Here is a 72,089-nt window from a genome sequence, read left to right on the forward strand (position 1 = left end):
TATATTTGTAATAATAATAATAGCATTATTTGCTTTCGCTGAAAAGCCTATTTGAATTCTGACATGTTGGCTGGATTCACAACAAGTGTAGCTTTAATTTGGTATCTTTCATGTGTGATTTAATGAAAGTTAGATTTTTATAGTAATTTATTTGAATTTGGCGCTCTGCATTTTCTCTGGCTTTTGGCCAAGTGAGACAGTAGCGTCCCGACTAAACTCAGATTTTTGGATATAAATATGAACTTTACCGAACAAAACATACATGTATTGTGTAACATCAAGTCCTATGAGTGTCATCTGATGAAGATCATCAAAGGTTAGTAATTACATTTTATCTCTATTTCTGCTTTTTTTTATTCCTCTCTTTGGCTGGAAAAATGGCTGTGTTTTTCTGTGACTTGGCTCTGACCTAACATAATCGGTTGGTGTGCTTTCGTTGTAAAGCCTATTTGAATTCTGACATGTTGGCTGGATTCACAACAAGTGTAGCTTTAATTTGGTATCTTTCATGTGTGATTTCATGAAAGTTAGATTTTTATAGTAATTTATTTGAATTTGGCGCTCTGCATTTTTACTGGCTTTTGGCCAAGAGAAGTTAATGGTGTATTTGGAAACGTGATGGGTAAGGTAATGATGTCCAGGTATGCCATGATTGTTCCGCTCCTGGTAGGTCTACTGTGTTTTGCTTTTGATTTATGTATAATCAAGTGTTTGGCTAGAAAGACTGTTGAACATTTGGAGATCATAGGACACATGTATGTAGGGGTGGTCACAAGAAGGGAGCAAACTTACCCAATGTGGTAGAGGGAAGATATGAGAGATACTAGAGCTTGTCATGAATACTGTATATGGGTCAACTGAGAGAAGAGTATAGTGATAGGAGAAACTATGATAAAGGGGATTGTAGTGTGTTAGACTGACAGCAACAGGTGACAGGTGTAAACATTTCCAGGATAGAGGAAGGCATGGGAGCACTTTTTGAATGAATGTGGGTATGCAGTGACAAGGTGTATCTCACTTTACCTCCCGGATGGGGGGGTGTTGTTATTTGGGGAGAACAGAAATGTACATGTTAAAGAATGCCAGTCACCGATCTTTTCAATGAAACAGGTAAAACCAACTCTGGGGAACTGCAGCGTGCCAAACGACTCATCCCAGACAGTCAGGAAGCCTATGGTCATGTCCTACACCCGGGTGAGATTTTGGACACGAGGAATGGCAGTATAGCCAGATTCACCCACCAGCATTCCAGGAACCTCGGGAGTTGTTTCACCCATTAGAAGGCCATCGCTGGGATCAAATAGATCTGGGGGATTTGCCTAATCTATTTGATTTCAGAGGAGAATATTATGATTGAAGCTGTGAGACTAATTAGTCTCAAAGGGGGAAATGTCAGGATTCACCTAGGGGTCATTATTTGGGGCTGTACAAATGTTTGATGTATTAGAATAATTGATTATGCTTATGTTATATTAATAGAAGGGGAGGGGTTATAAGACCCCTCCCTCACATTTATAGGGTCCTAGACTACAGATTAACAATAAATATTCATTATATAGTTTTAGAATTGTTCCACAGTTGTTTGCTCTTGTTCTCTTATAATGTGTGACTGAGACAGAACTCTGCAGGGGAGTGTGGGAGATAAGAGACTACTCAGACATTCCACAATAAATCAACTTTGGGAAGGGGACATTTATTGCCTAGCTTTTAGATAAACACTGAAACTCTATGTTTGTATAGCTACAGATGCAGGGTTTTGGTCTCAGGAGTAAAAAGGTAATGACGTAGTCAGTGACATCACTAAGGCGGGACTTCGGTTTAATAAAACTACTTGAGACCTTTTGTATGATGCAGAACTTACTCATAAACATGCGTGCCATATTCCTGTTTGTCAACTTCTGTCTGCAATTGCATTGATAAAGGTTTTTGAATTATTTAATTAAAGATATTGTCATAATGCTAATTTCACCAATGAACCAATGATTGACAAGGTAGGACGTAAGGAACGAACCTAACAATACTAAATGGAGTGTCTTGGTTTTACATACAGAATAATACAAAAGGCTCTGAGACCAGGTTGTCTTTCCACTGCCTGTCTTTCTTTGGCTGGACTACTGAATCTTTATCCTCTTCCATCTCTCTCCTGTTGCTCTTTCAAATCCAACTGCTTTCCATCCGACTTGGGAAGAATGCAACATTTTCGTTTTTTCTATTTGCTAAAACATGTACAACCAGTACAGGCCCGTTTAAACTGCACCCTGAATTCGGGAATTGCAGGTGTCATAAAGTGATAATGATAATGTCATAAATATAGTCCTACTGCACCTGATTGGCTAGGTGCTATTCTATAATGCACCCACTATAGATAGCCTATTAGCAATAGCACTAATATATAGGACTATTATATTACTAATATGCTTATCAATATCAGTTGTTATGATTATTACAACTTTTAAAAATGTATTCATAGGCTAATGACATAATAGGCCCACTGCTGATTATAGAATGTTATAAACTGCGTGGTTCGAGCCCTGAATGCTGATTGGCTGACAGCTGTGGTATATCAGTCCGTATACCACAGGTATGACAAAACATTTATTACCACTCCGTGTTGCGTCGTGCATAAAGAACAGCCCTTAGCCGTGGTATATTGGCCATACACCACACCCCCTTGTGCCTTATTGCTTAAATAGCTTACTGATTGAGGCTATAGAGGCCTAAAATTCCTTAAAACATTTGAATTATGTTCGCAAACTGTTAGCGCCACCACGATGAGAATATATAGCTAAATATGAATGATTTGTGTTTTTATCAGCGGTCTCACTGTTAGACACAAGATGATGCCGTAAATGAATCCTGCTCTGCATTGGGCTGAGGGAGCTCCACCCTGCCCCTGATTCTTTTAGCTACATAACAGGAATTTGAGAAGAGCACTTATCCAAGTAAAAACAATCCAAAGGCTACAAGCCAGTAACCATACCGCTATTGCAATATTTTAGGGCATAACATCTTATTTACAATGTATTTACATGTATTTCAAGGACTAAGCCTGTCTTATTGTCATCCATAAGTGATCCACTTGAAGTTTTTGTCCTTGTCAGCTCCATGGAAGAACACTAATTACAAATGAGGACTGATGAAAAGTAACAGACTTTATAACGGTATTATAACGGTCACACAACCTAATGTTGTGCATGCCCTCATCAAGGTAGTTTTGTTCGTGAGGAGTGCGGGGGCTGGGAACAACATGGGGGGGGGGGGGGGCAAGGATATAGGCATGGTGCTGTGATAAGAGCAATAATTCAAGGACGTGTTGGCTATGTTCCTTGTTACACCTTTAGGCCAACTATTAGCCTAAAGCTCCTAGAAGACACTTTGAGGAAATAATTCAAAAGGGAAATAGCCTCTAATCTTTAAGAACCTCTTGACGTTTGTGAACAAATTGAGCGCATACAATTTAAACAGACACTAACATTACTATACCTCTCATTTCTGAAAAGGACGCCCCTTTCAGTGCATACAAAACAAGCCACCGTGACCCTTGAGCTCTTGTTCAACACGCCGGCATTTATTAACAACGACAGTAAATGATGTGAGACAAACATGATGAATTTCAGGACTTTTTACCCCTCTTACTCATTGTGTTTGCAAACCACAAAGCAAGGATGGAACAAATAATAATACAAAAAGGAATGGAACCAGTTTCCTTCCACCTCAGAGGAGGGCAATGCTATTACACTTACTAATGGGCCATGGTCAATAATGCAAGAGTCTCTAGTATGAAGCAGAGACCCAGAATGAGTTTCCAACAGCATTTATCTGGCATCTTGAATCTCATGCACTCGAAGTAATGACAAAGTGTACAATGGAATGTGAAAAGATGAGACACCATACGATTAATCTGGTCTAGATCACAATATAGAGCTCCTGTTTCATGCCCTCATTGGCGTGGTTTATGGGTACATGTGGTTCCCCTTTCCTATTCTGAGGTACAGATATGAACATGCATTGCCCAGCATATGTACTGTATTCTAATACTGCCTCGAGGGGTACTATCAGAACTGGAATCACAAAAATGCTAAATGTTGTGTCAAATTCAAAGATCAGCTTCAGTAAACCACATCCCTTTTTCACCCAGCCATTTCATTGGTCAACTATCCCATTTCTGACACGTTTCCCATTGTTGTAACTTTACTGACAGCATAGCTAGCCATGGAATGTTCATGGATGAACATATTTCATTTAGTCCAGTTTGTAGTTAAATGATACTTGTCCAGTGTCTGCCCGCCATCTGAGAGGTGAGAGAAGGAGTCCATTTTGTGATGAAGACTTTACAGGCAAGTCCGTTTGGTTAGGTCCGTTTGAGATTCATACATTAACAGACCCAGTAGCAGCGTATCTATCTGAATGTGTTCTATGCAGTTCTCTTTCTTTTGGTTAGTAGAGGTCAACAGTTTTAATTCACAACTGTAGGCAAGGTATTCACTATGAAGATGGATTTAAAAAGTAAACATATACTGCATATAGCCAAGAGGAAAGCGCAAAGTAGCAATAATACCATTGGGGACAGTGGATATAAAAGGTCTTGCGATGAGAGAGGCACTGCTTATCTCTAAGTAGGACCATGTGTGTTCCATACTGGCACACTCACTATGTTACGACCAGCATCCTATACAAGCATACTGTATGGAGTTAGTAGGCCATACAAGACGAACACAGAAAAATACTTTTTTGGATTGTGTTTCCTTTCGCTTAAAAAATGTCAAATTCCGCCATTTCATCTCAATATGAATTAATTTCTGGGTAACATCTAAGTACCTTACTGTGATTGTTTTCAATTAAAATCATCTAAAAGAAACAAAAATACTTTCTTAGCAAAGAGCAATTTCTCAAGCAATAATTGTTCTAGGACTGCCTGGGAGTGGTCTGAGTGGGCAGGGGAAAACTGAAAACTAGCTGTTTGGAATTCTATTAGCTAATTAGGGCAGGCCTAAACTCCATCCCACCAAAACAGGCAGAAATTCCCAGGCAGTCTTTTCAAACAACTCTTACACTAAAAGGGCATTATCATAATTTTCTAAATGTTACAGTATTATTCCAACCTCATAGTATGGAAATATATACTTTTATACAGGAAATCATGTTTTGACTGCACTGGGCCTTTAAGTCCCTTTTAAGTTCTGTTCAATGCCACTTCTCAGCATGTGGAAGTTGTTCACACATCGACTCCAATATTACCTAATACTGCAAAATATGGTCATAAAACGTGTCAGCTTATTCCAGAGATGGCAAACCAGGAATTTTTCACTACCTGATGACCTAGTATGCCTTCTCTCAATCAAAACTCACTGAAAGTGTGACACCTCCTGGCTTAGAGCAGTACTGCAACATAACAGAGCAGTACAGTAACATTGGGCCCATGAAAACACTGTCAAATACATCTGGTTTCATAGTTAAAATAATACAAATTTGACATTAAAACAATTAAAATGATACAAGATTAAAATAATAATAGGGCCATTTTTAAGATTAAAAAATGAATACATAGTGGGGGCAAATGAGTCTGACGTGTTTGTGCTACTAGGGGACAGTGAAGTAAGTGATGACAGGAAGTTCCAAATGCCTAGTCTTAGATAAAAAGACACTGTTGACAAACATGAGCAGCAAAGAGGGAGCAAGGCAGCTGACTGGTATTATTGGAGAATCAAGTGAGAGCATCGCGTCTACAGACAAAGACCTTTAACTGCACCTCAGTAGTCCACAGTGGCCTCCTCCTGTCTCCTTCATCTGCACTGACCTGAGATACACTGGACAGGTGACAGGAGAAGGTAGGAATCAGATCAGACACACTGCTTTGCTTTTACCTTCCCTGTGTTTTTCAGATCAGATGAAGTGAAGAAAAGGAGACAAGATAGGAAGCCACTTGAGACTATTGAGGCTTGCTGGAGCGTCCCCCCCCCCCCCCTGCCTCCGTCGATCTCGCTCTCTTTCATAAAGCTGCTATGTAACAACATTTTCCCATGGTTCTAGCATGGTTCTAGCTACCCCAACATTACACAAAGATTGACATCTAGTCCCCAAATTCGAAGGGCTGCAACGTCTGGGGGCTAGATTTAACCCCCTTTGCTAATCTAGCAGTGATTCCAGATGCAAACGTTAGAGCGTGAGTAAGACCTTACTGGTTGGGGCGGAAAAACCCGGATTCTGAAATTCATATAGAGTGAAGCACAAAGTCAAATAATACTGACCCTCTACATTATCAGAACCCAAGGTGAGACATACGCAAGTAAAACCACGGGTAACACATTGAACTGTTAACCTTACACATATTCACACCCTGTTTACCATTTTGCTAATAGAAAAGGAAAATGCACCCACTTTGCGTGTCCTATATCCACTTGGAATTAGACCATCTTCTGTATACCCAGTCTTCTCGATGCTTACGTCGATTCCATTCAACACCCTCCCACCCCCAACCCAGCCACATTGCTTAAGCTTTTTAAGCTATTTTAAATATATGTAAAGAATATATACAAAACAAGCATATCATCACTGTACAAATGAACTTGAACCCAACCTGAGTCTTTCCATCATACAAGGGGAGCAGTCTAGCAAAAAAGGGGAAGCGGCCATTTTCTTTTGTTCAGTTAGTAGAAATCAAGAGAGATCATGCCATACAGCAGAAGCAGTATATTCAACAGTATCGGAGGAGAGTGTCTGTCATCAATACAGTTTCTTCTGTCCAGTTCTGTTCCCCACATCCACTAAGTCTAGAATAGACTAGAAGCATTACGTCAGTAGGGGCTGTATTTCCTGGTTAGTTATTTTACAAGTGATTAGACAAAAAGAAGAGCATAGAAGACAAGCGACCTCCTTCACAGATTGATCAGTTGGGTAGTTGAATGTGGTTCAATGCAACAAGGACTCCAGGTACTGAATAAGGAGCATATTGGGATTTTTGACGCGGCTCGAAGCAAATGACAGACATCAGTTTAAAAAAAAAAGAAGTATTCAATTTTCCCTCGCAGGTGACTTTGAACCCCCCCACCCCCCTTCAAACCGCTGCCCCTGAAGTCTTCCTTTCTCCATTATTTTCTTCTTCTTTTGTCGTTCTTACAATCCGTCAGGGACAACGTGGATTGGAAAAAGGATGGCCCAAGTGTGAAGGCATTGCTCCTCCTTTCCCTCTCTCTGCCAGAGGTTTAGGAGGGATCCGAGGTCTTCAGAGCATCCACCTTGGTCTCCAGGTCTGTGATCTGAGGAGAGGACAGAGAGTGATGGAAGGGGCTTTTATTACACACAAAATGTCCAGGCAGAATGATCATAACTCAGTAGCATCCTCTTGCTATGCATCTTGATTAACCAAAGCAAAATGTCTTACATAATTATTGAGAATTTCATGAAATGTTTCCACATACAGTAGAACCTAAATATACAACACCTTGTCCTGGAGGTTGTCTGCCTCTTCCTTATGAGTGGCCTCTGTCTCCTCTTGGGCTCTGCGCTGAGCCGTCTCCTTCTTCAGATACTCAATCTCCCTGAGACACAAAGCGTGGTTAGGCTGAATCCTGCACATCCATCCTCCTACAAACCCGAGAATCCGATTCCTCTACCTCCTACAAACCCCAGAACCCCTCATTCATTTTCCTCCTACAAAACCCAGAAACCCCCATTCCTCTCATCCTCCTACTAGTGCTGAGCATTAGTGCTTTTTTGAGGTTGGTTCGGTTTCGGTTCGATTATACAAAAATTGTTCACGGTTTTTGATTTTAAAAAATGGGGGGTGGGGGGGGTTCAAAACCAAAAACAGTGAACATTCAATTGCCAAAACATTGAAAACAATCCATTGTCTCTGTCAGGTCCACATTGGGAAGACATCAATAGAATTACTATGAAATAACTCAATATATCAGTTGTGTATATTATTTGGGTTTTATTTTATGACTTTATTATTTTTCATTCAGTCATCTCATCTCAGGCAATAGCAGCCAGCCAGCCAAACAACCATCCAACGTTATCTCGGTGCTCCCCATACTGTACTATCTGACGAACCTAGTAGCTGTAGCTGCCTAATAGCTGGCTAAGTATGCTGTCTGACAAAAATCATTTTACTAGTTCCGTTTCCGTCAGTCAACTTCGGTACAACACACAATGGGGGAGTCGCACTCTCATGACTTCAGTTGAAGGATCTACAATCACGCCTGACAAGGCCAACCAATGAAATCTGCGCCTCGCTGGAAGCCCTGCCTTCCATAGGTGATAAGCGTGAGGGTAGGAATCATTCTTTCAATTATTCCGCTCAGTGTGAATAGGAATGATTCACGCTACTAAAACAAACTATTTGAAAACGAGACTGCCTTACGTTGCGCCAAATAAACTGTCCCATAGTGGTAGAGTGTGCTCATCCTCTGGAACTTGTGTGCTAAACTATTTGTTCTCATTAGTTTTCTAATCACAAACAAGTATTCTTCAATTTGCTGGTGCAATGAGTAAAATGGCTAAGAAAACACACGAGGCGACGATGGCTAAGCCGGGTTGTGGTCGAGATCATGCCCCCAGTCATGTGGTTATAGTATTTCTCTGAAAGATACCTACGATCTATGTGTAGTTTGTCTCAGCTTTTAGGCGGCCCTCGCTTAAACTAGTCCGTGTGCGCATTGCCACATACTGCGTACAAACTCACTGGAAAGACGTGAAGCATTCTTGGGGGAAGCTTGGAATTACCGATAGACTTTCCTTAACCGGATGCTGGTGTGTGCCGACCCCCCCCCCGCCATAATTCCCCCCTTCTAATTTCCTTAATTTTGTGGCTAGAATCAAATAATTTCTGTGGCACACATCAGTCAAATACTTTCTATAGAACAAACTTCACGTCAGGATAGGCAACCGAAATGAATCATTAATGTATGTGTGTTATATTAAACAGAGGGAGTAAGACGTAGGCAAGCAATAAACATTTCAGAACAACTATGGCTGAATTATTATCCTTACACTTTCAAAAATACTAGTCGAATAAGACATGGGAGAGATGACGAATTTTGGCAAAGAGATTTATTTATAGACTAATACAAAATTCAGTAGCTGATTTAGGTATGGGCGACATGGGCAGCCGCCCAGGACGGCATCTTGCCGGGGGCGGCACAGGGAGTGCGGGCGCGGCAATGAAGAATGCGAAGGGGGGGAGATTTTCGGCACAACACCTGGGACAGAGGTGCCGGAGATGGATTGGGTGGTCGGAGAAAATGTCTTGCCTGCCTGGGTGTCGGGTATGCGGTGGTTGCCTGCACCCAACCTGGCTCCTGTGTGCTCTACTCGAAGAGAGAGTGTGGCCAGGTTCGCTAACTCACTTTTGTACATCGCGCTGGTCTGTACAATTGACCTTATTTTAGCGCCCAAAAAACGTAATACTTCCAGATCAACTGTAATACCAATACCATTGTAAAGCACAATTTCTCCCCTTTCCAACAAAATCAATGACGAAACCTTCATGATGCCGATCTCTGCATGATTCAAGAAGACAATGAGCTCCGTTGGGTCTTCTTAAAAATGGCGGGTGAAGAAGCGAAACCTATTGCGTGATAGTGAGAGTCATGATAGCTTGCAGTGATGACGCATAAAAATGACTAGGTATCCCCCTATCCCTTTCTTGTTTTTAAACGGTGAGAGAAGTGCTACACCTGGCGGAGAGAGGCTGTAACACGGAACCCATACCGGCTGCGTGCGCGCGCTATCGTGCATACATTTATTTTGTCCCCCTACACAACGCGATCACCACACACATGTTAAAATATCAAAACAAACTCTGAACCAATGACATTAATTTGGGGACAGGTTGAAAAGCATTAAACATGTATGGCAATTTAGCTAGTTAGCTTGCACTTGCTAGCTAATTTGTCCTGGGATATAAATATTGAGTTGTTATTTTACCTGAAATGCACAAGGTCCTCTAGTCCGACAATTAATCCACACAACCGAATCGATTCGGTCAACCGAATTGTTTCTAGTCATCTCTCCTCCTTCCAGGCATTTTTCATCTTTGAACTTACACTTTCATAGTATTACCACGACAACCGGCAAAACAGTTTGTCTTTCAATCACCCAAGTGGGTATAACCAATGAGGAGATGGCACGTGGGTACTTGCTTCTATAAACCAATGAGGAGATGGGAGAGGCAGGACTTGCAGCGCGATCTGTGTCAGAAATAGGAATGACTTCTATTTTAGCCCTTGGCAACGCAGATGCTTATTGGCGCGAGCGAGCGAGCAAGCAATAATTGAATAACATGGATTTATAAATTTTTCTTTTGCAACGCTCGCGCACGCGACGTGTCCTGTCTGGTCAGCATGTAAGACAGAATTAGTTGCTTTATGCGTGTACGTTACGCCATGACACGTCACAATGTAACGTACAGAGTCGGAGGGGTCAGTTTTTATTTTATTTTCTCCAATACTATAGACCCATTACCATGTCAATCAACGCTTGAATAGAAATGTAGTTCACACCCCAAATTTTGATGTCAACACAGTCGCTACAGTCCCTTTAGTTTTCTTTGCAGCCTTGTTTGAATGTCGCGGTTGCGCACATTTGTACGGAATGGGGTTAGCGTACGTTACACCCTACCGCCTGTGTCTGCCTCGGTCAAGCATCGCTTGCCTCTCTTCCCAGACTTGTTGATGGAGAGTCCGGTCCCACCTCGGTTACCCAGTCGCAGATGTGAGCTAGCTATTACTAGCTATTCCTGCCTCTCCACAGTGGAGTTGCTGGGGTAGCTCTTTTGTTTAGTATATGTAGAGTTAAGTTGCTTGGTTATTCTAAAATGGAAAATGCTGCGGTCAAAGAGGCTAGCTAGCCTAGCTTATGCTAAAAAAAACTCCTGCCTAACGTTGGCTAGCATGCTTAACTTCCGGCGAGTGAGACTTAATATCTTTTCCCCCGGCGTTATAGTAACCTCATCCCCATTTCCCTCTGGAGTTGGAGGGAGTGAAGGAAACAGTGCCAAGGCGAAAGCCATGTCAAACGGGGTGATACGTCAGCCATTGCCAGAGCCCCCTTTGCCCATAAAGGGTCCGGGCTTCATGTAGGCTATACAGTCTCACGGAAGCACAACTCATGTTGGAAGCGTGTTTAATGCTGCCCCCTCTGTTACCCTGCGTTCCATGGGGATCAAGAGGTATATCAATCTCCCCAGGGTAACAGTGACAAGTTGGGTCGCCCCTCCCCCATAGGTGGCTCATTACTGGGAATTATTGTGGATTCCTGCCTGTAGCTCACTAGTCCCTATGAGGTGTTTAGTGATACAGGTTATGGGCTCTCTAGGCGATTAGTGGGTTGTTGGTAGCAGAGTCAAAGGAACGATCAGGGTTTGACGCGATCATACTATTATCCCACATGCAGTCTCTGGTTCATATGAGCTGTCTGTCTCCAGCTCAACGCTTTTCATTCCTGGGATTTAGATTTAATTACGAATCGCCCCCGTCTGTTACAACAGAAGGGGTCTGTTTTTCAGAGCCGTCTATCCCATTCCCAGCTAGATTACAAGGCGCTTTGGTCGCCAGACCTATGACTGGTCGGTAGGGTAACCTCTATGATAAAGTTTTCCCTGTCTATTTTTTATGCGTGCGGTCCAGCGCTAGATGCCAGTCGGTTACCAGAACACATCTTACCGCCTAAACTGACAGACGCTCGTTGTGACAACAGTACTTCCAAGTGCCAAGGCCAATTAACCTTGGCACATAACCGGAGCCTGTGAACCTTGGCACATAAACACCGTTTTTTCAACCGAGTTCCAGTGTTCACTGGTGTTAAAAGTGTTGTCTCCCATATGCGAGTTTGATGAAAAGTGTTCCTTCATGTTTAGACACACGGTTGTCAAGAGTGGTGGAAATGGAAGTACAACCAATCTCTCCAAGTCTACAAGGTGGTGTCTCGCCACTTCAGATGTCACTTCACGGGAGTCTCACCGTCTGCTCCAACCAATGGCGCAGTGTCGCCCTGGATCATGCCAACAGTGACGTCAGGTTACAGGCTACAATTTGTTGTGCTACCCCCACGCTTCTGCAGCCTCATCACGTCGACTGTTCCCGAGGCCTCAGTGCTCGTTTGGAGAGAGGAAATATACTCCCGTCTCCAATCCGAGTGATTCCTATGTCGAAGATCCGGGACTGCTGGTACAGCTGGTATTCCTGGTTACGAAAAGGGACAAGCGTTTGAGCTTTGGTGCCAAGATAAAGGACTTGTTCCTTTTCAGTACTCTTTGTCTCAGACTGGCCGCCCGTTCCTGGGCTCAGTGAAGAGTGGAATTAAATTGAAGGAATTAATCTGAGCCTCACGTTTATCACCTGTGGAAGGCGGGGCTTCCAGCGAGATACAGATTTCATTGGCCTCGTCAGGCATGATTGTAGATCCTTCAACTAAAGGAATTTAAGTAATTGAACCGATGTAGGTCGTTTTAATAACAAAAAACCTGCAATTTCAGTTACTTGCTCAGCACTACCCCCTACAAACCCCAGAATCCTCCATTCCTCTCCCTCCTACAAACCCCCAGAACCCCCCTTATTTATCAGCCTTACTTCTGCTGGTATTCCTTGATGAGGCGCTTGGCCTTGCTGTACTTGCGCTCCAGGGTCTGGTACTGGGCCTGTGTCTCCTTCAGGTGTTCGTCCACCGCCTGACACAGACTCTGGGCCTCCATCCAGTAGCCCTCCAGCTTCTCCATGCGCTCCTTGTTCTCCCGAACGCTCTGTTCCAGCTGGGCACGCTCCATGCGCCAGCGCAGCTTGTCCTGCTCTGAATGCGCCAGCTACATAAGGGAAGAAAGTGTCAAGTTTACTCCTGGACTGTGTGTTTTAGTCAAGGGTTAACGTGGGCCTGTGAAACCAGTCCTATGTTTGTTGGTGGATTGATTTTGGAGCAGGGCTAACCTTTCTCTTCAGCTGTTGAATCTCAGCCTGCGTGACAGCATGCTTTATCTGTAGCTATAGAGGGAGAGAGAGGTAAAAAAAATGTACCGCCATGGTTCACTCCAGCACAATGTCTCATCTCATACGCTCTCTCAACAAGAAGTTGAATTGAATAGAACTTTTTCTCCATTTCGAGACGAACATTTGCCTTTGGCATCAAGCCTCCCTGCTCACCTCTTTGAACTTGTGGGCCATTTTCTCAGGGTCCATCTCCATGGGGGAGAGCATGTCCTCATTCTCCGCCAGGTCAAACACCTCTATGGCGTTGGGGAACATGGGGCTCATCTCCTCCTCCTCGTCCGTGGCATACTCACCTGTCTGGAGGACATTGAGAAGATTCAGAGTATATTCACAATATATTCAGGGAGTGCATATAGACAAATTCCTGTCATGTCTCGGTCTTGTTGTGAACCAACAATGTCACACAGTCACCATACCTGCCTATGTAACTACCATGTGAAGTAAATACATGGTTTCACCAATGGGAAACCAACGTTTTTTGGGGTTCCTCGCAGGATAGGCCTCCATTTCTATTTCTCATCAATGTTTTCCCTCTACCCTAAAATGGCCACTAGATGGTAAAGTTGAGCTTAGAGGAAAAAGCCATCCAGGAGTAGAATGCTAGTGGGCCAGAATTGACACCCTAGAATTGGGCAACCACCATTTTATGTTTACCAGGGAAGCCTGTCAAAAGGCAAAGCTTGTCAGGGGACTCCGTAGCTGCAGTGACGGGAATCTTTGCTGAGAAATAGTTTACATACAAATTTGTCTATAATCGTTCTGTTGATTGATGCAATAAATCCCACTATACTGTACCGTCTATACGGACCTGGTGAGGTCAAACACACACACACACACACACACACACACACACACACACACACACACACACACACACACACACACACACACACACACACACACCTCTGCTTGAAAGTCCCCCTTCACACACACACACCTCTGCTTGAAAGTCCCCCTTCACACACACACACTGAACTCCAACACACTCACTCCTAACACCTCCCACCTCACGCACACACAACACAAAGACCGACACACAGCCATTCCATATATTCCTTAAACAACAGCCGCCTGGGACAAGCCCCAACAAAGGTTTCCTAACCTTGTCACACCAATGAGTCACTCTCTCTGAGGGAATGCCACACACACCCACAGCCCCCCCGCCTATCAACCCTGGTCTGTCTGCCCGTCTGAACCCTCCCAGTTGGACCAAGCATCAAAGCCCTGAACGCGCCTGTCACAACAACACTGTCTGATGTGTCAACTCTCCAAACGTGCTGAAAATGTTTACACTGTTTGAACGTTGCATAGCCAACCAGAGTTGGGGGAGAGACGAACAAAGCACGGAGACTGAGGGATTAGCCGGAGTCACATAGGACAACGCCATCAAACGATGCCTACCCATGAAAACAAGACCAAATAACAACTACTATTCATTTTTAAACAGATCAGAAAGGACGTGTATGTTAACTGGTACGGCATCTTTAGCAGGAAATGACATTGATGCAGGCTCAGATCTGTTGGGAGGGGGGCATGTTCTGATGGGGAGACACAGTGTGATGGAATACCAGACCTGGGTCGTGGCATCTGGTCCGTACTTGTCGGTCTTTCACACCCAAACCGAGACATCTATTGAACATGATTGAATTTAACAAGGAGACGGATTCAATTATTCAAGCATTTCCTCTCCATGGAAGAGACTGAGGGGAGACAAGGAACTGAGAAAATTGCTGGGCTGGGCTTCATGCCACAACGCTTTCCCCTACCGCCTCTGTCCTTATTCAGCCCCTTTTCAAAGATCTGAGATGACTGGGCAGGTATAAAGCACTGTGTGCACCTAGGTTCCGTCACATTGCTTACACCTATCCAGTCCTGTTAGATCAGTGAAGGGGGAGGTGAACAAAGAGTGTTCTTGCTAGAATTTCTAGTTGTATTATTCCATTGTGAAGGGAGCCTGATGGAACATCTGTAAGGGTTTGGGGAGGAAGTGCTTCATTAGCGCCATCTTGTTTTGTCATATTATTGACTGACGGAACGAGCGAAGATGTTGTGGATGGGCTGAAGTAATCTTTTTGGGAACTGGGAACTAGTGGTCAGAAGTAGTGCACCATAGAGGGAATCGGATGCCATTTGGGACACAGCAATTGTGAGCCCCTCACCTCCTCGTCCTCCTCCATGTACTGGCTGTAACGCTGCTCCATCATCTCTTTCTGCCAGCGCTCCTGCTCCAGGGTCTGCTGGATCAGCTGGGCCACCTCGCTCTGCTCACCGGGCTTCTCTCGGCCAATCATGAACCTGCATGGGCAACAACGACCAACGGGGTGAGTGGGAAGGCATGTCTGTCAAGGAGTAGCCAATGGGAAACCTAGGATAGGGTTTAGTGGGTAGTAAGGTAAACCTAGGGTAGGGTTTAGTGGGTAGTAAGGTAAACCTAGGGTAGAATTTAGTGGGTAGTAAGGTAAACCTAGGGTAGGGTTTAGTGGGTAGTAAGGTAAACCTAGGGTAGGGTTTAGTGGGTAGTAAGGTAAACCTAGGGTAGGGTTTAGTGGGTAGTAAGTTAAACCTAGGGTAGGGTGGTTAAGTTTAGGTCTAGTGGTTGCAACGTCAGAAGATACACAGTAGAATATAGATAAATATGCTTATAATCATAGAAGGACCATACTGTAGACTTCAAATAACACATCAGTTACATTTTCCACGAAAATAGCCCCCCACAGATTACAAACAAGTGCAAGCCAGGGCAGCAACATTTGATGGGGAGTGAAAATTACAGCTTGTGCCTGGAAGGAACATGACACTCACTGTACATGGATGGATGAGTTGACATTGTAACGAGTAGAAAATGTGATAAGATTATGCTGAGGGAGAAAGACAATTCAGTGAATAAGTGTAGCACGCCATCAGAAGATTGTGTCTGAAATGGAACCATATTCCCTATTTAGTGCACTACTTTTGCCCAGAGCGCTATATAGGGAATAGATTGCCATTTTAGACACAGCCTTTTTCTATGTATCACAGAGAATAACAATGAAATAAACAAAGCATGAGAGGACATGCATGTTTTATAGAATGAGTGACTGAAGCGTCTACAGAGTTATCCTGTTGCACATGGGACCCTTAAGACCGCGACACCAGTTCTGGCTGTCACACGTTTGTCCAATGGAATGATCGAGCGGGAAAGACCTCAACTGGACGGTTGCCTGGGGATCATTTTTCACACCCAAGCATGTGTGCAAAGCAGCCAGATGCACAGTGACACGTAAGACAAAGGAAACCACGTCGCTGTAGCTAATACCACGTTGTACTAAAAGGGATTCTTTCAACAGAACATCATCTTCCTTGATGTTGGTGCACTAGACAATATGACGAAAACAATCATGTCTAAATGTATTCTAACGTGATATATTTTTGTACACCTAATATGGTTCACTGCAGAAGAAAAAAAATGGCATTGATCATTACATCATAAAAATCCCTGAAGTGAGATTTGAACTAACAAACCTCTGGTCACCAATATGTATCCCTGCCTGAGACTAGACTACCACACATGCGCAATGAGACCCCAGAGAGAGGTAGCTACATCATTCAACATGACTGCTCGGCATCACTGTGGCATTCAGTGTGGGCGGGGGTTTCGTGATGAGTGTGTGAGGGTTAAGAACCCACTAGGGTGCCCCTTTCTTGCCTGAGGAGAAATAACTCCGTGGTGGTCAAAGGGAAGGAAGAAACGGTGACTAGGAATCTAACCACTATGTGGAAAAGCCAAGCTGTGCACGGAAAAAGATGTCAAGCAAATACGACACCTAACCTCTCCAGCGTTTTCAAAACAAACCACGCCATCTATTTGCCGCGACTATGCTGAAGCATATTTACCAGAGAGACGGCGCTTCTAATTTTGGACCACCTGTCCGTGCAACCAGTCAGCAGCCTGTGAGGGGGATCGACGGATGTGTTAATCAATGAATATTCACAAGCTCAGAGACACGCTCCATCCAGGATGTAGGACATGAGGCGAAGTGGAAAACAACCAGGCCTTGTCTGGAACCGTTTGTACGTGTGAATCTGCAAGTATCCCCCTGCCACCATCTGTACAAACCCATCCTACCTTGGATGAGGTCATACACCAGCATTCTCCAGAGAATTTTGTCTACAGACAAATCCATTTCCTGGATTTTGATTAAACAGGGGGTACAAAACTGAACAATAGGTGGCAAATTCACTTTGAACAAAGGTGCTTCCACAAGGGGAGACAAGAGTCCGATTGGGCAGGTGATAACATTTCTGGGGCATCCCTCCCTCTCTTCCTCCCTCCCTCCTTTGATTACAGTCCGTAGTGTTAGACAGCAACCTGAGCTTGGTCCGAGAATCAGGTTGGACCAGGCTGTTTTATAAATAGCTTCGCCGCTCCCTCACCGACACCGGCCTCTCCGCTATCTCCCTGGGATCCAGGCTGATGTATTCAAATCAGGCTGTCCAATCTCTGGGTGGCTGTGATGTGAAGACATGGAGAGACGTCTCTGCTCGCCTAGCTACACTACAGTCAAACTGCCCCGCCAATTAACACAAGGACCCCCACAGGCAGTTAATAATGCAGGAGAGAGGGATGAGAGCGGAGGGATGAGGGGATTAGAGGTGGGAATGGGGAGAGAGGGATTCCAATTGTGATCCAGTCTGAAGGGAGGTAGAGTTATGGTACTTGGGAGCAATAGTGTGTTTGGTTCCCTATCACCAGTCTTTATACAGTTCTGTATCTAGACCCCCTTCTCTCCAATCCCATGCTTAGTTTCTCATAACAGACTTTGTCAGGGTACTGTTGAACCATATTTGACCAGAGTGCAGTAAATACACTATAGATACTGTACCAATAGCTTGATGTTGAAACAAAGTGTTTATTGACAGCTATTGAGTGAGGGTTCTTACTTGACAGTGCCGGTGGTGTTCCTGAGGACGGAGGCAGCAAAGGCCTGGGTCACGCCCACCAGACTGGTCCCATCCACCTCCACGATCAGGTCATTCACCTGGATCCTGCAGGGGAGGGAGGGAGAGAGTGATAGTGAACAACGGGAAAAGAGGATGAGGAGCAAGCGAAAAAAAAAATCATTTTGGGATACACTGCTGAAACACAGATTGTTCAGAACCTCTCATCTCGGTGTGCAGCTCCTCCGTCAGTGACCGTCTTGACGAAGATGCCCAGTTTCTCCAGACCCATGTCCGCCCCGGCACCCATGCCGATGATGCTGATCCCCAGACCGTCCCCATCTGTGGAGAAGAGGGGATAGGAGATAGGAAATGGGGAAATAACCTCATAAATATGAGTGTCTTCCCAAGACAAACTTCCAAAAGGACTAATTCAAGGTAAGTTGGAACACTCAAGAAAAAAAGAGCAGAGATTGATTTATTTTGCTCCCTTTAATCCATCGTTGTGTCTCAATGGGCCACTAGGCTAGAAATAGGCACTAAGTGCAGTGGTTACTGAGGAAGACGTCAGCTTGACGTCGAAACGTCATTGACCTGTTCGCATCCTGTACAATGGATTAAAGTCAGCAAAAATACATCACTCTGCTCTTTTTTTGTTGAGTCCTCCTTTTGGAAGTTTTTCTTGGTAAGCCATTCATGATTTTTGGCATGGTTGTTAAGCACCCCTCCTTTCCTTTGTTCGCTGAAGCGAGAAGGCCCACCTGAACTCTAACCTCATATTCTCCCTTCCCAATGTAAGGAAATACTACGCCACTTTGAATACACAGGCATTATCCGTATTAGAACCCAATTAGCCACTGCTAATCTAGTGTAATATAAATCCAGTAAGGAGATAACAGGCGACTCTGGATTCATTAGTGACCACTAAGGTGTTCGCTCGTCATGCAAATATATGTGGCTAGCAGATTTGTGAGGGAAAAGGTAAAGGTTACTTAAAGATTTCAACTAGCTAGTTGAAGCAATTCGAGCACCCGAGTGGCGCAACAGTCTAAGGCACTGCATCTCAGTGCAAGAGTCGTCACTACGGTCCCTGGTTCGATTCCAGGCTGTGTCACATCCGGCCGTGATTGTGAGTCCCATAGGGCGGCGCACAATTCGTCCGGGGTAGGCCGTCATTGTAAATAAGAATTTGTTCTTAATTAACTGAAGGTAATATATTTTTTATTTTTTTATTTATTTAATGGAAACTACAGACTTCACTGAAAATGTTTAGCTACTAGTTGTAGCTTTAATAGTTACAGTTAAATGTTTACAATTAATTCTCTCTGTTTATGTCTTTCTGTTGTACTGGTTTATGCTATTGAACTCCAAAGTGACAGTCGTGTGCATACATTTTACCTATGTTTGGGCCAGCGGGAATCAAACCCACGGCCCTTGGTGTTGCAAGCCCCATGCTCTACCGACTGAGCCATGCAGGACTAACAATATACTGTGAGGTTCAGTAGGGTTCTGTAATGCTCTAGAAGATTCCACCACGTGTCTACCTTTCTCCAATTCCACAGGGAAGAGGTCCAGTCTCTCCACCCTCTTCTCCAGCTCGTACTCAGCCGACGCCGCCATGGGATCCACGTCATCATTACGCCGGTCGTAGTCCTCGTTGGAGTACGTGGTGAACACCTGCCAAGAGAAGACAAAAAGGTCATAGGTCAGCTCGACACTCACCAACGCGCAAGGTTTACACCACAACAGGTTTCCCATAGAGAAGACATGTCCTCTAGAACAGTAGTGCATCCTCAGTTTTCTTCTTGTCATGTGAGCCATTACATACCTTAGAGAGCTATTTAGAACTTATCTGAAATGTCCAGATCAACTAGCCCATGTTTGCTAATGTTTTTTTTAGCCCATAGATGTTGTCATTTTTTTGTCACTCAAATATCACATGAACACATATTAGACGTGGCAAAATTTATAGAATTGCGAGAAAATGTGCTTTAAATCTGCAACATTTCCTTTGCGTCCCATGACAAAATGTGGAGAATTGCAGGAAATACGCTTTAAACCTGCAAAATTCTCTCCAGCCACAAGAGGGGTGTGAACAGTTTGTGTCATGATCTGTGCTTGTGCCCATGGAAATAGACGTGGCGCGTGCGCAGGCTGTTCCCCGATGCTGGAAGGGGGTCCCCGAGTGAAAAACTTTGCTCTAGAAAATGATCTACAGTCAGTTTAGCATGTTCACCACTAATGGTTAAGGATAAGACTACGGGAAGAGTAAGCTGATCCTAAATCTGTGCCTACAGGCCTCTACCCGGAGCAAAAAGGAGAGCCAGGCAGGCAAGGCGCTAACAGGGGCGGAAGGAGACGCCTCCAGTAGCCAGACAGACAGGGGTGGTGTTATATACGGCTCGCTGACACAAACACACACCCTCATGGCTTCTCGCTGAGCTAATGGCTTCGCATCCAACCTAATAAAGTCTATCTAGTTTAATGTGTGTGAGTGCGAGAGAGAGGAGAGAGCGTGTGTGTATTTAAGGCCTCTGTCCTCCCTCTGCAGCTAGCCAAATTCACTCTGGCAGTGAGAACATACTTCTGGGGGGGTGTTGGAGTGCCATGTTACGCTGGCAACTTGTGGGTGTGGAGAGCAGTGGTGAGGGTGCTCCAGTGAGCGGCTAGGTGGGGTGTATTTTAGTGCTACTCAGGCGATTTATATTTAACAGGGGGATGTATTTTTCATAACCTCCCGTTCTGCATTAGTGTATTAGAGAGGTGTCCGGGCAGGTAGGGGCGTTTGTTTGGTACATGTTCTGCTTTCAGAGAGATGAGGTTTAATATTTGATATGGGGTCATGCACGTGGCCGTGGCCACACACACACACACACACACACACACACACCGGTCATGGCGTTTCACATGTATTATTCATATCATAAATTGGGAGGAATCCTTTATTCAGTTATTTGATCTGATCCAGGGTTGCCATGACAACATTATTAATATGCATTTTGAATTCCATTGTAAACCCCCCCCCCCCCCCCCCCCCCACCAACTAATCAGATGAACAACAACAGCTCTAACCGAGTTATCCACAAGCATGCTAAGAGGGTCAAGTATAAATAAGGTGGATATCCTCTTGCTGAGGTTAAAGGATAAACACAACCCTCAACCTTTAGGATTTTGTACTGCTAGAATTCTAACCCCATATCCCCTTGTGGCCTGGTCCAATTCTATGCTATCTAGGCCCAGTGAGCAAAATATGCCCAAAGACATCTTTTCAACGTCTTGTGCTCATAGGAGGGGAGTAAAGAAGGTAGATGGGACACAGATGTGAGAAATAATTAAAAAGTAGGCAACAAGGGAATTGAGTTCATCAGCTGGTCAGGGGAGAATGTAATGAGCCGTGTGGTTTTTAACAGGAACTGGAGGTTTACTGTGTGAGAGGCAGAAGGAGAAGAAGCGAAAAGAAAACATGACAAACAAGGTTTTGGAATTCAGCATTGGTTCAAGTCCTCGAATCTCCTCCTCAAGGTTCGGCGTTCCATAGAGTGACACGAACACCGTCTGCCTCGTGAGCTCTTACGAAACGAAGCCGAGACCTGACACTTCAATTTTTCAATTCAATTTTCACTTCAATTTTCAAGTTGGTTTATTTGTCACATGCACAAGTACAATGAAATGCTGAAATGCTTAACTTAATAACTTGCAAGCCCCTCCCCAACAATGCAGGATTCAATATCAAAATAGTACAACTTTAAAAAAATGTTTTTAACAAAATGACAGAGACACCTAAATAAAGTGTAGGAGTGTGATGCGTCTTGTCAAGTGAAAGACGTCACCTTATCAGCCGCTCTATTCAGGGCTGCTAGTAGGTGTGTCACGTCCCTCTGCTCCAAAAAGGCAGTAGCTTCATATTTACTACTGTGCAAGCCAGATCACTAACCCTAGTAAATACCAACACCTGTTAGCTTTCTTTCACACCAGAGACGGACTACTTATCACAAAGCCACACTGAACCAAGCCCAACCGTAAATCAACACGATTTTAACTGATGAGGGCCCAATTTACATATCATTTGCATAACACCTCCCGAATGGAATATAAGCCGACAAACTATGCCTCTGATTTTACAGCTCATTTCAGCTGGTGAAAACCCAGCAGCGCCATCCAGATGTTTAAAAAACAGAAACATTTTGTCCTAAGACAGCTCTGGATAAGTTACCTTACACTACACCATAGCATAAGAAAAGGAACAGCCATTTCAAAGCACATTAACCAGAAGTGTGTTTTCGCATAATATCATATGATTGGCCCTATGTAGCAGCCAGCAAAGATCATTTTTTCTCTCTCCAGCTATTAGATAACTACAACCAGACAGTCTATGGATATGTCCCAAATAGCAACATTAAAGCAGCCCCCCGCACCTCTCTGATTCAGAGGGGTTGGGTTAAATGCAGAAGACACATTTCGGGTTGAATGCATTCAGTTGTGCGACTGACTAGGTATCCCCTTTCTCTTTCAGAAAGTATTCATACCGCTTGAGTTATTCCACATTTTGTTGCGTTACAGCCTGAATTCAAAATGTATTACATTTCTATATTTTTTCTTCACCCAATTACACACAATACCCCATAATGACAAAGTGAAAACATGTTTTTAAAAATGTTTGCTAATTTATTGAGTAAGAAATACAGAAATATCTAATATCTCTGTCTGTTGGAAAGCAGACTGAACCAGGTTTTCTTCTAAGATTCTCCCTGCGCTTAGCTCTATGCGCTATTCCGTTTCTTTTTATCCTAAGAAAACGACATAGTCTTTGCTGTTTACAAGCATACTCATGATGCAGCCACCACCATGCTTGAAAATATGAAGAGTGGTACTCAGTGATGTGTTGGATTTGCCCCAAACATAACACTTTGTGTTCAGGACATAAAGTTCATTTCTTTGCCACATTTTTTGCAGTTTTACTTTAGTTTTGTTGCCAACAGGGTGCATGTTTTGGAATATTTGTATTATGTACAAGCTTCCTTCTTTTCACTCTTACATTTAGGTTAGTATTGCGGAGTAACTACAAATCCTCAGTTCTCCTATCACAGCCATTAAACTCTAACTTTTTTTAAAGTCACCATTGGCCTCACAGTGAAGTCACTGAGCGGTTTCCTTCCTCTCCAGCAACTGAGTTAGGAAGGACACATATAGTATCTTTGTAGTGAATGAGTGTATCGATACACCACTGAAAGTGTACTAATAACTTCACCATGCTCAAAAGGATATTCAATGTCTGTTTTAGTTTTTTTACCCATCTACCCCTAGAAGGTGCCCTTCTTTGTGAGGCATTGGAAAACCTCCCTGGTCTTTGTGGTTGAACCTGTGTTTGAAATTCACTGCTCAACTGAGGGACCTTACAGACAATTGTATGTGTGAGGTATAGAGACGAGGTAGTCCTTCTAAAATCATGTTAAACACAATTATTGCACAGTCCATGCAACTTATGTGACTTGTTAAGCACATTTTTACAGTATTTAGGCTTGAATATTTAAAGTGAGAGGGATATAGAATGATTGGGTCGGTCAGAGAAAATAAATAAAACAAGCATAAAAATCCTTAAATATCCCATAGGAACTTTCTTTCGCAACCTTGTTTTTGACCTCTCCCTCCACACACATCAATCTCACTCTCTCTGCCTAGGAGCATCAATATTTTATCAAATGCATTGTAATCTTGACTCTGCTTTTCAAGAATATCTCACCTGAGCTCTCTCAAAGGCTTCCCCACTCTGTGTGAATACCATCACCATGGTCACGTGATGCCCGTCGCCATAGCAACCCGCAGCTTGGCAAATGTTAGTTTGACACCAGTTTCTCTCTCTCTTTGTCTCCCTCTCCCCAGGCTGCAGTCAGAGGGCAGTTTTTTCCCCAGTCTCAGCATCTCTCTCGGTCTAGACTTCAGGGAATTCATTTTACACATACACACAAACACTCACACGCTTTTTAAAACGTGCACGGCACACACATTTGAAAAACCCTGTGTGTTTTCAGTGTCTCCACTATCATGGCGTATTGCCCAGTTAAATTGTGAACATCGAATTAAGCTATTTGACATTTGAAAACGTAATCTACAGTAACTTTGACAATATGGCCCGAATTAGCGGAAGCTTCAATAATCAGTCAGAACATTAAAGATACTGCCCGCGCTCACTCAATATGAAAAAGCTGACCAGCTCAATGACATCTCTATACTAATCTCTATCTTCCTATAGAGTCAATTATGAAATGTGCTGTACTAAAACTATAATGGACAAAATCTAAGTAATGGCTTTTAGAGCTGTAATAAGAATGAAGACAGACACAGAGAGATATGTACTGTAGCTGTTAGTAGATCATAACGCAACGCCAGTATAGTGGGTTCGATTACTGGGACTACTCGTAGGTAAAATGTTTGCAAGCATGACTAAGTCGCTTCGGATAGAAGTATCTGCTGAATGGAATATATTACTGAACAAAAATATAAAGCAAAGTGTTGGTCCCATGTTTCATGAGCTAAAATAAAAGATCCTAGACATTTTCCATACGCACAAAAAGCTACATTTCTCAATTTTTGCACAAATTTGTTTACTTCCCTGTTAGTGAGTATTTCCCCTTTGCCAAGATAATCCATCCACTGACCCGGGTGGCATATCAAGAAGCTGATTAAACAGCATGAACATTACACAGGTGCACCTTGTGCCGGGGACAAATAAAGGTCACTAAAATGTGCAGTTTTGTTACACAACGCCACAGATGTTTATCTTTTCAAGTTTTTAGGGGGCATGCAATTGGCATGCTGACTGGAGGAATGTCCACCAGAGCTGTTGCCAGAGAATTTAATGTTCATTTCTCTACCATAAGCCACCTCCAACGTCATTTTTGAGAATTTGACAGTATGTCCAACCGGCCTCACGTGTAACCAAGCCAGCCCAGGACCTCCACTTCCCGGCTTCTTCACCTACGGGATAATCTGAGACCAGCCACTCAGGCAACTGATGAAACAGAGTAGTATTTCTGTCTGTAATAAAGCCCTTTTGTGGGGAAAAACTCATTCTTATTGGCTGGGCATAAGGGCATAATTTCATTTATTTCAATTGACTGATTTCCTTATATGAACTGTAAGTCAGTGAAATTGTTGCATTATATTTCTGTTCAGTATATTGGTATATAGGCCATATACCACAACCCCCCGAGGTGCCTTATTTCTATTATAAACTGGTTAGTGGTTACCAGCATGAAATACAACATGAGAATGAGGGCAGACTGAGAGAGCACATTCCAGATGACCTCAGAGATCCAGATATGACCAGTGGAAAATGAACGCAGCCAGCATGATTTCACAGCCATAAAACACCAGCCAAATGCAAACCAATAAAAAAAAAAAAAAACTCTACAGCGGAGAGTGAAGTTATTGTAGTGACTCAGGGTGGCTAAGATAGTTACAGTAGCCAACAATTTTCAGATAATGTATCCATGTAGATGTGCAGTTAGGCATGTAGTCAGGCACACAGGCTGACTACATTCACCAATGCTATATTGTCATCTCGCCAGAGACACACAATGGCACGGAGCAAAATCAGGCTAGCAAGCAGGCTACTGTATAGCACACAAATGTGAATAAATCATTTTGATAGTACAGTACGAGACCAAGTCTGAATTTTGGGCCCTGCTCTGGCCTTATCCCTAGCTGGCAGCTTGTAGTCCCCTGCCTGCCTGCCGTCCCCCTGGAGCTATACATTGATACAAGTAGCCAGCTGTGGCAGGGAGAGTGTCCGAATACCCGTACTTGCGTTCTAAATAGTAGACATTTAGGGTATGCAAAAATATAGCGTTTTATAGTTTGACATTTCGAACATTTAGTATGCTTTAAAATGCCAGGATGTCATACTCGTTTTGGCTTTTCATCTCGTAGAATTCCGCTGCACTCTATTGAGGAAGTTAATCGTCTTTCGAGATCCACGTGTTTGACAACAACTGATAATCACATAAAGCGACGCGCTGTACCAAAATTAACGAATGGCTGGAATCAACACAATTGTGCATTAGATTACGCATTCTCAGTAGGAGGAGCCTAATATGGTAATGTGTGTTGCTTACTGCATTCGTTCTTACTAAACAGTGTGTTCTAAATAGTATGAAGTAGGATTAGCACACCTTATGTAGCTTTAGTAGGGAAGACAGACTTCTTACACTTCCATGGACTAACCCGATTCAGGGGGAGACCGAGAGAAAGAAAGAAAAAAGAGAGAGGGTGGATAAAACAGATGCTCTGGTTGTTTTCAGTTTGTGGGAGCTGTTCTTAACAATTTATACAGGATCGGCTATTATTCCATCAATCTCCCAAATTATTCAGATGAAGAATGAGGGTAAATCTCAACCTAGATCTGTTAAGGGGAACCCCTACATTCAGCGGGTTACTTAGGGAGATGGGTAGAAAGTGCCCGCGTCCCAAACGGTCCTATGGGCCCAGATTAAAAGTATAGGGAATAGGGTGCAATTTGGGACGCAAACAGAGACAGTGAGGAATGTGGCTGGGCTGACCACTGTGTTTACCCATCTCCTGGTTCCTGCCTCTCAGCCATTCCACAGGATTTAGCTGGCATGTGGCTGGCACTACGCTAGCAGCAGCATAGCACGTTGCTAATGCTAACAGCATAGCAATAACAACCATAGCATAGCCTGTTCCTTCTCTCTCGGCTCTGCCCAGCTGTATGTGTACTTCAGTGGGTGTGGTGGCTGGCTGGAGTGGGAGTGGTGGAGGGAGAGTGAGACATGAGGTAACATTCAGAAGGCGAACACCACGGACAAATGTAGGTAGAAGCTCTGGCAGTCAGCAGTTTAGACTCCAGTGAGGCAGGGCAGAGTTTGTGCGTAGGTTGTATTTCACTAGCAGTTTTTCCTTTTAAAAAAAGAAGCATATGGTTTCATGCGCCTTAAGAGCGATGAAAATTGGGCATGCGGGCCGATGTTTGACACTGTTGGCCTGGTTACCATTGAACACACACACACACACACACACACAGCATAGCTCTCAGCCAGGCCTGTGTGCACAGGGAATGTGACTAGAGTATTTTCAGCATCCCTCACGGAGGAACGCCATATAAATGCAATCAGTTTGGGCAATAGGCTCATGCATGTGATTAAAGCATGACGCAACCCGCAGAGAGAGAGAGCATCCCGGAGAAGGCCGGCATCCCGGAGTCGCCTCTTCACTGTTGACTTTGAGACTGGTGTTTTGTGGGTACTATTTAATGAGGTTGCCAGTTGACGACTTGTGAGGCGTCTGTTTCTCAAATTAGACACTCTAATGTACTTGTTCTCTTGCTCAGTTGTGCACCGGGGCTTCCCACTCCTCTTTCTATTCTGGTTAGAGCCCGTTTGCGCTGTTCTGTGAAGGGAGTAGTACACAGCATTGTACGAGATCTTCAGTTTCTTGGCAATTTCTCGCATGGAATAGCCTTTATATCTCAGAACAAGAATAGACTGACAAGTTTCAGAAGAAAGTCCTTTGTTTCTGGCCATTTTGAGCCTGTAATCAAACCCACAAATGCTGATGCTCCAGATACTCAACTAGTCTAAAGAAGGCCAGTGTTATTTCTTCTTTAATCAGAACAACAATTTTCAGCTGTGCTAACATAATTGCAAAAGGGTTTTCTAATGATCAATTAGCCTACTTAAAATGATCAACTTGGATTAGCTAACACAACGTGCCATTGGAACACAGGAGTGATGGTTGCTGATAATGGGCCTCTGTACGCCTTTGTAGATATTCCATTAACTTCTTAGGGCTAGGGGTCCTGCTAGCGGGACAACTTCCGGTGAAACTGGAGGATGCGCAATTCAAATAAATAATATGTATTTTAAACATTTATGTACATATGTGTCTTATATCGGCTGAAAGCTTAAATTCTTGTTAGCTATTACATTGAAAACATGCCATGCGATTGTTTGAGGACGGCGCCCCACATCAAAATATTTTTCCACCGGCACAGGTTTCATACATTGACAAATAACGATTAAATATTCACTTACTTTTTGAAAATCTTCCTCTGATTTGTCATCCAAAGGGTCCCAGCTATACCATGTAGTCTCATTTTGTTAGATAAAATCCTTCTTTATATCCCGAAAAGTCTGTTTAGTTGGCGCCATCGATTTGAGTAATAATTTCTACAAACTTCAAAGTGTTTTCTTTCCAATGGTACCAATTATATGCACATCCTGGCTTCAGGACCTGAGCTACAGGCAGTTTACTTTGGTCACGTCATTCAGACAGGAAGTGGAGAAAAAAAGGGGCCTAGCCCTAAGTTAACAATCAGCCGTTTCCAGTTACAATAGTCATTTACAACATTAACAATGTCTACACTGTATTTCTGATCAATTCGATGTTATTTTAAATGGACCAAAAAAAAGTGCTTATCTTTCAAAAACAAGGACATTTATAAGTGACCAAAAAAAACTTTTGAACGGTGGTGTACATTTAGAGTATCTGATTGATTTAGTTTAGCAACCAAATAGTTCCTTCTGGAAACAGTTTAAAACGATTAATAAATGAGATTCTGATTTTTTTGAAATACATTGCTCAAGGGAAAACAGTAGGTATACGCCTTTAATTCAAAGCCCGAATCCAACATTATAACACCAACTTTGTCCCAGCCACTATTTTACATTGCTGCTTTAGGCCTAAAAACATTAGCATAGCGTGCGAACAGCTACCACAGCAGGGGCAGGAGGATGCAGAGGAGGGTGTTTGCCTAGCTAAATAATCCACTTGGTGATCTGATAATGAACCTAAGGAGACATGCTGGTTTTAACAGTGGAGGGGAGAGGGACCACGCTGCTGGGGTTTAGAGAGGGAGGAAGGGAGGGAGGCGGGGGGACTGGGGAGAGACTATTTTGATGAAGATGTTTTCCTGTCTAGATGTGCAGGTTAGAGAAAGAGGGGAGAGAGAGCTAGGTGGTTTTGAGGGTTGGTTGATTTCCTTGTTGACTTGATGTGTTGATGTGTTGCAGTCTGACAGCGCCCGCACACATGCGCACACACGCGCACCATTAGCCTCAATCTGTCTGTATGTCTCTAGGGGGTTCATGTGTCACTACATCTGACAGCTAAGGGGTTGCTATGGTGTTACAATGGCGTCTGCCACGCCGTGGCGCGATCGCTGTATCATAGGGCTATATTCAGCAGAATACGCTCAAGACTGACTCTGCGACAGTCAGACACTACTGGGAAACGACAGGAAGCACAACATGACGACAGGAAGTGGTAGATACAGATCGAGCTTGTGTTCCACATCCCTTGTGACAGGCCTGTGTGTGCGCGCGCGTCGGTGTGTGTGTTTCCACTGTCAAGACTTGTGGGGGGGGGGGGGGTATTCTCTTCCTGTGTGTGTGTGTGTGTGTGTGTGTGTGTGTGTGTGTGTGTGTGTGTGTGTGTGTGTGTGTGTGTGGGTGTGTTTTCAAACGTATCTTCAATAGAGCTTTTGGGTGTTTTCCTGAAAATATAAACCACAAATAAAGCAGTGCCCAGTCTTATGACTCAACCCAAAGAAATCCGCCGCAAACCACCATTTGGGAAACACTGGTCTGAATCACTGTACACTGTAGCCTGTATAGTAGGCCTAAGCCTACAGATAAACAGTGCACTATTCTAGTCAATTAAACCATTCAGAAGATGCACACACACCAGTTGGTATTTGAAACGACCGTTCACAGTTGAAACACAATAAATGCCTCATATGCCTTTCTGTGAATTACTTGGGTTGTACAGCAGCTATGTTATTATGGCATCTTACCATAGCCAGAGGGAGGGACTGGCCAGTCTATTGTGTCAGGATGCTGTGCCAGTAATGACATGGAGACTAAATCAAACCATTCACCCGATGCATTCTGAAGATGGCTTCAAAAACCATAAGATATACGTACGTACTGTATACAGAGATCCCCTGGAACTAGAAACACAACCCCGCGGGATACTTTATAGCCTACAGTATACGTCACTGCGTGTCAGTCTGATCTATGCGCATTAAAACGTAGCAGCTAGCTAGCTAGCATGGCTATCCTTGGCTATCAATATCACTGAGACTAGCACCGACTATTCATTAGCTCCGTTACCATCAGATGGCATCGTAAAGTATTAGATTAGCAGTGGGACGTGTAGTCGCAGTAGAACACTGCAGGCACCACAGCAGTTGCCTATGTAACAGTGGGGATATATGTCAGAAGATATGTATGAGGTCCTAGTATGTTAAAGCCTGGCAGGGTAGCGGCTACGCGCTATCAAATCAATGTTTTGTTAATACGAGGTCAACGCTCGGCGAGCGAAATTCATTAGAAGCATTCATTAGATCCATTTCTATCATACAGCGTGTCAACCGGTTAGATTAACAGGACGCGTATGAAATACAATATATTAAATCATATATTAGAAATATATAAGGCAGGGTACCAGGTTTGAGACCAGACCAGGGTTGAAGACGAAATCAGACTCAAGATTCAGCCCACAACAACAACGTGGCTTGTGTACAGCACGTAAACATCCATTTTGTTTTGGAGCTGAAGGAAAGCATTCATATAAATAACCTGTTGAGTTAATTACTGTATATGATATTGGCTGACTTGAATATCGATTCCTACCAGGGCTCAAACCAGATAAATGCATGACACATAGTAGCTAAACCGCAGTAGCTAAGGACTGCGTCTGAGGCCATCGAGCTGAAGCGACGTTCAATTTCCTGTTCAATGAACCTTCTTTGGTTTTTTGTTTTACATTACACAGAAGGTCATTTGTCAGGGAGTGCTTAGCCCCAACAAAACAAAAAAAAAGCCTGGAGGCTCCAAGCCCGGAGGCCTCAAACGACAACAGATCTCCCAATGTTCCAAACACCATTTGGGGTTAAAAGATCAAAGCTTAAATAAATGCTATTGATCCCGTGATGTATGGCTGCTTTTAGTGGTCACCAATCAATAAAGCAATCACATTTCATTACGGTGTACACCCCAGCTGTAGCCAACTCAGTGGCCTTGTGTTTAGAGTGTCCCACCCTGAGATTGGGAGTTCGATCCCCAAAAGGGTCATAACAAAGACTGTAAAAATGGGACCCAATTTGCTTGGCACTCAGCATTAAGGAGATAGATTGGGGGTAAGGCCCTGCGATAGACTAGCAACCTGTCTGGGGGGGGGGGGGGGGGGGGGGGGGTGTACTGGTACATCAAGCTGCCTCAAGCTACAGAAACAGGAGATAGGCTCCTGCTCCTATGAGGCATGCTTACTTACAACCCAGCTGTATGAGGAGGAGAGACGGCAGGGGTGGAAGCTATCCCCTCATCGTGTACCTGTAATTACGCCGTGTCTCGGTTGACAGAGTACCACTCTGTTGATGGATAAGGTGATGCAGCTGAATATGAGACTCAGTAACGCGAGTCATTTGGCAACACAATCACCGTCATGTGAAAATTGTCATGCCCGTCACAAAACGATTATCACACTAGTCAGCATACCGACAAGCACCATCATCTCTGTCACATAATCAATGCACGTCCAATCAACATTCAATACGACTCTTATATCCAATATAACAGTATTAAATTGTGGATTTGGGGCTGTTATCACACGGCACTCTCTCACCTCTGCAGGGAGAGACACACTGGAGATTGACAAGCGAATCCGTGGTGTTCTGTCTGTTTAACCCTTCTAGGGCACACAGATAGACAGACGACGACTAGAAATGATTGAACCTATACAAACGTGCCGAGGGAGGAACAAAAGGAGTGTGAGGTAGGACGGGGTGGGGGGTGCTGAGGGAGGGAGAGAGAGGAGGAGGGGAAAGACAGGGGTGGGGGGGGTGATGAGGGAGGGAGAGAGAGGAGGAGGAGGAGGAGGGGAAAGACGGGGGTGGGGGGTACTGAGGGAGGGAGAGAGCGGAGGATAGGAAAGACAGGGGTGGGGGGTGCTGAGGGAGGGAGAGAGAGAGAGGAGGAGGGGAAAGACAGGGGTGGGGGGGGGTGATGAGGGAGGGAGAGAGAGGAGGAGGGGAAAGACAGGAGTGGGGGGTGATGAGGGAGGGAGAGAGAGGAGGAGAGGAAAGACAGGGGTGGGGGGTGCTGAGGGAGGGAGGGGGAGAGGAAAGACAAGACAGGGGTGGGGGGTGCTGAGGGAGGGAGAGAGAGGAGGAGAGGAAAGACAGGGGTGGGGGGTGCTGAGGGAGGGAGGGGGAGAGGAAAGACAGGAGTGGGGGTGATGAGGGAGGGAGGGAGGGAGGAAAGACAGGAGTGGGGGGTGATGAGGGAGGGAGGGAGGAAAGACAGGAGTGGGGGGTGATGAGGGAGGGAGGGAGGGGGAGAGGAAAGACAGGAGTGGGGGTGATGAGGGAGGGAGGGAGGGAGGGAGGGAGGAAAGACAGGAGTGGGGGGTGATGAGGGAGGGAGGGAGGAAAGACAGGAGTGGGGGGTGATGAGGGAGGGAGGGGGAGAGGAAAGACAGGAGTGGGGGTGATGAGGGAGGGAGGGAGGGAGGGAGGAAAGACAGGAGTGGGGGGTGATGAGGGAGGGAGGGAGGGAGGGAGGGAGGGAGGGAGGGAGGGAGGGAGGGAGGGAGGGAAGACAGGAGTGGGGGGTGATGAGGGAGGGAGAGACAGGAGGAGAGCAATAGAGGGAGTGACGCTCTCCTCCCTGCTAATCAACAATGAGGAGAGAGAGATGGCGAGAGGAATGCAGCATTCCCTCTGTTCTAATAACCCCCTACTTCTCCCCAGAAGGAGTGAGGGAGAAAATGAAGGACAGAGCACTCTTCAGTTCTGTTATTGGCCCTGTACGTAATGAGAAACAGAGCGAGCAGTGAGAGGGCGAGCGAGAACTAGGATGTGGATAGGGAGAAAGAGAGCAATACAACAAGAGAGAACTAGGATGTGGATAGCGAGAAAGAGAGAACTACAACGAGAGAGCGTATCTGGCTGTAAACGGCATGGTAGTTGAGGTGTTTGTTCCTGGTCCCTCCACCATGATGAATGGGGACAGTACTGCAGGTCAGAGCGATCCACCATCGATTTTACAAATAATAAGTGACAAGTCAACACGCAGAGTTGAACACTCTCCGTTTAGAGTTCAAAAAACAAAGGAATGAAGTGTTTCACTGGCAGGCCGGTTATCCATCTTTCTAATGGTGTGAGCCTTGCTAACACCTTCAAGTTTCCCACATTCTATCTTGATGGGATCTTTTGAAACGACAAGCCTTGCCCACCAAGGATCCAACATTGCAGAAGCCATAATAGTCAAATGCCTCCCCCCAAAATTGCCCCCACTCCTTCTGCACAACAACCGCCATTGAAAATAGAAAGGCCCTCGACACACTCCTACCAGCAGTAGTGTCACTGCAGAAGAGAGAGAGAGAGAGTGTGTATATGAATGTCTCCTCTCTTCTCTCCATCTTCCCTCCTCCAACCTGGCAAGAAAAAGAAACATCCGTCCTTGTATTGGAGGGGTTCTGAATGCTGCAGTGTCCCCTCCCTCCTCCTCCTCCATCATCCCCCCTCTTTCTCTCCTCCCTTCTCGCCATGCTGACCCAGTGAGCAGTACTGACGTCAAACCCCCCCCCATTGGGACAGCCCCCGCCACTGGAGCAGCTGGACCAATCACAGCACTGCTACTGCTGCCACAGAGCACACTGGCTGTCAGAGACCGTCCAATCAGCTTAGAGAGAATGGAGGAGGGCTTACACACACGCTCACCAATATAACTACACACACACACACGTATAAAGATACGAACACTCTCTCCTACATACTGGCCAGAGATACACATTAAGAATGCACAAATGGCCTCCCCCTTTCTCTCTCACACACACACACACACACACACACACACACACACACACACACACACACACACACACACACACACACACACACACACACACACACACACACACACACACACACACACACACACACACACACACACACACACACACAAGGGCAGTCATTGAGCTATGTCTGATGAAGAAGCAGGGGCATGTCTCTCTCGCTCTTTTAGAGGTCATGTCCTTCTCAGCCTGCAGCCTTTTAATGATGAACACCCATAAACACCCATTATGCCCTTTCGATGCTCACAGGTCCTTTATTTCTCTCTGGCCACGGGACCGAGGCCGATAACGGGCGCATTACACTGACCAAAATGGCTGTCCTTTGGCCACACAAAAGAGGCTCAGTAGCGTGGAGGGAAAAGGGTCAGGGGTCAAAAGGCATGACGCCCAGCCTTACCCCCCCCCCCCCCCCCCCCCCAGGGCGCTGTCTCTGTCTCAGCCTCTCTGTCCCATTGGCTGAGACTGGCTACTGCCTCCGAGGTCACGGCTGCTAGTAGCCACTGCTGTTGTGTTAACTGTAAACTCTGCACAGTTACAATTATGTTAGTGAGAGACATCTGCCAGTGCTTCTAGCCTACCGCTACTAGCAACAATACAGCTACTTTAACTGAACTACTAAATGCCAGATGGAGAGAAAGACCCACCCCAAAGCTTCTACCAGTTACAACAAACAAACCAATCATGATCGCTCTCCCCAAACCACTGCATCCAAACTTCCCCATCCCTCCTTCCTTCCCCTCTCCCTCCTTCCTCTCCACAACCACCCAGCTGGTTGCTAAATGTGTAGCTCCAGGAATCCCATTTAGAAAACAGTTAACCTAGCGCAGACAGACAGACAGACAGACAGACAGACAGACAGACAGACAGACAGACAGACAGACAGACAGACAGACAGTCAGAGACACGCTTAGTGGCAAAATGGTCACCCCCTAAAAAACAGGACCCACCAGGCACACACAGCGGAGGGACAATAACAAAACAACGCATACATAATGCAGGAGCAGTGAGTAGGCTTTCTGGGCTGGATGAGTTTGACACCCAGAGGCAGTGTGGCAGTAATTACAATGAGACCATTTCTTTAAATGGCTGCTTTGAACAGATACGCAGTGAGGTGGATGCAGGATGGGTGGAGAAAAGACAAGAGAGATCAAGTTAGAGGAGGACAGCGTAAAAGGAGGAGGGTCAAGGGGGAGAGAGGGGTGACAGAAAGCGAGAGGGGAGACAGTAACTGACAGAGAGCTAGGGAGGTTGACAGAGAGACAGCAGACAGAGAAAGATGGAATGAGAGGTAGAAAAGAGAGAGGCACTGGCAGAGAGGGCAGGGAGAGGCACAGATCCCATGAGCAAAAGAGGGAAGGAGACAGAGAGTGAAAGAGAACAAAGATGGCAGTGTGCTCTCTCTCCCTCACACTCTCTCTCTCTCTTTCTAACCATTCCACAGACTTCTAGCCAGTGGAAGACTATCAAAGGGACGCGATAAGAAAGCGAGAGAGCGAAAGACAGAAAAGCTCTCTCTCTCTCGTTTTGTCTGTCTCTTTCCACTTCAGCCTGACCCGTTGTGCCCCTCTTGACAACCGACCCCCTGTGTTTCCAGCCAAAGACAGGCGCCATTTTCTCCCACGCGGAGGAGGAGAAGGGGAGGGAAATAGCCTTTGTGTCAGCAGCCTTAGCACTTCCTCTCCGAGACCAAAACAACCATCTGGGACCATCCTGCAGCAAAACAAGAACAATAACAAGACAACCAGAAGAACCGCAAAAGTCTATTCAAAGGCTGCCCGTCACGTGAAGAGATGCACCTCGCCTAAATAATTAGCATAACAGAGGGAAAAAACTAAAAACGGCAAAGATCGGCTGTCATCGGAGGAGAGGTTCTTAGTGGAAATGATGACTGTGAAAGGTAGAAAAACAGGACAAACACACACGAGGAAAGCTTGTCTTAAAAAGGTCCTCTTCGCCGTCCTCTTCTCCTCCTCTCGGTCTTTTAGCCACGACATGTGAGAGCAAAAACAGCCCTGGAGGCCACTGAGCCAGAGTGACATTCCTCGCTGACGACAGCCATTTTGGGGCCAAACAATCACAATGTCGTCCAGAGAAGCCGTTCTCCAGGCGGAAGCTGTCTTAAAGTGTTGCACAGAAACTAAATGACAGAGAAATAGGTCTCAGTCTACCAGTGCTAATGGGGGTCATTGCTATGGAACAGACTTTACATGTCACAGTGGAGTGTGTGTGGCGCACACGCACACACACGCGCGCGCACACACACACACACACACACACACACACACACACACACACACACACAAAAAAAAGAGACTGACAGTAACGTCAAAAGAATGAGGCGAAAGTCAGCTATGCCCCCTAACACAATTCCCTTTTAGGGTAACACATTTGTAGCATTTGACATTTGTAGAACAGAGTAGGCATTACAACTGCCAAACAATTCAGGAAGTAAGAGCAAAGCACCAAACATGATTTCAGATCATATCTACATTGTTTGAAGAAGAGACAGTGTTGGGTGACAACAGGGCACTGAGGACGACAGTATCACTTTCCATACAAACCTCTTCCATAGAATAAAATGTCAAATAGACCAGATAAGACACACAGATCTAGAATTACCCGGGGAAAAAAAGACCAATCAGTCAATGAGCTTTATCTACTTGGAAACAATTACCACACTTTGGTTGCGGTAATACCCAAGCTATTACTTATACATCTATGTTTGGCGCTGCCTGTTGCGAAAGCCGAAACACCTTGTTTTCAGTGCACTTCCTCCTCCTCCTCCCGGGGCCTCTTGTAGCCCAGCTAGCTAAGTGACAGTAAAAGCTGTGCGTCACTCGCACAACATGAACACAGCTCTCTCTCTTCAGCTCTAACTGCTGTTTCCTGCCTGCCCTCGGCTCTCGTAAACAAGTTTATATTGCTAAGTCTTCCATGACCTCGGCCCTCACAAGGCGCGATTAGACCTTGAAGTCAGCAGGTTCCTGTTGGATCGGCTTTGATAAATGGCCGTTGTGTTGTCACAATCTGTAACATGGTGACAATGGTAACAAATGGTTCAAGTAACCGCCCAGTGAAAATCCCACTTCTAAAAGTTCATAACAAACACTTTACTGTTTATTGACAGTTTCCACACTATTTTCTACACTGGTCCATAGGGCTCTGGCCAAAAGTGGTGCACTACATAGGGAATAGGGTGCCATTTGGGACTTCGCCCGTGTCATCATTATGTGCTGTGATTCCAATGGATGTCATGTCTAGCGAGCCGACTTCCAGAGCACATTCTCGTTTAAAATAGTGTTCCTTGTTCCTGTGAAACTGGAAGGAAACTGCAGAACCATAAAAGCAACAGAGATGCCAGGGCAGTGGGAGGATGGATGGGAGGACGCAGCATGTTTTTATAGACATGATTACTTATGCAGGAGCATTTTCATCGCGTCTTAGTTACATTTCGTGTACATAGGCTTCTTCTTTATTAGATCACGGCCTATGAAACTAGACATGCAGAACTAAGACTCGCAACAACAGAGGTTTGATATACGGTGATATCAACAGTCGTCGTATTCAGTGTTCATCGACAAGGTGATCACTAAGCAGTGAGCAGGGACAGCCTGCTGTAAGCCGTGACGTGACAGCCATCCATTGTAAGGGTCACACACACGTGTCACATACTGTATGCCCCCCCAAAATGTCTTACACAAGAGTTGAAGTAAAAGTACAGGGAAGCTGAATTAAGAGGGTTGTGTAAGAACAGTCACACTAGATAGTCTGAAATTTGAGATTTTACTGTGCGCTCATAGACCAAACAAACAACTCTCCTTAAGTTTTGTTTGCATACCACCAGAGGTGTTGGGAACACTTTTAAGGAAAGTTTAAATAAAAAAAATAAAAACATAAGAATTACCGTTCACTTTAAACTTCAAACACACCAAATATTTGAGACTTCAATAGAAGCCCCAGCAGCGACAAATACAATCAAGGTTTGTCTGTAATATACTAAGGCACTTTTCACTAAGGGCATGTCGAATAGGCAAAAATATGTCAAAACTACAAAAAGTGGGGTGCAACAGGGATGGAATTTACTCTAGTTGAGAAATTAAAGACCTTGCTTCAAAACACCAGGTTGAGACAGACACCGAAAAGTAAAGAAAAGTCAACGTTTGCCCCTATTAAAGGGATGCACTGTAGTCCTAGCGTTGCGGGATCGTAATAAAGCGAGCATAAACTGATCAACAGCGGTACCAGCCGACGCGTAGCTACAGCGTAACAGAGAGAGCAGAGTAGTTGTAGTGACAGGCGAGGAGACGGTGCAGACAGCTGGAAGACAAGTGGAGAAAATAATAAGCGCTTTCTAAAATCGGAGGATGTGGGAGTTCCAGGCCGCCACACCACAACCTCGCCATCAGAGTCGGTCTATGGAGGGGAAGTGGGCTGAGAGAAGCTGGAAAAGGGAGGGGGGGGGGAGGGGGGCGTTTGAATGTGGGCTCAGTGTGAAAAGGAGGATCCTTCTATAGTTTAAACAGACAGGGCCAGCCAACACTGGAGAGCCAGCCTGATAACAGAGAGAGAGAGAGACGTGTGTCAGGGGTTCAGATGAAGTGTCCAAGTGTCAGAGAGAAGGGTGTAAAAGGGAGAGGGAGAAATTGATTGGCTATGTGCGTGAGAATGCACGGTGCACCTCATTCGACTCTGCAGTCCGGGAGGGACATCCTGAATCAACCCCACTCTCTTTTTCTCTCCTTTTCCCTCCTACCATTCCACCAAACTCATCCTGGCACATATCACCTCGATATACATCACCTCGTATATATCGACCTCCCTCCCTCCCACCCTCACTCTGCCGGGCAACGACTTCTCCTCCTCGTCTTTCCCCGCTTTTCCTGGTGGGCGCGGTTCACACTCCCACGTGGCCTCGTAGGCGTCTGTCCCAAACACCAGGAAAACATGTCGGAGAGAAAACACAATAACACTAACAGCAGACTCTAGCCTAGCTTCTTTGTGTGTCTGAGAAAGTCATTAACTAAGCCTGTATCCAAACGGGCTAAAAGCCTGCATGTGCTGTCCACAAAAATAAAAATCCCCCACAATGCACTGTAACTGTAACATTGGAGTGTTGACTACATGGTATCTTTCAGGGCTGGGCTCAATTCCATTTCAATTCAGTCAATTCCTGGCACATGTCTTCTTTTTGTGACTTTTGAATTGACTCAAGAGGGGAGAGTGAGAAAGATAAAGAAAGACACACCGTGAGAGAGACAACACGATGAAGAAAGAGAGAAAGCAGTCAGTCAGAGCCAGGTAAAGACCTAGAAAGAGAGGACAAAAAACTTAGCAAAAATAAAGAGAGCATTAGAGAAAGGAAGAATGAACGAAAGCAGCAGGATTGAGTCATGGCTCAGGAGCATGTTGAGACAGAGACCAGGGTGTGAGTCATAACTAGTGAGGGGGTTGCCAGTTGTTCTCCCCTACTGTGACCTTCCTTGGACAGCCTCTATAAGAACTAGGCTAAATCAAACCCAAGCGCTTTAGAAATGGTGGATTGAAAGGTCCAGTACTGGCAACCCTGCTCATTGCTTTGAGGAAGGGGGGGGTGAGACATAAGCAAGTCCTGCTTTAGATGGCATTGGTGTTGATATCTTGGTAAAGAGGTGGCTTACGCATGAGGGTATTGTGCAGGAATGCCTTGACAGACAGGTGAATATGGTGTCAGTGAGAAGGTGTGTGTGTACAGGGGAGAGGAAGAAGAAGCTATGGCTCCTCCACAGACAGAACTTCTTCATATAAATGGGTGAGTAGGAAAAAGGTTGCCACAGTTTAGACCGACAGGCAGAAGCCATTCTCCAGGAGAGAGAGAGCGAGACAAGGGAACGAGAACACGACAAGTATTCACATTCAGTGTAGAATGTCCTTGAAGTAGATTCATTTGCGGAGGATTGTTCCGCTTGTTAGCTCATAATGGCCATGGCCTTTCGTAGAAACCTGAACCTGAAACAGATGTCAGAGACTGAAAGTAAGAAGGGCAGCAGCGATTGGAGTTGCCTGGGCAACAATCACATCAACAGCCATTAGAAGGTCAAAGCCTTCTCTGAGTGCGATGGCTTGATTAACTGTGTTCACATGATCATCAAACTACAATGGAAACCCATGCTGGTGTAATGTTCTGAACCCATGGTTCAAAATGAGGTTACTTAAACGGTCGAATTAACGCAGAGGGGAGACAGAAGAGCCACGTGCAAACCAAGGTTTCACTGTAACCAACATGCAGCTACAGAATGGAAACAATGACTAGCGTTGATCAGGTCACGACAGGGCTAGGTTGTGTATTTAAGAGACCGCCATAACAAAGTTTGGTTGCTGATCATCTACGCTTGAATCAAAGTGCACCATCTTGTTGATCTTGGTTCACGGTTCTGAATCTCGGATTCCAACATGGCCACCCTTCCCTGTACACACTAGTAAGTGTCGCTGTTATCGAACGGAGACATAGCAGTAATCCTATTATGACGGTTACTACGTGGCTAGCGTCACGGTAAGGGTGGGGTTGAAGTTGAATGGGTTACACGAGGGCTAGTCACTAACCAACATACGTAGCTCACTGCAGAGGTTTCCTATAAGGCTAGGTGCTTTCATGGGTCACTTGGAGTGAATGTAAGCCAATCACATTGTCATACTTCCTTGACCAGTTACATTTAACTCAAATGTGAGAAAGTTGCTAGATATTGAGGTTTGATGGCTAGCTATTTTAAGGAGAAAATATAAGAAAAAAAACTTGAGAGGCGCTGGGTAGTCTATTAATCATTATTACACAATCGTTTCATTGTAACCTTATGATGACAGGGATGTAAAGGGTGACTAACTTACATCCCAGCTCAATTCAGACGCCCGCAACGCTACAAAATGGCACTCCAGCCTCTTTAATCGATGTGGCACAAACAATCCGTTCTCACCATCCTCCTCCTCTACATGTCAGACTCCGCTGACTGGGAGAAAACACTGAGAAGAGATCACACTGTGGAGGTTACACACAAGATAAAACAAGTCATGGCTAAGACACTGCCTATACCTGGGGCTTTAAAATAAACATGGCCTTGGATTGAACGTCCACAGTCATATGGTTAAATGCTGTTCTCACCTCACCCTGACGGCAAGGCACTCACAGACAGACAGACAGACAGACAGACAGACAGACAGACAGACAGACAGACAGACAGACAGACAGACAGACAGACAGACAGACAGACAGACAATTAAAAAAAGCACAGGATCAACACACCTGGATGGAGAGCGTGTTAAGAGCCTTGCTCAAGGGGCCTAATGGTAGGGCAATGTCTTTTAGGATGTGTTGAACCCAGCAGCCCTCCAGATGCACGATCAATTCCCACATTCGTGCAGTGCCCAGCCCAGGGTTCAATCCGGCCACCTTTCGGCTACAGGTCCAAGTCCTTAGCAGCTGGGCTACCTACTGCCCATGATACATGTACAAAAGCTGTGTGTGCTTTACAATGTTTACCTGTGACCTGGCTTTGTGTCAGGCTTCTGACTGTGACAGCACCTGAAAGTAGATTTGTTTTGTGGGGCACATACTGAGGTAGAAGAGATTGGAGTAGGCCTATGTAGAACTGCAGAATAAGTCCTGAGGGAAAACAGAATCTGCTTGCTGTCAATGCCTTCCTGTTTTGGGTTGTGATTTAACCAAGCCCAAGTCAATATGCCAGGTCGCAGTTGGAAATGAGAACTTGTTCTCAACTGGCCTACCTGGTAAATAAAGGTGAAATAAAAATATATTTCATAACACCATTTTCAATAATCGCTGCTTTAAATCAGATGAGTTATTGTAAATTACAGTCAGCAGCGGAATGAATCCTGGGAGAAGTAGGATGTTAATCTCATTGAGCGCTGAAGCACAGCCAAGACTAGTTCATACGGCCCCACACACTGACTGGGGGTACAGTACACGCTATCGCTGAAGTTAACCTCACAAACAATCTATGTCATGTACAGTAAGAATGTCTCTACTTCCATAAATGGGGCATGTCACATCGGCGTACATCACTACCAAGATGGCCGCCTCACGGTCAGGAGGGAAAAAAACACTCTTCCTCCCTCATTCTAAGCATGTTTCAGTTCATGGGCATCTACAGGGGAATAGGCTCTCTCTAACATGAGGGCACAAGACAAAGACGATACAGTAACAATGGACGAGGAGCGTCATAAACTAGTGATTTTCCAGTTGGCCGAAACAAACACTGGGGTCGAATTACATTGGCTTTTACTGGTAATGTTGAAGTCATGCTATATCCTCATTTGTTCCAAAGCTTCAACAGACTCTCCCCCCCCCCCCCCCCCCCCCCCCCCCCCCCCCGATTCTGTAACGGGGGATTACAACAGCAGGCAATTCCGAAGGCATCGGAGGGATGGAATGAAGTTCGGAGATAATTAGGATCATTAGGAGCTTTCGTTCACACAGGCAGAACACTGTTAGCAGACTGGAGAGAGACTCCCAAGGTTAGGCTAATGAACCAGAACAATTCCAATAGCATGTTTAAATTGAGTTAAGCCCATTGGTAATACAGTAACTGTTCTGTATCCGTAAAATTGTCTAGAAGTGGCATAGAAAGAGTTGAAGACAAACCAGCCTGGATGGTGGAGAACAATACTGCGCTGTTGGCGACGCAAACCAATTGAAAGAAATGGAACAAGCGCTCTGTCCGATTCCTGTTCTCAGAGGTTCTACTCGTGAACTCGGAAGCAGTCTTCAAGGATTCTGCTAACGAGTCCTGCCCTGTGGATGCAAACCGCCGTCGGCAAAAGAGCAAACATGCCAGACGGCAACACAAAATGTCTGTTGTGGCAAAATCTGGGGAAATGATAATAGGTCATGCGAGGTTGTTTTCAAAAAACCGAAAATACCACAGTGTGGAATCAAAAACTTAAGAGCTACGTTGAAATTCGGAGGTGTATTGGGTGTGAACTGGCACAATGAGACTCACGGCATAGCCTATTTCCTGTTGAGGATTTGGGAGAAAGAAAGAAAGGGAGAGACAGGTTTTTTTATTAATCCTTCTCTCCAGGGAGAGGGGAATGGCAGACTGAGGCGAGAGAGGGAAAGAGAGGGAGTTCTGCTTTGCTGCTCAGGCATGCCATTGGTATTGTTCTGCTTCCTCTCTTTAATATGATACACCCAGTTTCTCCAAACTCACTGACACAAAATGCACACAGATCACCATTCGAACTCCATCACACAGTCCAGCCATAGACATATAGACAATAGATTTAGACCACAAGTGTCAAACTCAAGGCCCGCGGGCCGGATCTGGCCAGTGACACATTACTATGTGGCCCGCCAAATGATTTAGGTTGGCAATTTATTTTTGGCCCACTTCCATACCGCCCACGTTGCACTGCACTACAAGTCACAGCAAGCACTGCCAACGTGCTGCACGCCAAACGGCAGTGCATTGCCACACACACACACACACCTTTCTTTCTAGACCCATACACACACGAGCCAGCCAGTGCACTGTATTATATCATCACTGACCAAATCTTCTACCAGACTGAAATGTTTAAAGGTGTTGTGGCTAAATGTCCATGCCAAGTTTCGGTTCCAACGGGTCATTGTCGTAGCCTACAGAAAATATCATCTTGGTTGGCAGCTAATGTGGATCCATAATAAATACCAATAAGATAAAGGATTCACATGTGGGTATAAATTACTACTAAAGGACAATAGGACACAAGCAAGTATAAATGAGTTATCTACTTTATGAAATAACAGCCTGATGAGGCGCTGGCATCTGTGAATTCAAAGTCAATTGCTTCGTGTGTCTCGTTTACTTCGCGCAGTGGAGGGAAAGTGTACAGACACATATCACAGTCATAGCTAGGGTAGTCATAGCTAGGGTAGTCATAGTCATAGCTATCACAGTCATAGCTAGCATAACTAAAATGTTGCAGTCTGGCCATCTGCATGCATGCACAGTGCATTCTTTCATCACACTCTTCCATCACATGTACAGCTGATTCACAAGATCTTGCACACTAATGAGGTGCTATTCAGCCCACGCTACTACACTGTCTGAGCCAAGGACAACATGCTTTCTGCTAAAGTTTTGATTACAATACTGGGTGGGGTGAATATATTTTATATGACATACATAATTTTTTGTTAACTAGTAAATGGTAGCCTACAGCAAAGTGTGTTTAAATCATTTCTAACTTGTTAACAATTTCTGCTAGTTAGTTTTTGCTACCATGTGGGTTTTAGCTTAAAACTTCTTCGGGATCGGTGTCCAGTCCACGGGACGGTTGAGCTAATGTAGGCTAATGCAATTAGCATGAGGTTGTAAGTAACAAGAAAATTTCCCAGGACATAGACATATCTGATATTGGCAGAAAGCTTAAATTATTGTTAATCTAACTGCACTGTCCAATTTACAGTAGCTATTACAGTGAAAGAATACCATGCTATTGTTTGAGGAGAGTGCACAGTTTTGAACATGAAATGTTATTAATAAACAAATTAGGCATATTTGGGCAGTCTTGATACAACATTTTGAACAGAAGTTCAACGGCTCATTGGATCTATCTAAAACTTTGCACATACACGGCTGTCATTTAGTGGCCAAAATCTAAATTGCAGCTGGGCTGGAATAATACATTATGGCCTTTCTCTTGCATTTCAAAGATGGTACAACAAAAAAATACAAAAGAACAGTTGTTTTTTTCTTTGTATTATCTTTTACCATATCTATTGTGTTATATTCTCCTACATTCCTTTCACATTTCCACAAACTTCAAAGTGTTTCCTTTCAAATGGTACCAGGAATATGCATATTCTTGCTTCAGGGCCTGAGCTACAGGCAGTTAGATTTGGGTATGTCATTTTAAGGGAAAATTGAAAAATAGGGTGGATCCTTAAGAGGTTTTTTAAGCCTGCTAACTGAGGAGTGTTAATTCACCTGATTCCATACATGTTTGATTTTAAAAGATTTAGCTCACAAAGGAGTTGTTTAAGTTTAAATGTTACAAAAGCTACGTTTTTGTTATTTGGAGTTAAATACTTTTGGATTAGGGTGGCAGCACATGATGCACATCTGCAAGCATAGTCGCAATTGCTGGACAAATATTATTTCTCTCAAAATGTGTTTTAATATGTAAAAAATGCTATATACAGCATCCTGAGTGGACATTTAGACTGTAGCCTAGGCTATGCGTGGATTTGGAACTTTGAATAGCCTTCTATATGTCACAAACACAGAACTTCAGTACAGTGGTCCTGTCTGGTGACTGGTCTTATAGGCTACTAACTAGCTTAACCCAAACAATGAGTCATGAGAGTGTCACCCTTTTGACATTCGTATACAAATGACATTATCAGTGTCATTATCAGGTGGTGACGAGAGGACAGGAACTGGAGATGTTAAAACTTCCTGTCTACTGACATTATTGACCTGCTCCCCCCTCCTAAGCCTTAGGCAACATTGTAGCCACGGCTGCCCGTTTAAGACTATAAAAAGCATTGTCATGGAATGCAGAAACTTTGATAACAATCGAAACGTGAACAGAAAGGCTGCTGACTGCAGAGCAGTCTGTATCGGAAAGATAAGGGCCTCTGCATAACGGGGGGAGAAACAGTAGAAAAGATCCACGGTATGGCAGCGTTACTCTCTCGTCTATGGTACAGTACGTCTACCTAACCTAAGTGGCTTCCAGACCTGCCCCCCCTGCAGCGCCACCCTAGCATTCTGACACAGGGAGATGTCTTTAAATAACCCCGCACGGCAGTACAGAGGCTCTAAGAACCAAGCAGTGGATTATGGGAACGTTCAGAGCAGTAGACTTCTATTTATAACCACTAGGGCATTCCGCTAATCTGTTTCAATACTTAGACTGTGGCACTGTACAAGGCCTGGGCAAGACAATGGACCAGGTTATGGTACTATATATCGCTTATACCCCGATGCTATGGATAGATGTTGATGAGAAGGTAATTTGTTCAAATAAGTCATTTCCTTTGGAATGCATAAGCTAGATCTACCCACCGAGGCGACTTAGATGATGCATAAAAACAGTATTGTTTACTGATGCAATCATGGTAGCTGGTGGTTAGTTGGACACGTATAATCTACCAGATGCATTGAAGGATGTCTGCTTGTAATACTACGGATGGCAGGCAGTTGTTATTCAATGTGAGGAAGGTGAAATATTGACCTGTTACAAGACCGTGTCTGCAGGTTCAGATCCCAGGTCAGAGACACAAGCCGAGCTGGCTCTGGTGATGGCAGACTCATCAAGGCGCTACCTCAGCAGTGAGCCAGGTGTCCACACACTGAAACGTGATCTCTCTCCCTCCCACCCTTCCTCTCGAAATTGGGCTATATCCTTCTCTGAGACATGCCCCCACCTAGGGCTGTTACGGTGACCGGATTACCACCACACCGGCGGTCACGAGTCATTATGGCAGTCAAATTCCACGTGACCGTTTAGTCACGATAACTTGGCTTCTCCAAGCTCTGATGCTTCTGATGGTCTAACTGCCTGGTACTCAGCACTCTATTGTCCCTCTGACATCAATGCAAATGTAATCGAAAATCTAATCAAACACTTCATGAGAGCCCACGAGCCCATGTTGCGCAACATTTCTTCAGGCTATGCAATTGCGTGAGAAAACAGAGTGATGGCCTCTGGTTGTATCACAACTAATGTGGCCAAATAACTTCATCAAATTAAGTACATTAAATCAGCTTTACAACGGGTTTAGACCCTAACTGGCATACATACGCAGGACGTGTTAATCAAGTTTGGGGAAGATAATTTTCACCATAAAAACGCACCTTTATGAAAGCATTACATGCATAATCACATTTGTGGTCCCTTTTGAGAATGGCGTTTTCCCGCTAATGGAAAATTTGCGCTTATAGCCTACTGCCATGTGCGCATTGCTACGCTTATAATGTGAAGAAATAGCCTAATAGTTTCTCAAAATGTTAAGCTAAACGTTCTGATCTGTTATGTCAGTCTCATTGCTTAAAGTTGTTTTGATGCTAGTGGTTGTATTAATTTGGGATCTATCCCATCCTACAACTGTCCCAGACTATGTTTGGAATACTTCTTTCTCGCACAGAATAGGTCAACTTTTGTACTATAAGGGATAGTAGATTGACATAGGCTAGTGCTTTTGCTGTTCATTAGGCCTACTCATCTTGTTGGCTGACAAAAAGTACATGTCGACAGTTCTTCCAATATCCACCTCGAAATTGGATAAGGACACGCGCAGTTGCGTCGCCTATGTGTCGGTCTTCACTTGTAGCCTGTGAGAAATACCTGATCACCATGACGGAGAGCCATGTGAGTGAGGGGTGCTATGGAGCATGCAGCAGGGAATTATAATTATAATTATTATATTCAGCCCAAAGGCAAAACGGCCACTGGCCGCAAAAGGCCTGGATTTTTTTAGGGAGCATTACGGCCACACTAAGCGGATGCCGCCGGGAAATTTGAGGAATTATTAAGTGCTTGTCAAATTGTGATTGATAGACTGATGAAGTGTGAGCAGCCTGAGCAAAAAACAAAGCAGAGTTCATGCATTTCATGCAACTTTTTTTTTTTTTTTAAATCATCATTAGAGTCGCATCATGCAGCCTTAGAATGTATTAAGGATATAGCCCAGCGTTTTTATCACAACTAAAGTTACATAAATAACTCTTAATTAAGCATATAGGAGTACCTTTATTAACTGCTCAACACAGAATAGCTGCTTTTGCTCTATTTATTCAGCTATGTTCAATTGTATTTTCATACTATGAAATAATATCACGGAATTCCAAGAAAATCTTGTCTGCTAAATGAACTAGTATAGCCCACAGCCAAATGGCATAGCCAGATCAGGGACTAACATAAGGACAACTCAGACTATGCTATTCTGTTAATCTGAAATAGATTACATTTTCTACATATGTTTTAGACCGGTCTACAATAAATAATGGATTTATTGTGATGGTGTAGGCTACATTACATGGATTTATTATACTTTTTAAAATGTAATGTTCCAAAGGACTGCATCAGTGGCTTGTAGGCTATGTATGGAACGCAGGAGATGCTAAATGTGTTCATGTTAATTAAACGTCAATTACTGTGAGAGTGGCAGTTATTTGCTTGACAATCACCGGCTGATTCAATTTCATGATCACCACAGCCCTAGCCCCACCCAGCCCTACTTCCCCCTAAACTCCCCCCACACTCCCAGCCCTCCTTCCCGCTCCACTGCTTCCTCCCTTTGAGAGGATAAGAGGGGCCGCCCAAGTCTGTCTGGGATCAGGAAAAAACTTAACAGGGTCACTCTCTCACAATCACACAAGGATGGACAGATACAAACTCTCGCATCACATACAAATACTCAACCACACTTGAGTAGGCATACACACAACGAACATGTGTGGGCATATAAACACACAGTTGGGACCAACTCACAGAGCTGTCAGCAAATTATTTTACAAGGTAAGTTGACTGAGAACACATTTTAATTTACAGCAAAGACCTGGGGAATAGTTACAGGGGAGAGGAGGGGGGATGAATGAGCCAATTTGAAGCTGGGGATGATTAGGAGGCCATGATGGTATGAGGGTCAGATTGGGAATTTAGCCAGGACACCGGGGGTTAACACCCCTACTCTTAGGATAAGTGCCATGGGATCTTTAGTGAGCACAGAGAGTCAAGACACTGTTTAACATCCCCTTCGAAAGAAGGCACCCTACACAGGGCAATGTCCCCAATAACTGCCCTGGGGCATTGGAATATTTATTTGGCCCTACGGAAAGAGTGCCTCCTACTGGCCCTCCAACAGCAGCATCTGTCTCTCATCCAGGGACTGACCAGGACCGACCCTGCTAAGCTTCAGAGGCAAGCCAGCAGTGGGATGCAGGGTGGTATGACATAGGGGACTGAAGGAATGTACTGCCAGCCAGCTGACACAGACAAACAGACAGAGAGAGAGACACAAAGAAAGAAAGAAAGAAAGAAAGAAAGAAAGAAAGAAAGAAAGAAAGAAAGAAAGAAAGAAAGAAAGAAAGAACGAAAGAAAGAAAGAAAGAAAGAAAGTGCAGGGTCTAGCTTGCTCTAAATGCAGAGAGACTGTGTTTATTCTCAGCTCTCCACCATTGAAAGTAAAACATTTGTCTGATAAGAGTGACAGCTTCTAAGCAGACTTATCAGCCTGCTTAGAAGAGATGGAGAATATATTACGTTTTCATGTCATATTACGGTCCTTTCACTGTCATTGAGGTATGAATGCCATATTAGTCTGAAAAATCGAATGAATCAATCACTGAGAAGAAAAAGCAAAGGCAGGATTGAACAGGTTAATGGCTTTGAGTGTAACAAAGGAAGCACTACAGTTTCCCTTGGAGATTTCAGGGACTGAAAAGCCCATTTCAGTCATTGGAGCACAACAGCAGAGGTGAACTGGTTTGACATGTCCTTCTCTGGAAACCCTAACGCACTAAGCCTTTGGTCTGCCAGGTCACCAGCTGATAGTAGCTACCCCTTTTACACAAGGCTCCTGTCCTTAAACTGTCACATCTTATCCATGTGTCTTCATATAACGATAGAAAAGTACCTTTCACAGAGGCCTTAAGGTAGCAATTCCTGTATTACCTGAACTGAAACAAAACATGATTCAGAATAGCAAGTCACCGACATGGAATGTGTAAGTTAGTGTAAAAAAAAAGTGAAGGCGGACTCAAGACTCAAGTATCATAACCTATAATCCTTACAAATACCCCCAAAATGCCTTATGACCCTCACCTCGACTTCTTAACACTGTATAGCACAAACATGGACTCTTCCACTACAGACTACTACCCTATGGTTTGCACAATGCTGCACATATAATTAGAGGCCTATCAGGGCTCTCTCTCTCTCTTTAGACTAAAGTTCCTCCTACACCAGGCATTCATCCACCAGATTAAAATAATCTTGACCTTACTTGAAGTAATTGCAGCACATCCCTTTCCCTGTTGTACTGTTGTTATTATTATAATTATGAAAAGCTGGTGAATTACAGCAGGCCTGCATGACCCAGTCCGGGAGGCGCCCTGTATAATACAATATACAAACACAATAACTTATATATATATATATATTATTGTGTGTGTGTGTGTATATACATAAAACACACACCCACACACTCAAAAGTTTGGGGTCACTTAGAAATTTCTGGCAATTTTGAGCCTGTAATCAAACCCCCAAATACTGATGCTCCAGATACTCAACTAGCCTACAACAGTTTTCAGCTGTGCTAACATAATTGCAAAAGGGTTTTCTAATGATCAATTAGCCTTTTAAAATGATCAACTTGGATTAGCTAACACAACGTGCCATTGGAACACAGGAGTGATGGTTGCTGATAATGGGCCTCTGTACACCTATGCAGATATTCCATTAAAAATCAATGTGATTTTGAACAATGTCTACACTGTATTTCTGATCAATTTGATGTTATTTTATATGGACAAAACGTTTAGCTTTTCTTTCAAAAACAAGGACATTTCTAAGTGACACCAAACTTTTGAACGGTGGTGAGTGTGACACACACATACGGTAAGCACAAATACATCACATATCACCCAGAAAAACAGTTACATTCCTAAACAAATAAGTTCCCAATCAATAATTTACAATGCCCGAATGGCACCAGAACATCGAGATGAAATATATTTTGATGTATTCTATACGTCAACAGCAAAGTTAGATAAGAAAGAAGTTGTTGCATTAGGGCCTTGTAAACAAAAAGGGAGTGATATACAGGTCTTCAGGGAAGTCCAGCCAACCTTTTGATACAGGATGCAGTGATGAGTATCAAAACTGTCACCTGTAACACAATGAAGGCCACTAGGGTAGATGGCATCCAAGGTTTAAGAGTAGTACCAGCTGCACTTTGATAAATAATATCACCATAATCAAGAACAGATAAAACGGTTGACTGAATATTCTGCGTCCTACTGCTTAGAGAAAGGCACAATATGTTTCTGTCGAAAAATACTTTAAACTTTAAATCAACTTTAAATCGTAGCTTCTTAACCAGCTCATCTATATGTTTTAATTGTTTTAAACGTCAAATCCATTATCAATCCAAATGCAGGAACACGTTCGATTGGAGAACCATCTAATGAGTGAACATGTATTTAATCGGAAACATTTTTACGAGAGTTTAAAAACAACACGTATTTCGTTTTGCCCGTATTAACCACAAGTTTTAAATCAGCAAGGGATTCCTGCATAGCTACAAAATCTGACTGTAGTTTTGAAAATGCCAGATCAACAGTCTGGTCAATAGCATACATAGTAGTATCATCCGCATACAGATGAAGTTTAAAGAAATTACACCTTCACGTACTTCAAGAAATTCAGACTAAACCCCATCAATCACGATAGCCTGAGTTCTGTCACTGAGATAATCATAAAACCAGGAACAGGTGTCAGAGCTCAGGCCTATCGAGGACAACTTATTCAATAAAATAGCATGATCAACAGTATCAAAATCTTTTGACAGGTCCACAAACAAAGCAGCTCATTTCATTTCAATGTCTAAAGCATTGACAAGATCATTAACAACTAAAATGGTTGCTGTAATAGTGCTGTGCCCAGGCCTAAACCCTGATACATTTCTCAGATAAAAAAAAAAGAGCAAAGCTGTACATTTACCAAGGATTCAAGAATCTTAGCTAGACCAGGAAACCTTGACATTATTATTGTGAATAGGCTTGGAATAAGTTATTTCAAAGAGATACCACACTGAAATCAAATGGTGATTAAATGTATCAATGATGCCATTTTTTCCCGTAATGAGGCCAATGTCTGAATTTAACTTGTTATAATGCACTACTTTTGACCAGGTCAGTGCACTATCTAGGGAAAACGGTGCAATTTGTGATGCAGCCCCTCCTGTGACTCAGAAACTCTGGAGCTGACCGACCTGCCTGTTCTGTCCTTATCTCTGCAAAGAGGACAACACGGGTGATTCACCAAGTCATCCCCATGGCCTGCTGAATGACTAACTGACATTCATTCTCTTCACCGAGTGCCCTCACCTTGGCTAGGAGACGGAGTCAGTCAGTCACGGTATGGGAATATGAGTAAGTATCAGGCACTGCTGCAGACAAAACAAGACACTCATATACAGCACAGTTTGTCAACAATGGAAGCTGACCGCAGAATGAACTCCCAGGTGCAGTGAATGTGTCATGGTTAAGCCACACCCGTGGTTGAGTTGAAGCCATAGCATCATAACAGGGTCAATAGGTCAGAAAGGTCAAATGAGACGCTGAACTGTCATCTCCAGTTCTTGCACGGGTCAGATCAAGCCAGTGCAACAGCAATGGCTATGCAGAGATAGGTCTAGTAGATTTAACAGCTTCAAAACTTCCACTCTACACCGTGGTGGACTAGCCTAAATGATAGCTTCTATCCTCCGCCACTGAGGAATAAAGGGACATTGCTTGCTGTGACAGCAAAGTCATGGCATGCCGCTACACGTTTCACAAGTGGCTGCGCTTAAGGGTGGCCCACTGTGAAGCAGTCAATGCTTTACTAGGATTACAAGGCTATGCAGCAAATCTATTGGGCCCCATCACAATCATGAAATCTCAGACACTCACTGACTGAGAAGAGGTGAAGATATATTTTATAGGCAAAAATTGCTACTGAAAATCCATCTCACATAGTTACAGTGATACGGTGGCTGTCCGGTTGGTTAGCATGCTGTGCATGGTGGGGAGATTAAATCCTTGCTGGTGGCATTTAATGGCAAGTCACCAAGGGACAGGAGAGAAAGGCCACTGGCATATTCATCTGACATTTCATAATGACAATATACAGAAGCCTGGAGCTAATATCTACCTACCTACATCATTTCACATTTTATGTAAACTATGTACTTGTGGTTCAGGCTGAAGCCCCTGAGAACACCTAGCCTATACCTGGCTGGAAATGACATATCATTGGAGCAGGAGTCAGCATTAGGAATTTAAAAATCAGTTTTCTACGCCCCAGCTTTTTTGAGGTCCCTTGATACAACATACAGATTTTAGAGGAAATAAGCTGTTGAAGGGGGATTTCTACATTGGATTACACCACAATACTTATTGCTGGTGCAAGCTGAAATGATTAACCTGACTGGCGTCAAGGCAGGAGGAACAAGTCTATCTTGCTGTCAGGACTACTGAGTAGGCCCTCAGTGTCAAGCAAATGAATGAATGCTGACCAAGCCAAAAAGAGATTTCACAAGTTGTCAGTCACTTAGTCATACATAGAGCAGCTCACACAGTAGTGCTAAATGTGTTCTGCAGTAAACACACGCTGTATTGGATACAGCTGCTGTGTTGAAACAGCTAAACCAATAAGTGGGCCTGATATCCAGAAGTCAAAACCTAGCTATTAGCTTCTATCTCTGAAGCACTCCGTAGAAGAGTTGGGAAGTATCCAGATTTTCATACCATTTCTGTACCATGCCGGGGTATATGGTTATACCGGCAGTGCACACAATTTAATATTTTTTTTTCCCAATAAATGCTTAAAAAAACTGGCAAATTCACATAGCGAACACTAGCTAAATGCTAACATGGGCATGAGAACATTAAACTAATTGCAAGGACAAAGGACATGAAGTTGTACAATTATCTCAAAAAGGTTGCACGCGCACAATCAATATTAGACAGCAGGGATCTTGATCCAGGAGGGGATTGATTGTCTCTGCTGTAACCAAGAAGCTTGATCTCGCAAGCTAGCTACTTATCTAGAAAGTTAGCAAACCAAATGCATAGCTGGAGCGCTGAGCTGGAGAGAATGTGTTTGGCACATCTTAGATAGGTAAACTTATAAGATACTTACCTGGCAAACACTAGCAGAGAATTTCAAATGTAACTTGATCACCTCTCTTGCACCTCTCTTAAATGGTTAATTAAATAGTTAACCAAATAGTTACCCGGACTATCTGCATTAACTATTTTGACTCATCACATACACTGCTGCTACTGTTTACCATCTGTCACTTTATTCCTAGTTATATGTACATATCTACCTCAATTACCTCATACCCCTGCACATCGACTCGGTCCTGGTACCCCTTGTATATAGCCAATTTATTGTTGATCATTGTGTATCTATTATTACATGTTTTACTTTTTGATTATTTCTCTATTTTCTTTCTCTCTGCATTGTTGGAAAAGGCCCCTAAGTAAGCATTTCACTGTTAGTACACACCTGTTGTTTACAAAGCATGTGACTAATAAAATTTGATTTGAAGGTGGAAGGAAGTATGTGGATGCTGATCTTTGCACAGGCTTTCACAAGATGCTTTCACCAATACAGGAAATGCAAAGTCATTCAAATGTGTCAGTGTAGACGTAGGCCAATGTAAACTGTGGCAGCGTCAACCAACTACTATTATAACTTCTACACAAATGAGTCACAGAGCTTCGTCTTCTGAATACTACTGTAAAACTAATAATAAAACAAAGTACTATGCCTAAGGGTAGAAATAATAGTCTACCACTAGATAGCTTCTGATCTCCACTTCAGACCAGTCTCTTCCCTTATCTCTTGATAAACTGTTCCTCCTTTCTGCCCACCTGAACCAGAGACTCACCTTTATTGGTCCAGTGCTAAAGCAGATCTTCCTGTTCTCCGGCGGTGCTTCCTCCTCGGCAGGCAGTCCCGGGATCTCAGAGCAGCTCGACTCTGGCTCGTAGGGCTCATCTTCCTCCTCCTCATCCTCATCCAGCTGGCTGCCGCCGGAGTCCTCTCCGATGCCGCTGTATGCGCTGATGTCCACCAGATCGCCCTCCGAGTAATCATCCTTACGAGATTCCTCCTCCAGGCCATCCTCTTCCTGTCCCTCACATTGGGGCCCCTCCCCTGGCTCCTCCCTGTGGCTCCTCTCTCTCACCTGCCGCCCTGCCATGTCGCTGGGGCCCCCAGAGGCCTCTCCATTTTCCAGTGAGGCGTGGATCTCGGCCTGCACCAGCCGGCTTCCTGCCTCGGGTGTGGAGGAGTCCTCCTGGTCCCTGGGTATTGGTTCCCTGCCAGGCTCGCCTCCGGTACTTGAGCCCCTGGCTTCCTTCCCTCTCTCCCTCTCAGGCTTGGCTTCGGTAGAAGCAGAAGAGGTCCTGTCCCCTGTTTGTGGACTTCCTGAGGAGCCTTTGTCGTTTCGGGGAGCTGCTCTGTTCCTGGGGCTTCTGGGGGAACCCTCCTGGTCCAAGGGTTGGCTGCTCCCATCCTCCTGACTGCCTGGGGGCAAGACTTGCACCTTCCTGGCGATGATTTTGGAGTTGAGGCATTCCGCTGTTTTCGCCGGAGTGGGGCTTTCTCCTCGGGAGGGCAACGGGGACGTGGAGGAGGGCCGGTGCAGGTTGTTCCTCAGGTCACCCTTCTCGAAGACGGCGCTTAGCTGGCTAACGGTGGGCGACACCGCCTCACCGGCTCCCCCTACCGTATCCAGGCAGTCCAGAGACTCAGTGCTGCCATTGAAGCGCACTACCACGTCCAGCCGGCTGTCCTGGACCGCGGACGAAACCGGACGCTCCTTCTTGAGCAGGATGCGGTTGGTGGCCGACTGCTTCTCCTGCAGCTGGCGTTGCTCGAAGATCTTCCTCGTCTCCTGCAGCTTGGAGTACCCCGCTGAGGCCCCTCGGGACCCGCCGACTTCGCCGCCCTTGGGGTCGAAGCGGTTGACGCGCTCGGAGACAGTGGCGCCCAGCTTGAGCAGGGCGCTGTGGTTCACGTCCTCATTGAGGCTGCTGGCCCTGGGCAGGGACAGCCGCACCGCCTGGTCATTGGCCTTGGACGGGTCATCCTCGTCGCCAGGCGACTGCATCTGCATGAACATGTTCTTGATGCGATGGACATTGGAGCCGTACTGGCGGCGGCCCCTGCCGGTAGGCCGTGGCGGCTTGCCGTCCTTGGCAGCATCGTCCCCATTGGCGGCATTATTCAGGGCGTCGTGGGCCTGCTTCAGAGCCTGGATGCCCGCCTCATAGGCGTTCCTGTGGGGGGACGGGCTCCGGAGGGTGGAGCTGGCACTGCCCGCCGATGGGGGTTCAGTCTTCATCATGGTTAATCAAACTGAGCCACTGAGACTTGGAAGTGACAGCATAGCTCCTCTGTCTTCCTCCCCCTGGATGAGAAAAACAAACAAAACCACTCAATTTCACCTGAGGGAGTCTGCCTGCCACATAAGGTAGACAGACACAAATGCAATAACCGCGTTGAGCGATAGTGGCGAAGAGAGAGTGGGTTAGTGAAAATGAAAGGAAGATACAGTAGATAGAGATCTTGCACACAAGAAAGGAAGGGAAGGATGGATAGAGGCTTGAAAAGGAGCAAGTTAGAGAAATCCAAGAGAGAGAAAAAATAGAAAGCTACACACGTGGGTGTGAGGGAAGTTTATGCTGATGTAAATAGGAGATTTGCAGCGCCCCAGGCTATAACCTATTTATTCACCTACACTTAGAAAGGAGAACTGCAGTGAATGATATGAGATAAATATGATATGACTAGTCTAGGGTTTACAACAATAACACACAGATAGCAAATTGGAGTAGGCCTGGCCGAAATCCAACTTGTGACGGATTACTTGTGCTGTATCCGTTAGTCATTATATAATTTTGATCGCTATGATTTCTCTCAGCTGCCTCAAGATTTCTGGTATCACCACCGACAGCAAAAGCTGCTGCAAAGTAGAAAGACACCACAGGGTCTTAAAGCTAACTGTATTACAATAATCCTCATTCATGTAATCATAGCCATGAGTCTGGGTGAGAGAGGACTACAAATCCAATGTCTTTACGGTCACTCAAATACAGCATATAACCAATAGTATGTAGACACCTGCTCGTCGTTTTCTGCTATAACACTCTTCTGGGAAGGCTTTCCACTAGATGTTGGAACTTTGCTGCGGGCAATTGCTTCCATTCAGCCACAAGAGCATTAGTGAGGTCGGGCACTGACGTTGGGCGATTAGGCTTGTCTCACAGTCGGCGTTCCAATTCATCCCAAATGTGTTATATGGGGTTGAGGTCAGGGCTATGTGCAGGCCAGTCAAGTTCTTACACATCGATCCCGACAACCCATTTCTCTACGGACCTCACTTTGTGCACAGGGGTATTGTCATGCTGAAACTGGAAAGGGCTTTCCCCAAACTGTTGCCATAAAGTTGGAAACACAGAATTGTTTAGAATGTAATTGTATGTTGTAGCGTTAAGATTTCCTTTCACTGGAACTAAGGGGCCTAGCCCAAACCATGAAAAACAGCCACAGACCATTATTCCTCCTCCAAACTTTGCAGTTGGCACTATGCATTGGGGCAGGTAGCGTTCTCCTGGCATCCGCCAAACCCAGATTCGTTCTTCGGACTGCCAGATGGTAAAGCGTGATTCATCACTGCAGAGAACGTGTTTCCACTGCTCCAGAGTCCAATGGCGGTGAGCTTTACACCACTCCAGCCAACACTTGGTATTGCGCATGGTGATCTTAAGCTTGTGTGCGGCTGCTCGACCATGGAAACCCACTTCATGCTCCCGACGAACAGCTCTTGTGCGTACGTTGCTTCCAGTGGCAGTTTGGAACTCGGTAGTGACAGACGATTTTTACACGTTATGCGCTTTAGCACTCTGCAGTCCTGTTCTGTGAGCTTGTGTGGCCTACCACTTCACGGCTGAGCCAATGTTGCTCCTAGACATTTCCTAGACACTTCACAATAACAGCACCTACAGTTGACCGGGGCAGCTCTAGCAGGGCAGAAATTTGACAAACTGACTTGTTGTAAAGGTGGCATCCTATGGCAGTGCCATGTTGAAAGTCACTGAGCTCTTCAGTAAGGCCATTTTACTGCCAATGGTTGTGTGCTCAATTTTATACACATTTCAGCAACAGGTGTAGCTGAAATAGCCGAATCCACTAATTTGAAAGGGTGTCCACATACTTTTGTATATATTTTTTATTTTTCCTTTATTTAACTAGGCAAGTCAGTTAAGAACAAATTCTTATTTTCAATGACGGCCTAGGAACAGTGGGTTAACTGCCTTGTTCAGGGGCAGAACGAAAGGTTTTTACCTTGTCAGCTCAGGGATTCGATCTTGCAAACTTTTGGTTACTAGTTCAACGCTCTAACCACTAGGCTACCCTGCCGCACTCAGACCATGTAATAGACTAAATATGCCTCATTGTTGTTGCAAATCATGTAAAACATATCAGGCTGGACCATAATTATACCAGCCACAATGCCTTTATTCTTCAAATCGGCAGCACTGTATTGATCCAGTTTCCTGTTATTGTATATTACCATGGCGACCCCTTATCCCATGAACGTTCTAATTGTATTTACAAAGAAAGCACAGTATCCTGCTACCACTACACATAGGCCTATTGTATGTAAACTGCTGTAGTCTACATGTCATGTATGATGTCAGTTGGATGTAAATATGATATGCGTAATGCCTTTGATGAGAATATATCCAACATTGGGCCTAATTGAAATCGGACAGAGAATCCGGATATCCGCATTTGATCAGTGCCATTTCCATGAATGGAATAACCTATTGCAACTGTCTATGCATTGACAGCACAAAGGACATCCTCTACAAAACACGAACACAATCTACCCTAAATTCTTTAGTCATAGAACACGCTATTTTGTCAGTGACTCATCTTCTCAGCTTAAATAGACCATTCCGTAATTTTGACACAAAATAGCAATTTTCTCAGCTACAGTCCAACAATCGTACGATACATTGTATCAGGAAACCACACGTTCCAAATAGGTAGTCTGTAAAATGTAGCAACGTGTGTCTGATGTGCAACGGAGCATCTAAAATAAACACATGTCATGTTATGATAGGTTTTTGTTGTGACTAATAGACTACCAGGCAGACAGTCAGTTAGGATTACGGAGCGCTATAGTTTAGTCTGTTCGCTATAAACGCTAGCACTGCTCAACAAACTATGTATATACAGGACATTTATTGTGGAATACACTTTCATTAAACATCCCCGACAATACCCTATGTGCGCCCGTCAAAACTCCGTGTTGTCAAAAACATTAGGACCCTGCGGAAATTAAGGGCCTCGAACACCTCGCGTGCATGATGGCTGTACATCGCTTCCTGCATCTTCTGCAGTCGGAATAACAAGTTATTTTTCTCTACAAGAGCAAGATAAAAGCAAAAACATGTAATGTCGTTACATCTTTACTAGGTTTGGTTACCGTACCTTGCTCACAGTGTTTCACAGAGGTTGGTTCAAGTTACAATCCGTCTATTATAGAATCCATTGTGTCCACGTTCTGTTTTCGGTTCTGATTCCCTTGCGAGCGTAGCGAACTGATGCCTTTGCTCGTTCTCTCTCTCTCTTTCTCTCTCTCTCTCACTCTTTCTCTCTCTCTCTCTCTCTCTCTACATCCCTCTCTCTCCACCTCCCCCTCCTCTCCTCACCACCAACAGCATATGGCATCACAGGCAACCTTAACCCTTGATGTAGAGCAAAACAAAATAGACTTGAAGATTCCCCCCTATTTTATCTTGCAAGAGGCATGCCTCTCGTAGGGCTATTGGCTACAATAAATTCGGGACAATAATCGAACAGGCCTATAGATGATTTATTAGCCCACTGAACCGACTGCTAGACCTATGGGTTTATAGCCGATTAAACTGGAACCCCGACGTCACATATAATTACGTTTTTATACAAATTACTAATTTCAGCACCCAAATAATTGAAAATGACATTGTATTTGCGTGTATAGCCCCTTATAGCACACAACCATTAGGCCTACTGGTGACCAAACGCCAAAAGCTGTTACACTTTCATATAGCTCGATCTGAAATAAATTAAGTCAAAGTATAGCCCAATGAAATGTTACACACATCATAAAAAAATGTATTATAATGAACAGTAAAATATATATATCGAAGTGGTAGTGGTTGTTACATTGTTAGGCTGTTCCTTGGAATGGAACAAAAATGTGAGAATCGGCAGCGACCTCTTGAGTTAAATCTGTGAACACACAAGAAGAACAATGGTTAATGCTCACTATTCAAAAGCAATCACAACATCTTCCAAAGACACAATTAACTATTTTGACGGGATGGTATGCTAGGCCTGTATTACTATTCTTAAGATTATCCAAACACAATGAGGTTTTGTTAGATCGTTTATGCGATGGTGATAAGTGTGACGAGTTTCTGTTCTTGGTTTGTGGTAAAATTGAAACAATCCTTTGCAGAATGTCCCACTTCCACGCAAACACCATTTGCCACGGGCAGTTGCTCTTTAAATGCGGGGACAAATAGGATTTCTCTTGAGCCTAATACAGTTATTCATAGATTACAACAAAAATCTCTTTATCGTTTATGGGTTTATGGGGTTTAAGAAGGCTTATTCTAGATGAGATCCTTGTCGAGTTTATCGGATAGGCTACAGGCATTATAGTGCCTTTTCATTACATGAAACATATGTTGTCTAAAAGTGTTTCCATTTCCTTTATCGATGTATACTGAACAAAAATATAAATGCAACATCCAACAATTTTAATCATTCAACTGAAATAATTTAATTAAGCCCTAATCTATGGATTTCTCATGACTGGGAAGGAGCGCAGCCATTATTATGGCTGGGAAGGCATTGGCCCACCCACTGGGGAGCCAGGCCCAGCTAATCAGAATTCGTTTTTTTTCCACACAAAAGGGTTTTATTACAGAAAGAAATACTCCTCAGTTTCATCAGCTGTCCGTGTGGCTGGTCTCAGATGATCCCACAAGTGAAGAAGCCACATATGGAGGTCCTGGGCTGGCTTGGTTACACATCATCTGCGGTTGTGAGGACAGTTGGACATACTGCCAAATTGTCAAAAATTATGTAGGAGGCGGCTTATGGTAGAGAAATTAACATTATATTATCTAGCAACAGCTCTGGTGGACATTCAGGATGCCAAGTGCACGCTCTCTCAAAACTTGATACATCTGTGGCATTTTGTTGTGTGAAAAAACTGCACATTTTAGTGTGGCCTTTTATTGTCCCCAGAACAAGCTGCACCTGCATAATGATCATGCGGTTTAATCAGCTTCTTGATATGTCATACCTGTCAGGTGGATGGATTATCTTGGCAAAGGAGAAATGCTCACTAACAGGGATGTAAACAAATTTGTGCACAACATTTTAGAGAAATAAGCTTTTTGTACAAATGGAACATTTCTGGGACCTTTTATTTCAGCTCATGAAACATGGAAACAACACTTTATACGTTGTGTTTATATTTTTGCTCAGTTTATATTTTTGTTCAGTTGTTTTACAAACAAATGACCTCTTGACATAAATATGTCTTATAGTAGCCTATACCACTAACCACATCAGGGAGCATGACGTTATTATTTACCAATGCACTGAACAGAGAATACATTTTATAGAGCTATGGCCTTATACAGTATTGAATAATTATACTCACATTATGAGTGTCATATTATTCAATCAATCATGTACACTCTTATAAAAAAAAAGGATTCCAAAAGGGTTCTCTGGCTATCCTCATAGGAGAACCCTTTTTGGTTCGAGGTAGAACTCTTTTGGGTCCCATGTAGAATCCTCTGGGGAAACCCTTTTGGGTTCTAGATAGCGTATTTTTTCCTAAGTGTGTAGGCTACTACTAGGCTAATTGCACATATGGACTGGATAGCTGAATATACATGGAAGACATGTATATAAATTAAGGTCTCCATTGAAAAATAGATGTTTATCTCAATGAGACTAACCTGGTAAAAATTAATGAAAAATAGGGAATAAACCAAGCCATCTCTTAAAATGCAGGCCTATCCCACTGAACATGACAATAACATGCAGGATTAGAGGGAAACTTGTATTCTATGAGGGATGCCATTGTTTTATGTTTCGTAAATTGATAGAGTCATCATTTTTGCACTTAGAGACACTGTACCACCATTCTCTGGGCACCGGAGGTGGAAAGTGGCAAGTTATAGATATTTTTTAAGAGATTGAATTATAGGCATCTTTTTATAGGCTCATACCCATGTGATTTGCTCACTCGCCCTCTATAGAAAGAATACCATAGGCTATAAACTGAATTATAAAGGCATTGCAATAGTGTAATTCTTTTGTAATCCTTTTGTGTTGTTTATTTAAAGAACAAACACCGTCTTCATGTTCAGACATTATCATTTGACTTTGAGAAGGCCTGGTCTACCCTAGCCTCTTATACATGTTGCCCTTGCCTTTCTTTCTGTTTGGTTAAGGTTAGGTGGTTCTTCCTGTCAGTGTCACCACAACGGTCCTTGGGCATGTAAAACACTCCAATAACATACCTGATGGGCACAGAGGACATGGTATGAAAACCAAACTAAAATATCTGTGTGTACTTTTTTCCCCCTTCCAGTTTATAATGGGATTCCATCTGTCTAGTCTACACAGAGAGAGATCATTTCCCTCTACCACCAGGTTCTAATGTGCAGTGGCAGAATTATCATCCTTTGGGGTTAACCATGGGTCAACACAGCAGGGGAAAGTCTCAAATGGCACCCTATTCCCTACATAGCACACTACTTTTGAACATGGCCCATAGGGCTCTGGCAAAAGAAGTGCACTATTTAGGGGATAGTGCGCCATTTGGGATGCAGGCCCAGCTGTCTAAACCAATGACTCAACACTGCAGACTTACTGCAGAGAGAAGAGGCGGGATGGTAAGAGATGTTGCCTTGACTGAACCCTATATATCCCTATATATCAGCACATTCACCATACACCATGAACATATTAAAGATGACTTGTATCATTCCTACCTATTGATAATAGGACCAGTGGTAACAGTAATACTGGTAGTGGTAATATTATTATCTTCAACCTACTCAAATGTAATGATTTATTTCTACTGACCATATGCAGCCAGCAGATGGCAGAGCAAACCAGCCATCCCTACTCTTCTCCAGCTTGGATAACAAAAGAGAACTGGGTTCCTACAGTGTGAGTCTGTGAGAAAATGCACAGATTTATTATTAATATTGATGGGCTTAAATTATTTATATGTAACATCATCGAATATCCACATCCACATTGTATAATGAAATGAGTATTAGCCGCAAAGCAACTTGTATTATCAAACATATTCTGTATATGTGGCCCCATTCAAGATTCAAACCCACAACTCTGGTGGTGTTGCAAGCAGCATGCTGCAGCCAAGTGCCACCAGAACCAAATGATGTAGGGTCCAGACCACTGTACCTGCCCCAGGTTGGCTCACAGCAGGCACCAGTTCTCAGGGAGATTCATTGCAGCTGAGGCCTTGAATCTCTCAACTCCATGGCAACGCCTCCCCTGCCTGTGGTCATGTGGCTGCACACACACACACACACACACACCGCAGTAATGATCCACATTTGTGCTGCCTGTTGTCTCTCTCTGTCTGGAGACTCACTGTGGTGAACGACTGGAGCCTCCCCAGGCAACATGTGATGCATGTCACAGACAGCCAAAAGGACTCAATAGCGACTGCGGATGGTGGTGCACATTTTATCAGGCATCACGCCAAAATACTGTAATGACCCTGGGTTTATACACGCGGATATCGACTCTGCCGTTTGAGCATGCTTTTGGGGCACAGTCGATAGCGCGCTGGACTTCGTGCTTAGAAGGTCGAGGGTTCGAGGCCTGCTCCCTGCCTATTTCATTACAATACGTTTAATCTCACGGCTGTGATCCACAAGCAGCGATGCTTTGCTTAGCCACGCTAGCATTGTCCTGCGTGGCTCGTCATGTGGTTGCTAGCAAGCCGACAGCATGCCCGATAGTGCTAGGATAGGCTGTTGATACAACAGCCTATCCAGTACGGTCTGGAAGTTATATTGGTAAATTGCGCTACGATATCACAGAGACTTTTGCATAAAGTTAATCTTTCCCCAATTTAAGTCCCGCCCAAGACTAGAAGTCTCCATTCTATCTATTCCATTACCTTTGTTTTCTATTGCCTCAGGGCAGTGGTTCCCAAACTTTTTATATGCCCCTACCCCTTCAAACATTCAACGTCCAGCTGCATCCCCTCTAGCACCAGGGTCAGCGCACTCTCAAATGTTGTTTTTGCCATCATTGTAAGCCTGCCACACACACTATACGATACATTTATTAAACATAAGAATGAGTGTGAGTTTTTGTCACAACCCGGCTCCTGGGAAGTGACAAAGAGCTCTTATAGGACCAGGGCACAAATAATATAATAATAATAATAATAAATAATTTTGCTCTTTATTTAACCATCTTACATATACTACCTTATTTGTTCATCGAAAATGGTGAATAACTCACCACAGGTTAATGAGAAGGGTGTGCTTGAAAGGATGCACATAACTCTGCAATATTGGTTGTATTGGAGAGAGTCTCAGTCATAAATAATTTTCCACACACAGTCTGTGCCTGTATTTAGTTTTCATGCTAGTGAGGGCCGAGAATCTACTCTCACATAGGTACAAAGGGCATCAGTGTCTTAATTAGCAGCGCGATTTGCCAATGCAGGATACTCTGCAATTCACAGAACCGCTTGTTGCAATTTCGATGAGGCTCTCTTGTTCAGATATCGGTAAGTGGACTGGAGGCAGGGCATGAAAGGGATAACGAATCCAGTTGTTTGTGTCATCCGTTTCAGTGAAGTACCTGCGTAATTGCGCACCCAACTCACTCAGGTGCTTCGCTATATCACATTTGACATTGTCCGTAGGCTTGAGTTAATTTGCACACAAAAAATCAAACAATGAAGGAAAGACCTGTGTGTTGTCCTTGTTAATGCAGACTGAGAAGAGCTCCAATTTCTTAATCATAGCCTCAATTTTGTCCCGCATATTGAATATAGTTGCGGAGAGTCCCTGTAATCCTAGATTCAGATCATTCAGTCAAGAAAAAACATCACCCAGAGGCCAGTCGTGTGAGAAACTCGTCATCAAGCAAGCGGTCAGACGTGAAAATTATGGTCAGTAATCCCAGCTCTTTTCACGGCTCAGCTCACCAAAAAGAGCCGGCTCTTTTGGCTCCCAAATGGCTCTTTAAAAAACTGTTTTGACTTTTTCAAGTCAAACAGTTTGCGATAGTTTGACTATGATTGGTGTTAAAACAATTCGAATTAAATTATTAAATGAAATCATACTCTACCTTAACAAACCAATGCATTTTTAAATACATTTGGTTATGAAAAAGAATGCTATTAAACATTTGCATTTAAAGTATAACTTTTTATTGTATATAAACAAAGTGCATATAAATGTAACAACTCAAAACGAATACAATCTGAACAACATAATAATAGAATATTGCACCATATCAAAGAAAAATAAATAACTATGTGCAAAACTGCAGCATCCCACTTAAAACATTAAACTGGTCCCTCTTTTCTCTCTCTTCTTTATTGCCATGTTATAACCAGCAGCGCACAGCAATGCTGACCATATTTTGGTTTTATGAGAGATTTGCATTCAGAAATGCAAGCTGCCTCACTTTCGAGGGGCTGATGCGGTTTCTTCTCTCAGATATTATTTGTCCCGTTTTCGAGAAGACCCTTTCAGAGGGAACGGATGTGGCCACTATGCACTATGAGTCTCCCTGTCATGACTTTAGTACTTGTTTTTCCACCAGCTCTTAGGATCTGCAGATCTTTGGAGGAGGGGCTCTTCCAAATAGGATCGGACCTCCATTATGGCATCTGCTAAGTGATTCCTTCGTGCTCCATCCCCAGTTGCTCTCTCGTCAAACAGCATCCAAAAAGCAGACGTTTGTGGCACTACTGCTGGTGCTTCTGCTCCATCTGATCCCTCTTCTTCCTGTTTCCCTGGTGCCTGAGCCAGCTGACTGCTGGGGCTGTCCCTTCCTGCTGCTGAGGTTATTATTTGAAGAGCCTCATCAATCACTCTGGCATCACTGAAGGCTAACTTCTTAAACGTGGGATCAAGTGCAGCGGTTTCTGATAGCACGTGATTATATTCCATTCTGTGGCTCCACCACTATCACTAGCAGGCCCGCTGGTTTCTTGAAGCTCCGCTACAGTAGGCTTCACAGTTGGGTGCACAGTTCGCATATGCCGGTGTAGGTTGTGCGTAGAACCGGCTTCATATGAGATTTTGTTTTGGCAAATTCTACACTGTGCTCTAACATTGTCTACATTATTAAAATGCATCCAAATGCTATTGTGCTTCCAACTCATTTTCCAGCTGTTGTTTTCACAGCTGTCCTTCCTCTCTCTCCTCGGCTGCTAAGTATGTGACTGTGAGTGAGTTGGCTCGGCCCTTCTTCACGCATCTTTGGTTCATTGGTTGACACTGCGTGTCTGATTGGCAGGAACAACAGGTTAGTCTGAGCAGACAGTCAGAACGAGTGTGTGTGCGCTTGAGCATTTAGGCCTATATTATTTTATTTATTTTTTCCTTCTTTGAATTAGTTAATTATATTAATTAAAACGTTTGATTATTCATATCTTAATATTTTAAATATTTTAATAAATAGATTTGGCTCTTCTGATATGCGAGCCGGGTTCACAAACGACCAAGCACTTCTGTATGTAGTAAAGCGTTACATGGTCGCTGCCCATATAATTGCACAGTGCAGAAAATACAGGAGAGTTCAGGGGCTTTAACAAAGTTAACCATTTTCACTGTAGTGTCCAAAACGTCTTTCAAGCTGTCAGGCATTCCCTTGGCTGCAAGAGCCTCTCGGTGGATGCTGCAGTGTACCCAAGTGGCGTCGGGGGCAACTGCTTGCACACGTTACCACTCCACTATGTCTCCCTGTCTTTGCTATTGCGCCATCAGTACAGATACCAACTTTAGCAGCAGCTACAGTTTGGCTCCATACAGACCGTTAGTGCAATTCCTACGGGAGAGTAACGGTTAATGTGATTGGATGGTAATTATTTGACTAGGCTACCTGTATTTGACATTGTGTTGTTATTTCACTGTACGCTAGATGGTTTAATTTTATTTTTGGCAGTGAAATGAGAAACGAGGCTACTCAGGTGAGAAAAAAACCTCACCCAAGTGTACAGTATAGCCCCATTGGAAAATATAAATGGACTGTGAAAATATGAAGATTTTTATTTTTATTTATTTTTATGTGTATCACATTTTTATTTGGCGCACCCCCGATGGCATTGCGTAGGGATACGCAATGCCATTCTCAGTTTGGGAATACCTGCCTCAGGGGATAGATACATCTACTGTTTTTAGAGTGCTACTAGACCTAGCATATATGACCTGAACCACCTGGTTCCACAAGATGGCAGTATTCCCTCTATTGACATAAAAAAAAAACTGCACTCTACAAACAGCACAAAAACAATATGCCCACCATGAATCAAAGAGTTGGTCACGAACAAAAATGGAAACAACAGAGCAAATGCAAATTCATGCAATGCAAATAGTTGATCTACTTCATTTCTATAGCCAATATACAGTATCTGGGCCTGGTGCATGACATGTAATGAAAGCAACACAACTTACTAAAACAAGCATGGTTTGTGATAAAACAAGACAGTAATAATCTCATCAATTCCAATGACTGGAATTTTACATACAGAATGTGGCTTTAACTATCTGTGCGCGTGTGTGTGTGCGTGTGTGTTTTGTTTTACTATCCTTATGGGGACCAGAAATCCTCACAGTGATTTGGGGACATTTCACCAGTCTCCCCATGGAAAAGGCTAATTTAGGCTTACGGGTTAGATTTGGGGTTAGGGTTACAATTACGTTTATAGTTAGGTAAGGTTTGGTATTAGAGTTAGGGTTACAATTAGGGTTAGGGCTTAGGTTTAGGGTTAGATGTTATAGTTAGGGTTAGGGTTAGGTGTAGGGGTTTGGGGTTACAGTTAGGGGTTAGGAAAAATAGGATTTTGAATGGGAATCAATTATTTGGTCCCCACAAGAATAGTAAAACAAAAGTGTGTGTGTTGCTATGTGTGTGCTTGTGTGTGGATGTGCCTGCGTACCTGCATGTTGTCACACATTTCTTGACATGAAGTCCAGATTGAGACAGGGTATAGAGAATATCAACAATATAGGAGAAAAATAACCTACTTATTTTTTATTGAACAATGATTATAACGTTGTTATAAAGAACCTTTTAGAGCGAAATTACAAGTGTATTCATTTACGGAATTAATTATCCAATTTCACAATATTCCTTCATGATTCTTCACCCCCTCTCAAAATCTTCACGTACCCCATCGCCAGGCCACCACTCCATCTCCAAAATTGAGTACAAGCAGGAAAACCAAAACAGACTTGCCTACCCAAACTATATTATTTAGTCAAAAAGCTGTTATTTGTGCTTAGTATTGATGTTGCATATCTGAGAAATGTGAGCCCAAAAGTTGGAATTTACAGACTAAATAAAACCCTTATAGCCCTCCGGAATTTGGAGGTAGCCGCCTACTATGCTGCTGCCTGCTGACACAACAGGGTGGACAATCGGTCCCTTTGTAAAGCCAGCTCAGGGCTAACTGGTAGAGTAGAGCCCACCTGAATAGTGTGCCTCTGAAAGGCAGAGATGGTTAGACTATGGTGCTGGGTCTCCACAACTGAATGCCTATCAGAGAGAATGTCTTGCAGATGGTTATCCTCTTGTGTTTATTTTTCTATTTCGAATTAACTATGCTTGAAACAAATTGGATTTCAATTGTGAGGTGGTTTTGCCGATGGATGCGTAAACTGTGAGCACGATAGATTTTGCTGCATACAGAGGTGTCGTGCACCGCTGCTGTCTCCAAGGGCGCGCCAATGTGGATGGTTATCACTGGTGGATATACTTGACAGAACAGAATGGAATATCTATTTCAATCAACCCCGTCGAAAGGAGACGGACAGCGTGGGGGACTGAAGTCAAATGTCTTGGATATCCATCTTCAAAACTGGATTTTGCCCTGAGCGGATTTAAGTCAGAAAAACGGATTGAACCATTTAGCCTATGTTTTAAAGGTAGAGTATTGAAGTATCCATCTTCTGTGCTGTGTTTGTACTATTGAACTGTCTTTAACACTAACATTGGCCACCATGTGTTTTTACTTTAGCCTAATTGTGGACTTGGACATGGTTCCACCTTAAAATGTTACCTGATTCTGAGGAGCATATCATTTTCAGAGGCAAACATTTCTGAGATTTTCTTTAATCTTCCTTTCAGTCAAAACAACTGTAACAGGTGCAAGCTGTGCCTCATTCAAGTCCATTGGGCAGTCAGGGAATAGTCAAGATCATGTCTGACAAACATAAGGTAGACCACTTAACATGCTTTATTTCAGCATCCAAAATAATTAAAAACATCTCAAATTTTTATACATATACAAAATAGGTACAGATCCTCTTGTTTTAATCCCCCAACGGTGTGTCTGCTTCGCTCATCATTTGATATTTCAATTTTTTCTGTGTTCAATTTTTTCCAAAACCCTTCGCATAAAATAAGAAAACAAAACAAAAAAACTAAAACAATGGGGGGGGTGAAAGAGGGGTACTGCTAGAAGCAATTGGACAACAAAAGGGGGGATTTCAAAACGAAACAAACAACAACCAAAAAGTGTCAAAAGATGTTAAAAACAAAAGACAACAAATCCACCTGCTCATTCTACACTAGACAGGACTGTGTGCATCCTAACTACAGTATACCTCTTGCTATGCCTCTGTTGCAGAGATCTTAGCCAACACTTGAAACACATCTGTTATGACTGACATCAAGATAATCTGCTAATTTAGCACCTAAGGTCCTGCAAGCAAGAATGACAACATCATAGCACAATTTTCGATCACCCTCCATTGTCAGGACCTCATGAAGAATAGCACCTTTTGCAGCTGTTACTTTCAACTATGCTTGAGCCGTGTAAAATCTAACCTGGGGTTCACCAACACTGGGTAACGTGGATTTCTTTTTTGAGGTAGCCATAAAATTAAAAAAGAAGTTGAACCCATGTCTCTAATGCTGCTTTCGTGTGACTTCAGAAGGAACAACTGCTTCTCCAGGTGGGTACAACAACGAGACACTTCACTGTCATTTTTAAGATTTATTTGACATCACCTGAAAGTGGTACAAAGCATTTGGTTTTCTTTTTCATTGTCCTTCCGCAGTGGTAAAAAAAAGTCACCTGTATCTGGGATGTTTTTTTTCTGTCAAACTCCAGGGGGGATTTTACACTTTACAAGTATATATTATTTTCTTTTTGCCAGTGAAACCATTGAGTCTTCTAAAGTATCCTCGGTGTTGATGGTGGTGGTAATAGTGGTCCCAAAAAAGCTTGATGACACACAACCACTGTCTTCAGAAGTGCAGTTTTAAGCAAGTGGACCATTTTTGAACGGCCAAATGAAACTCTAGGGTTTTTTAAATGCATAGAAAAGGGTTGAGAGGGATGACTGCTAGAAAAAAAACATACACACACACACAAACAATTTCAAGTCCAGATTTCTTTTTTACAAGAAGCAGACTGGGCCAACTTCAATGCCAAATTCCTGATTGGGTGCACCAACGTCCATAGGAGCGATGTCAATAATAGGCAGACGGGATGTTTTCGTTGTCTTGTAGTCGATGACCGTCTTGCCCCATGCACCGGTGTGCGACTGTGGAGAAAGAAGATGAAAAATGCACAATCAGAATCCAGAGTTGCATTTCCTAATCAATTTAAAATCATTCCCTCCCTTCCCCCTTTCAAAAGATGGCTCCTGGAAAAAACACTTTATACCAAGTGATGAGGAATATCATCCCAGATCACAAAGCCCCTCACCTCATCTGCTTCCAACTAGTGACCCTTGTCCTACATTAACACCATAATCCCAAAAGCCCTTTCCAATTCCCTTCCCAAGACTACTGCTGCTCATGCCCACAGTCTTACACCAACTACCTCCTTTAGAGGCAAGAATTCTCTCTCCAACCATCCCTGAGAGGAAGGATTCTTCCTAGAAAAGTTCCTGAGCGGACACAGCCTAAGACACAGCAGAGAGTAGGTAACAGGCGGATGGAGGACTCACCGTGCAGCCGTCCTCGGTGACGCTGTATGTGAAGCGGCTGTTGCCCTCGGCTCTGATCTCAATCTCGTTGGAGCCCTGGAGAAGCAGGGACTTCTTCAGGTTGCCGGACTGCTGGTCCATGTAGGCGATGCTGTTCTTGCAGTGGTATGTGATGTTCTGGCTGGCCTCAGTGGCCATAAGGCGCAGGAAGGTCAGCTGGATATTAACATCCTTAGCGTTGGAGCCCTCACTGCCATACTCAAACTGTGAGGGAAAGGAGAAAGAGATGGAGTTAGCATCAAGGACTCGTCATCCGAGAGAATGGTGCGATTAGGGTCCTCTTTTCCCAACAGCCCAGGTTGTCGCGCCGAGGTTCTCACCTGGAAGCCATCGGTCATTGCCTCGCCGAACCAGACGTGCTTCTTCTCCTTGATGTTCTTACTGGTGTACCAGCTCTTCTTGGGGATATCAGCCTCGGTGGGGTAGACGCAGGTCTCGCCGGTCTCCATGTTGCAGTAAACCTTGATGGCATCCTGGGTGCAGCCCTGGTCGGGGTCGATCCAGTACTCGCCTGCATGGAGAAGAGAGTGGATCGCGTCAAGAACATCCAATGTGATTGTGGTTGTTTTGAGACTCCACAGACAGCAAGACTCAACAGAAACTAAAAGAGCTTGTGTCTACTGAAGATGTCTTTACACACTATGCTAAAGCTTGTCAGAATCAATACAGCTCCATGCTTTCCTCAAAGCCAAGCAATTGCTTGACTAATGATGAGCGAGCAACCGTAGTCTAGAAAGGGTCTATGACTCTCCAACTCACCGCTCTTCCAGTCGGGGTGGCACATCTTCAGGTCTCTGCAGGTGCGGGCGGGGTTCTTCTTGGTGCCCTCGGGAGAGCGGATGTTCTCAATCTGCTGGCTCAGGCTCTTGAGGGTGGTGTCTACCTCCAGGTCGCGGTCGCGCATCACGTTGGCGTCGTCGGCGCGGAAGTGACGGAAGGGATCGGGGGCCTTCTCCTGAGCGGGCTGAGCAATGAAGCCCATGTCGAATCCACCGCCGGGAGGTCCGGGGGGGCCAGGGGGACCGGGAGGGCCAGGGGGTCCCTATATGTGGAGGAAGCAAAGGACAACCAAGATAGGATGTGAAGAAGAATAAGAGGAGTATAAGGAGGAGAAAAATATTTCGATTTTGAAGTGGTTCAAGTGACTTACGGAGGGTCCCATCTCTCCAGAGCGACCACGGGGTCCGGGAGGTCCGATGGGGCCGGGCAGACCGCTCATACCATCCTTACCGGCGGCACCAGCTGA

At 44.1% G+C, this 72,089-nt stretch overlaps 2 protein-coding genes across 2 annotated transcripts in view; both read right to left on the minus strand.

Moving 5' to 3' along the window:
- Positions 1-7,033: 7,033 nt before the first annotated feature.
- LOC120034839 (neurabin-2-like) lies at positions 7,034-59,181 on the minus strand. Its single transcript, XM_038981490.1, has 11 exons — positions 59,034-59,181; positions 54,415-55,941; positions 19,442-19,574; positions 18,119-18,239; positions 17,901-18,005; positions 15,140-15,275; positions 13,134-13,277; positions 12,921-12,974; positions 12,570-12,799; positions 7,442-7,538; positions 7,034-7,256 (listed from the first exon to the last, which is right to left on the minus strand). Exons 2-11 carry the CDS (start codon positions 55,876-55,878, stop codon positions 7,203-7,205), a joined length of 2,538 nt encoding a protein of 845 aa, XP_038837418.1. The 5' UTR covers positions 55,879-55,941; positions 59,034-59,181; the 3' UTR covers positions 7,034-7,202.
- A 9,877-nt stretch (positions 59,182-69,058) lies between these two features.
- The window catches only part of LOC120034849 (collagen alpha-1(I) chain-like), a 21,710-nt gene continuing 18,679 nt past the window's right edge, over positions 69,059-72,089 (minus strand). The window contains exons 43-47 of the mRNA XM_038981502.1: positions 71,994-72,089; positions 71,603-71,885; positions 71,164-71,354; positions 70,805-71,047; positions 69,059-70,396 (exon numbers count right to left, since the gene is read on the minus strand). The exon at positions 71,994-72,089 is cut by the window's right edge and continues 12 nt beyond it. Coding sequence (XP_038837430.1) covers positions 70,250-70,396; positions 70,805-71,047; positions 71,164-71,354; positions 71,603-71,885; positions 71,994-72,089 — 960 coding nt within the window. The 3' untranslated portion in view covers positions 69,059-70,249. The remainder of the gene's footprint in view (positions 70,397-70,804; positions 71,048-71,163; positions 71,355-71,602; positions 71,886-71,993) is intronic.

This window comes from Salvelinus namaycush, chromosome 3, assembly GCF_016432855.1.
Source record: "Salvelinus namaycush isolate Seneca chromosome 3, SaNama_1.0, whole genome shotgun sequence".
In the NCBI taxonomy this organism is placed as follows: Eukaryota; Metazoa; Chordata; class Actinopteri; order Salmoniformes; family Salmonidae; genus Salvelinus; species Salvelinus namaycush.

Bases quoted from the DNA above. Each gene is read 5' to 3' on its own strand.
- LOC120034839 (XM_038981490.1), bottom strand. From the start codon at position 55,878: ATGATGAAGACTGAACCCCCATCGGCGGGCAGTGCCAGCTCCACCCTC. The intron at 13,278-15,139 runs GTGAGGGGCTCA...AATGTCCTCCAG, and splicing joins ACATGGAGGAGGACGAGGAG to ACAGGTGAGTATGCCACGGA. The intron at 12,975-13,133 runs GTGAGCAGGGAG...CTCCCTCTATAG, and splicing joins TGGCCCACAAGTTCAAAGAG to CTACAGATAAAGCATGCTGT.